At 43.3% G+C, this 68,973-nt stretch overlaps 7 protein-coding genes and 3 non-coding genes across 17 annotated transcripts in view; 6 read left to right on the top strand and 4 right to left on the bottom strand.

The window, feature by feature from the left end:
• cyth3a (cytohesin 3a) overlaps nt 1-13,209 on the bottom strand; it is a 21,987-nt gene extending 8,778 nt beyond the window's left edge. The window contains exons 1-6 of the mRNA XM_062526044.1: nt 12,897-13,209; nt 3,594-3,676; nt 3,088-3,152; nt 2,896-2,962; nt 2,594-2,712; nt 457-537 (exon numbers count right to left, since the gene is read on the bottom strand). Of these exons, the coding sequence (XP_062382028.1) occupies nt 457-537; nt 2,594-2,712; nt 2,896-2,962; nt 3,088-3,152; nt 3,594-3,676; nt 12,897-12,933 (452 nt within the window). The 5' untranslated portion in view covers nt 12,934-13,209. The remainder of the gene's footprint in view (nt 1-456; nt 538-2,593; nt 2,713-2,895; nt 2,963-3,087; nt 3,153-3,593; nt 3,677-12,896) is intronic.
• Nucleotides 13,210-18,938: 5,729 nt separating this feature from the next.
• rac1a (Rac family small GTPase 1a) lies at nt 18,939-24,661 on the top strand. The gene is made up of 6 exons (XM_062527133.1): nt 18,939-19,318; nt 20,943-21,014; nt 21,108-21,225; nt 21,902-21,964; nt 22,485-22,644; nt 22,875-24,661. The coding sequence occupies exons 1-6, from the start codon at nt 19,284-19,286 to the stop codon at nt 23,003-23,005; spliced, it is 579 nt and encodes a 192-aa protein (XP_062383117.1). The 5' UTR covers nt 18,939-19,283; the 3' UTR covers nt 23,006-24,661.
• A 300-nt stretch (nt 24,662-24,961) lies between these two features.
• On the bottom strand, nt 24,962-29,516 carry crym (crystallin, mu). Its single transcript, XM_062527132.1, has 8 exons — nt 28,946-29,516; nt 28,679-28,829; nt 28,457-28,519; nt 28,273-28,374; nt 27,649-27,832; nt 26,757-26,878; nt 26,271-26,355; nt 24,962-25,824 (listed from the first exon to the last, which is right to left on the bottom strand). Exons 1-8 carry the CDS (start codon nt 29,116-29,118, stop codon nt 25,718-25,720), a joined length of 987 nt encoding a protein of 328 aa, XP_062383116.1. The 5' UTR covers nt 29,119-29,516; the 3' UTR covers nt 24,962-25,717.
• Nucleotides 29,517-30,058: 542 nt separating this feature from the next.
• snu13b (SNU13 homolog, small nuclear ribonucleoprotein b (U4/U6.U5)) lies at nt 30,059-31,445 on the bottom strand. Its single transcript, XM_062526060.1, has 3 exons — nt 31,227-31,445; nt 30,745-30,865; nt 30,059-30,538 (listed from the first exon to the last, which is right to left on the bottom strand). The coding sequence occupies exons 1-3, from the start codon at nt 31,227-31,229 to the stop codon at nt 30,276-30,278; spliced, it is 387 nt and encodes a 128-aa protein (XP_062382044.1). The 5' UTR covers nt 31,230-31,445; the 3' UTR covers nt 30,059-30,275.
• A 267-nt stretch (nt 31,446-31,712) lies between these two features.
• Nucleotides 31,713-40,777, top strand: LOC134069932 (cytochrome b-c1 complex subunit 2, mitochondrial). Of its 2 annotated transcripts, none has more exons than XM_062526080.1 (14): nt 31,713-31,829; nt 33,769-33,864; nt 34,336-34,485; nt 34,600-34,664; nt 35,840-35,896; nt 36,021-36,145; nt 36,237-36,334; nt 36,424-36,481; nt 37,243-37,338; nt 37,468-37,667; nt 38,418-38,498; nt 38,803-38,879; nt 40,115-40,268; nt 40,421-40,777. In XM_062526080.1, exons 1-14 carry the CDS (start codon nt 31,797-31,799, stop codon nt 40,502-40,504), a joined length of 1,374 nt encoding a protein of 457 aa, XP_062382064.1. In that variant the 5' UTR covers nt 31,713-31,796; the 3' UTR covers nt 40,505-40,777. The 2 variants fall into 2 exon arrangements, with proteins under 2 accessions (XP_062382064.1, XP_062382065.1); XM_062526081.1 differs by lacking the exon at nt 33,769-33,864 and adding an exon at nt 33,648-33,734 and having other exon boundaries at nt 31,726-31,829.
• Nucleotides 40,778-41,352: 575 nt separating this feature from the next.
• mosmob (modulator of smoothened b) lies at nt 41,353-47,736 on the top strand. The gene is made up of 3 exons (XM_062526750.1): nt 41,353-42,073; nt 45,325-45,537; nt 46,559-47,736. The coding sequence occupies exons 1-3, from the start codon at nt 41,968-41,970 to the stop codon at nt 46,741-46,743; spliced, it is 504 nt and encodes a 167-aa protein (XP_062382734.1). The 5' UTR covers nt 41,353-41,967; the 3' UTR covers nt 46,744-47,736.
• Nucleotides 47,737-48,466: 730 nt separating this feature from the next.
• trnal-uag (transfer RNA leucine (anticodon UAG)) lies at nt 48,467-48,548 on the bottom strand. The gene has a single exon. It is a non-coding gene; the product is annotated as a tRNA-Leu (tRNA).
• A 675-nt stretch (nt 48,549-49,223) lies between these two features.
• eef2k (eukaryotic elongation factor 2 kinase) lies at nt 49,224-62,481 on the top strand. 7 transcript variants are annotated; one of them, XM_062525886.1, is made up of 20 exons: nt 49,224-49,374; nt 49,798-50,088; nt 50,925-50,990; nt 52,366-52,466; nt 53,373-53,433; nt 53,542-53,579; nt 54,160-54,331; nt 54,850-54,999; nt 55,294-55,426; nt 55,611-55,738; nt 56,015-56,222; nt 56,509-56,549; nt 56,679-56,756; nt 58,716-58,772; nt 59,021-59,080; nt 60,344-60,478; nt 60,691-60,879; nt 61,081-61,205; nt 61,402-61,580; nt 61,703-62,481. In XM_062525886.1, exons 2-20 carry the CDS (start codon nt 49,831-49,833, stop codon nt 61,810-61,812), a joined length of 2,289 nt encoding a protein of 762 aa, XP_062381870.1. In that variant the 5' UTR covers nt 49,224-49,374; nt 49,798-49,830; the 3' UTR covers nt 61,813-62,481. The 7 variants fall into 7 exon arrangements, with proteins under 7 accessions (XP_062381870.1, XP_062381869.1, XP_062381873.1 ...); XM_062525885.1 differs by having other exon boundaries at nt 49,224-49,439; XM_062525889.1 differs by lacking the exon at nt 50,925-50,990 and having other exon boundaries at nt 49,224-49,439.
• A 761-nt stretch (nt 62,482-63,242) lies between these two features.
• On the top strand, nt 63,243-63,324 carry trnal-aag (transfer RNA leucine (anticodon AAG)). The gene has a single exon. It is a non-coding gene; the product is annotated as a tRNA-Leu (tRNA).
• Nucleotides 63,325-64,645: 1,321 nt separating this feature from the next.
• trnal-aag (transfer RNA leucine (anticodon AAG)) lies at nt 64,646-64,727 on the top strand. Its single transcript has one exon. It is a non-coding gene; the product is annotated as a tRNA-Leu (tRNA).
• The last annotated feature ends 4,246 nt before the right edge of the window (nt 64,728-68,973 follow it).

Raw genomic sequence — 68,973 nt, 5'->3', positions numbered from 1 at the left:
ACACACACTCCCACGCCTCGGTTCTGACTCACCGCCGAGAAAGCAGGGGAACAGACAGATGTGAGATTGCGCATCTACACTTCTGTGTGCTAATTAAATGATCTCACCGGCAAAGAGCTTTTATGTGTGACACTCACACCGACAGACAGTCACTAATATGCTGAATTATACTGTATGTCCATAATCTATTGGGCTGTGCTTGTTTGATTCTGCTACATCTCTTTAATGATGTACCAGTGTTCTTTAATCCCACTGACACCAATAAACATTCAACATAAAAAAGATAGACACTATACAAAACCACATCCCCTTAAAGATCACAAACAATGGACAAAATGATAAGGCATCCACAACGATAGGGTTGTTATTTGTCTTAAAGAGACACATGTGTGAGCAGTTTCAGCTGAAGGGCCTATATTTCATGCCTCAGTGTGATTGAGAAAAGAAGCGCCTCACCTCAAAGCCTGCACCAGGTTCAGATCTGCAAACTCGTGGAGCTCCACGAAGGCCTGCAGAACCTTGATGTTGAAGTCATCCCTGAGGAGACAAGGAAAGGAATTCCAATCAGCAGGAGCAACGCAAAGCAAAGCAAAGCAAAGCAATGCTCCATTACCAAGGGAGCATTCAAAATAAGAAATGAAATAGCTGCACGGTTTGAGTCCAGAATGGGGAAAAGCGATATTTCCACTGTGATGGATTCTCTTCTATTGGCACCTCTCGGAGTTCCAGGCATTTCTCTCCGCTGATATTGACAGGAAGAGTGGAGCACTGGCCAGAGAGCAATCTGGATCCAATCTTAAAAGCCACGGCTTCAAAAACACATTTCTGCTCAATCCAGTTGAAGTTTGGAGAGATCCTGGCAACCATCAATCAAAGATTTAAATCTCGAGAGGGCCAATACCCAGACCTCTTCAGATGAGACAGCACTCTGGAGCCATTAGCCATAGCCAGGCTCTGATAACACAGATAACGTAGTAATCCACTTGGACCAAGAAACAAGCAATAGCAACATGCAGTGCACACAGATACTGGTCCCTGATAGCATGCTAACTATACCAAGCGTCAACTAACTGGAGCAACATCTTTGAAGGCAATCTCTTGGGTTTACACTGCAGGCCTGCAACATAATGAACTGAGATCATTCATCTGGAACCTCTAATCTTTCCCTCAAAAGACATAGCCTACAGTAACTATACTACCCAGCACATATAGGGCACGCAACATACATTGCATACGCGATAAACATATCTGATAGAGGAGTGAGTCAATGGACCAATTTCCTGCAACATATGGCTGATTACACGCGCTCTCCTTGAGTCACTCACTCCGCAGCAAGCCTGTGATCATAATGAGACGTAATAAGAGGTTCCCGTTCGAGTTCCTCGCATAAATACAATTAGCAGTAATTGCTAATTACACCTCTCCTCCACTTTTGTTTACAGTTGCCTGCGAGTGGGAAGGCGAGGCTCTCTTTGAAGGGGCCCTGGAGCCCAGCTACAGCCCTCTGGGGAGGCCCGACTGTAAGCTGCCTGCCGCGCTCACAAAGGAGCTCCTTCATTCGCCACAATGAGTCGAGTGGAGATTATCTTCTCACTTCAGGTATAGGACAGTGATGGATCTCATTACGGATGGTTTCCTGAGATCACGGAGGATTTATTTTGGCCTCGCTGTGCTTAACAGACGTGGTCACCTTTGATTAAAAAATTCTCATAGATGAAAAGCTTATATCACCGAGGTGGCTTGATGGCATTATATCTGATTAAAGTTTTAAAAATTCATGCCAGTTTTAAAGTTTGATAGAGCTCAAGCATAAATCCCTGCTTGGAAATGTAACTTTTCTAATATGTGGGAGTATATTTGGCAGGTTAAAGGAGCGGCCTATTCCAACAAGCATTGACCACACAGCCACAAGTAACCACATGTACTGTAATTTAACAAGCCAGTGTCAACTCTGCCAGATGAGGATAATAACATTTTATTGCCAATGAGCTATCCAGAGGGGCAATCAAAGAGATAAGACATCTATATTTCCAGACATCGGTGGCCATTCTCATCAGTAAAACGTATATTCAATTTCCTGAACAGATGGGCTAAGATTTTAAGATTTACAGGAGAATGTAATCTTAGAGCATGTATCTTTCATCAAGACTCAAACCCAAAAGAGCTGAGACATTATCTCTGCTCCCAGGCCCCCATTTATTAGCCTGGCCCCATCCACCTAGATCCTCTTTCAGGGAAATCTAGTCTGGAACACCATAGTTCATAACCGTTTCCCTCAGGCAAGAAACATGTCAGACCAATCAGTTGGAAAAATGCAGTTGGAAAAATGCATACATTTAATCACAGCAAATGTAGGCCCACATACAGTACATTGTTTCCTGACTGTTGACGCGGTTTATTGTCAGTTTGTAAAGTTTCGATGACGTAGGAAGTAACATTAGGAATCTCTGATCAATGTGATTGGTAAGGCTGGACCAAAAATTGGTGCCCATCGCGATGCGTAGTGTTGCAAACATTTCCGAATCGGGAGTCACCAGACTCTACTCACTTTGTGAATGAGTCTGGATTTTTTTTCAAATTATCTGTTCTTTACCTTTCGCCAAGGTAATCTCCGATGACCGTTTTGTTGAGGCCTTCCCCTTTGTACAAGAACTGTGCGATGTCCTCTGGCGTATGTTGCAAAAGGTCATTTTCCAGCAGAAATTGGATGCCCTGAAATCAACATAAGGTTATTGTCCTGTGCCACATGTCCAATGCATAAACATAAGATAGTTAGCAATGTGCTCATTAATAAATGTATTTATCTTATCCCCCGGGGATTTGTTATTTGTTGCCTAATTGGCCAAACGTCATTAATGAATGTATCATACAGCTGGTGCGCCCATGACGACTTACCTTTTTGGGATCCATGTTGAATTTCTTCCTCCCAACTGCAATCTGTTTGTTTCTCTGTGTTGTTTTGCTACAGGAAGAAGAGAAATAATACTCGAATTTGAGAGCAGTCATACCACTTTTATCTGTCTGTGGTCATTTTAGATAGATTATATTCAACTATTGTCACTGAAAACAGAATTCTGTGATACTCACCTTTCTCCCACACATGTTAACTGCTCAATCTCAGTCATCACTTCAGAGATCTCAAACTTTAACCGCTGCCAAAGAGAGAAATAGTTTTGTGTATTTTAAAAGAAGCTGATGTCATCTACAGTGTGGGATGTACAATTACAGATGGTCAGTTTAGTAGGCTATTCTGTTTTGTCTTTGTTGGTTTGAATATGCTTTAAAACGACACATCAAAGATCAGAGCAGAAACAGTCAGCGTGAACAACCAAATCTGTCAGCGCGCTCTGAGCACCAAACCATTAATGTTCAAAGACTTTGAGGATTAAAACACACACAACTGTGTGTTGCGACTGTTCCTCAACCTCAAACGTAAACACAGATCAAACCGCTCAACAAGGCCTGCATTCATGCAACAACCGCCAAATTTCAGCCGGTTTGTCTCCCACAGGGAATACAAAGGAGCACACAAGGGGGGATGTTCCATTACGCAGCCAATCAACACTGGCCAAATGAGATTCCAAATACAATACCTCAATGTCATCCAGGAGCTCCTTCTTCCTGCGTCGTATGTTGGACAGCTCGTCTCTCTCCTCCACAGACAGGTCCTCGGGTACTGCAGGAGGACACACCAACAGTAGGCATCAGACTCATATAGTACACTAACTCATGTGTATTACCTATTACAGTCGGTGTATGGCATACTACATAATAACATACATACTATATGTCATACATATGTATACACTACACTATATGTCCTATCACATACTTATTTATACTGTATGTCTTATATACTGCCAGTGTCTAATATACACGATCAACGGGTACACATCAAAGTAAAAAGCTCTTATGAATCTGCAGACAATAGAGTTTTAATGACTTGCGATTGTGACCAAAATGTCCTCAGAAGGAAGTAATTAGATTAAGGGGAAAAAATCCATTTAGGATTATGTTTCCCTTCTCTTAAATTGAGAAACAGGAGTGCACCCTCATCTTCCATCCGCAGGATGAAAGCAAGCGGGGCCGGGGCTGAGCGAACGTGTGCAAATCCAGCGCTGGAAGCCAAGTCGAGAGGAAGACGCTCTGATTGCCCTAATTAATCCAGCCTATGAGCCAGCTGAGGTGTTCACTTGGAGAGAGGAAATGGCATGTGCTTTTCAAAGAGCACGTCGCGGTGATTACCCAGGTTCGTACAAATTGAGCAAACAGTCTGCTCACAATCTCCGGAAACAATTACAGCTGTTCACTCAACTCGACGGTTAAAATGCAGGGTCAACAGGTTTTTAGTGCCATCCTTATCTAACATGTCAAATATGGGGGTGGCAGCAAGGTTATAGGCATTTAGCATGCTTAACGTACTGAAAAACTGATCCTATGTACCAAGATTCTTTATAATTTTTTAATGTTGTTCTTGGCATCAACTTCGAGTCGGTTATGAAACAATAACATGTTGTGATTATTGTTAAGGAAGGCAAAGTGAGGTAAGGTTTGGCCACATCAGGCACAGTACAAGTACTTCCATCACTTTTTCCATGGCTGCTTTACATTAGAACGGTCCTATTTAGAGTGTGGGTGTGTGAGTGATTGTGGAGATTGGTGACATGGAATTAACCCGGAATCCCAACCGTGATCACATCCATCAGGCTTTGTTTCAGCACATTATGTAATTGTACACCAGAACAGGGAACAGGAGCCATTTGGGAGAGGGTGAAGGGGAGTGTTTCCTACAGCGAGGCGTTGCTTCATGACAATGGGGTGAATGTGTGCCGCCATTATATCTGCAGCTCAGCAGAACAATAACGCAATTAACATAGTTCGCTTCAGTTACCCAGTGGTGCTTATGATAAATATGTACGGTCTGATTTCATTTTACTTAAAGGAAATGGCTGGTGGTTATTTAACGACGGATATTTTTTAATTTGCTCCATAAAGTGCGATCTGTAATCTCCATTTTCCTTAGTGAGAAGAACGCCTGAGGGGGTTGCCAAAAAGTATATTTGGAATTTCATTGGGAACTGCAGATTAATTATGGGAAAAGACACCCCAAGGCCTTTTTCGTCATGGTTTTTGCTGCGAAAATAGTCGGAGAATGTGGATAATTCATTTTTAATAAAAAACGTAACGTTTTATTTCAATTCTAAGAGTTTCACCACTGGGCAACACACTGACCTCAGTCAGTTGTCACATTCCATAGTGTGTTATGCACTTAATTACTTAAAGTGTGCCATCCATTCATGCTTTTGAGACGAGACATTTATGGAAATAATCCGAGTGCTGTACCACGCATGTACAGGAGGAAGATATAGTGTAGTCAGAGATATGGGCCTATGATTAGAAGAGTACAGGACTTTCAACATGTTCCCTGGAGAAAAGAGAGTGATCATTCAAACCATGCAGCAGAGCAGACACGTGTCATATAGACTTCAGATAATACACAGAGCCTCAATTAAATTCTCTCTCTGATGAGGTTGCATATGGATGGATGAACAGTTGTGGCACGCAAATATGCATTGGCAGGATTAGAATGCGTTGGCTTAATTCTACATCTGCACGAGTGCTGCAGCACATCTGCATCCAACATGGAGACAAGTAGTCAGGCCAAATGAATTCAGTCCATTCAAGTGTCCAGCCAATGGAATTAGGACTGCAAATCAAGGTATGGTCTCCACTCTTTCAGAGCTTGGCGTCTCGTTCATTACAAATCACGTCTACACATGCTCAAATGCCTGGAGAAGACGTCCAGCTCCATGAGAAAGATGCGACACTCTGAGTGAAGCAAACAGTAAACAGTCGTTGCTGAGCTCCTGTGGCTATCAACAAAAACACTCCATGTTGGCCATGGGAGCTCGCTGAGTAGCCAGGAGAGTAATGGAGATTACAGGGAGAGAGAGAGAGAGAGAGAGAGAGAGAAGCGATACACACACACACACACACACACACACACACACACACACACACACACACACACACACACACACACACACACACACACACACACACACACACACACACACACACAACCATTGGGAATTCCCCTCCCTGGCACACCACGCCACAGGGGCTTTTGGCCTCCGCTCCGAGGGCCGCGAGCCGAGAGAGAGCCCGTGCGGGAGAGAGAGACACGTGCGGCGGGTCAGGGCTCCTAACAGCCTCTATAATCTACATTTTGTCCCTAATCCCCCTAACCGTATCTCACCCAGTTTGCCGTGGCCCGGGTGGGCTGCCAGCTGGCTCTAATCCGCCCAGCGCATCCACAGCGATTAACCAGCGCCTCATCCTAGACTATGGCACCGGGAGAATACTCCACACACACAGATGTGGCCCAGCGCTCACCACTAACCTACTTTAGCTGTCATGATTATACTCCTAACCAGCAGTTTCTGCAGCGGCAGCAGCAGCAGCAGCAGCACAAACATCTCTATATTTTCAGAAATGTATTTAGGCCATATATTAATATGTTATACTCTCAGGGAAAAAAGGGGGGATGAGTAGAATTCTATCCCCGTATCATCCAGTATACTGAGTTCTGAGTGGCGAAACCTTTTGAAGTGGATAGGCTGTCACTCAGCAAGGTGCCAGTATAGCTAAGAATAGTCAAGCAGTATTTCTCTGACGTGTGTGTGTATACTTGCGTACGAGGACTTCAAAGAGGCCTGCTGAAAGGAAATCTGAGGGAACGCGTTGTGTATTGACGGAAGATATCGAACAGTTAAATGGGATGATGTCATAGAGTATATAAATTGTGGTGATATGGGTGGACTTGCTTCCTGGGAATAAGGTCCGGCTGAGATCTTCAACTGAAATGTGGGTGATGTCATTGGGAAGCTGTCTGACTAACGCCAATGGTGCTCCATTAAGTTGTTCCTGCCCGCGACTGACCGCTCTGCCCTTGTTCAGCTCACAGAAGATGCTGACCTGCTGTTAGGTCACACAAAAGCAATGACCAAGACATTCTAATATTATCACCACCATGCCTGCTGACACTGTACTGAACAGCATTTCCATGACGACACCAGCATTCCGCACCTACAGCCCATATGTTTCCATTTAGAGAGATGATGAAATGGACTCTGTTGCCCTTGGCTCATTAGCCTTCTTTGTCCTTACGTTGTAATTAACCAATGAGACAAAGGCACAGGCAAAAAAAATAATCAAACTTCAAGACCTGATTGCAAAACGAGAGAGAACCCCCCCTCCCTCCCTCTCCCCCTCCCACCCCCTAATTTTGGAAACCCTTAAGGCTATCTTGATCCTCTTACTTCCACTAAATCTGTTTATTTATAAAACAAAAGAATTAGCAAAGAGGCGGAGAGAAAACAATGGCACATCTGCACGAGCTCCGTGCAGGGAGGGACGACCAGCATCTATTAAACACACGCCATGGCACCATCGTTGAGAATGGAACATTAAAACTGTCTGAAAATATAGTAACTGGAAAATACCCTCAAAATTAACTCATTCTCGCTAAAGAAATGGTAGTACCACTGAATTATAGCTGTATCCTCAGATAGGAACGGTGCCTTTGTCCTTGTGGAAAATTGCGAGGGAAGATTTGCAAATTAAACACATATGGAGTGTGAGGAGGCTATTGTCTCCTCTGGCTAATTTCAAACTGCTGTTAAACCTTCATGCTGGATCGCAGTGGTGTGTGAACATGGGAGTGCCTACTACGAGCGCCTAAACGAACCAGATCCTGTCTCCCCACCGAGACCTGCGGTTCGGCCGTCTGTGACGTGGGTGTGGGGAGAACGACAACACCAACCAAAAACCTCGCACTTCCACACCACATTAAAAGCCCACAGCTGTACAGCAGGAAATGAACGTCTTTTTTGCAAACTCATAAGCGGACCTCTCCGAAAGGTTATTAGGGCTGGCGTCAAAGATAACAGGACCTCGCCATCCCAAAGCACCTCTTTAATACCTTTGAAGAGGCCTAATGTCCCACCACAGAGTGTTTCCCACATATGCATCAGGTTAGAACACATGGGCTCTCTTATGTAATGGCCGTTCTGCCCTTTCCTCGGGTCAGGCCTCTACCCTGGTCAGATAAACCCGATAGGAATGCTGGCATGCTGGGGGTCACCCACTCCGGCATTCCAGACATGGTTAGGGGTCCGTGGACTGGGGCTTACCAGACCCAAGCCCTCTTTTTCTCCTTCAGTGCCAGTCTCACAACGCCCTCACACGCCCCTCAGAGGCTGGCATGGACCAGAGAGGAGCTGGGGGGTTTTTTTTGCCTGCGAGATGGCCTGTGCTGCAAGAGTTTCCATCACGATGAAACTCAAGTCGACTGGCGGTTTTGCTCGCTGGTTTGCGTCTTTCGCACTTCCCTCCTCCTCTCCAAGAGCGGGAAAAACACACACACACACACACACACCCCACACACACACCCGTACGCGTCCAGCAGCCCACGTCCCAAACAGAGAGCACTTTGCCATGTACCACCTCAGGCCGTTTTCACGGCAAAAGAAAACATCTTGGAAACACCCCCCCCCCCCAAGTACTGCCTCAAATCAATGCCATATGCTTGTGCAGGGCCAGTAAGACTGCAGCCATTTACGAGTCTTCGCCTCTCCTCCACCGCGGCCATAGGCCACGTCTATGCTTCATATCTCAGCTGCAAAACAACCCCGTGTCTAAATGAACGCGAGGCGAAATGCGCAGCGTAAATCTAAGCTCGTGAGCCTACACTAACAGGGTAGGATGCTTCTCTAAATCTCCTGATAAGCCCAGAGATGACACACTATGGGCGGGCGCATACGGCGGCTCGCGGTATTCTTTTGCACGTGTGGCCTAATGTTTTTGATCCGTTTAAGCCACAAATATGCGTCCTTTAAACCAACCGCCACGTTTGGAAGCTGACAAACAGGGATTGTAAAAGAGAGAGAGAGAGAGAGAGAGCTTATGTCTTTCAACAGGGCTAGGTGCGTAACGCTTTTAGGCCTGGAAAACATCTCCTCCGGCTCATAGCGCCCGACCTCGCGTGGCATCAACACGCACGCTGGGAGAGATGATGACACCGCTGATGAGACGATGCCCGCTGCCCCGGTTGCCCACAGTGCCACGTCTGGTGCCAGACAGCACCCCGGGGAGAGCGCGAGAGCCCCGTCGCCAGCGCGCTCGCAAGAGAGCCGATAGCTCTTTTTCCCGAACGCTCCTCGGCGCATCTCCTCCCTGATTACCACCGCTGTCCTACCAAAACTGTTATTACCGGGCGCAAGGCAAGGACGCTTTAGCTCATGTTGTCAAAGCACGGAGGCAAGAGATCCTCAGTATGGGCGTGTGGCGCACATAAATGACAGGCTGCCAACCATTTTCCATGCACCAGTTAATGCATTAAAGACCAAGTGGAAAAGGAAGGGAAAAACAACACGGCACAGCATTTATGGCAAGGACAACAAGCAAATGCACTGTTTGCAGAGTGTCCATTCTGATAAGATTGTCTGGTGGACAGGGGTGGGATTTTACACACATTTTTGCCCCCACTGGCGTGTGTGGGTGCCCCCACCCCCCTCTTCCGAGGCCAACTTTTCAGAGAATGGGAGGAAGGGGCCAACTCACATGGCTATTCCCACGGTCAAAAGAAAAGGAGAAAAAGAAAAGAAAAAAGGCATTGAGCGGAGGAGTCACTGTGGTTGTCGGGAGATCATGATACACAGTTCACTGGCAATCGCCCACTGAATGTGAAAAAGCACATTTCTTTCCCCTGGACCGGTGACGTCAGGCACGCCTGGGCAAGACCCTGAAGCACACATGGACTGTAACCAACGAGACCGAGTCCCAAGGCAGGAAACATCCTCATGCAAACTCTTACCATTCCCAGACTGAATAGCTCTCACGTCTGTTTTCAATTTTCCACCCCGACTCCATACTGAATCTATAAATAGACCCTGATTGCAATAAACAGTAATGAGTTACAGCCCATCTCTCACAGAGGCGAACACAGCGGCTCTTCTTTTTTTTTTCTGCGAACCATGTGGAGCGCAAGTCAAAGTGGTGAACTGAGTGACACAGTGGTCTGAGTTGGCGTGGAGCTCAGTGTGTTCCTCAACCTATCAGCACCTCAGTGTTTTGTCTGTCACATGCATCTGATACCAAACACAATGTGTCGTGTGTTATGCATCAGAAAAAGCCATACTCTTTGTCTATACGTGACTGTGATACTCCCTGTCTATACATGACTGTGATTCTCCATGTCTCTACGTGACTGTGATACTGTCTATACGTGACTGTGATTCTCCATGTCTATACCTGACTGTGATACTCCCTGTCTATACGTGACTGTGATTCTCCATGTCTATACAGGACTGTGATACTGATACTGTCTATACGTGACTGTGATACTCCCTGTCTATACGTGACTGTGATACACCCTGTCTATACGTGACTGTGATACTCCCTGTCTATACGTGACTGTGATACTCTCTGTCTATACGTCACTGTGATACTCCCTGTCTATACGTGACTGTGATACTGTCCATATGGGACAACAGCACCATGACAAGCCTGCTAGTTGACTTCCTTCCTTGCTATGCGAGATCCACTCAGTCAGCAGGAGCAGAACAAGAGCTCCTCCATCTCCTTCACCACACTTATGAGTGACACCGCGGATTGATTCGTCTCCTCGCCGGGACTGGACGCAGAACATACAAATCAGCCGGCCATCCCAACACTTTATCTCGCACGTGTTCTAATTACACCCGGTCCCATTATGACCTTCATTGTAAGTGGATGGCGGTGTGAAGACTAATGGGCTTTTTAACTGCCTCTCTCGGTGTGATTGATCACACAGCGCCGTGGCGGGGAGGGTACTCGCAGCAAATCAGAGGCACTGTGTCAGTCAGATGAGCCAGTCTGCCTTGTGCATGCAGCCTCCAAATGCTGGTGCCATGCAAGCCACGCTGCTTGAGATGCACTGCTGGTAGTGGGACGACACAAACTAGATGGCATCCTGAAGCAACTGTCTCTGGTGAATAAATAGTCCCATGTTTGTGAGGACCTGTGACAATAGTGGCCCTCCTTATGTTCAAACAGTTCTACGGTTCTACAGAGTGCCCCATGTGTTCCACAAAGGACCAAAAGAATGGGTTCTTGTTCTGGAGATGGCAATGTGGCGGTGAAGTCAACTTTTCCAGTACTGTTCATTCCTTCATTTCCGATGAAAAAACAGGTCAGAATAAACCAGAATGTTCTGGTCAGAATAAACCGGTGTGTTCAGGTCAGAATAAACCGGAAACACAGAACAGAGGACAAACACAGCCAGTAAACATCTTGTCCCTTAATTGTTTTTGTCTGTGACATGATCAGACGCCACTGTGCCCACCACCCAGTGGTCACGATGCAGCCCTGTGCAAAATCATTTCCATTCGATTAGGATCAAATCTTTCCAGTCTGATCACAAGGCCACAAGATTGTCTGCACAGACAGGCTGCCACGTGAACCACAGGACATAGCTGACTGCCCGTGCACAAAGCCAGCTCTATGGAGACTCTCAGCCCCGGCCCAGTCAAGAGAGGGACTCCAGTCCCACTGGCCAGGGCAGTAGAGATACAATCTCAGTCGGCAACAGCCCATGCTATATACTGAAGGTCTACATCCCCTCACACACTACCCCCTCCCCATAAATGCTCTCTCTTAGTACACACACACAGCATTTAATCTGGTAGATTTCCTGACATTCCAATGCCATAAGTGCAACGTATACTTCACCTTACAGCTGCTGAATCCAATCAACTAAACCAAACCAGGGCTTGAAATGGATTTGAGATAGGCTACAGTGGTTCCTCTTTTCTAACTGCTGATATGTAGACTAAGGTAGGCTGTGTTCGGGAAAGCACCGTTCGAGGTAAGTCAAAGGCATATAAATGATAAAGATACAGTAATTTCCATGTCATTAGAATTACATTTTTATTACTTATGTATGCAACTTCGTCTCCAAGCAGTGATGATTATTTTCTGCCGGCTATAGCCTACTTAGGCTACGATAGACTGCACTAAATATCTCATTGCCCCTACCCTGTCAATGCCAAGCAATAGATTAACATCTTCCAGTGGTTACGCGCTGAGGTTTTGCGCGTCTACTGTAGCCTAGGCTACGACACTGAGTGATTGACTTATGGCTTTTATGTGCACTTTAACCTTTAGAAAATGTATTCCAAATAGCAGATGGATAAACTATAACAGGAAACTACGTTTTCCTATCGATCGTTAACTCTCATCAGATCGTTGCCTATGCTTTTCTTGCCACTGGCGACCGCCACACAAAACACCAATTACACGCTCTCGACCGTCAAGCACAGCATGTCTTCCCTCTTCACTTCAAAGCATCGCCAACTAAGATCAAACACTGAACTGACAAAATATGCATCGCATTGCTACACTTCTTCTGGGTTACAGCCTAAGTTGGACTGTCTCTCTCACAAGAAAGCCATAGCGAGGATAAGCACTCTTGAAGTTTGACAGCACACTAATTTAATAAGTTGGAGTCAATAGTTTAAAAAGTAGCTGCAATCTATAGCCTATAAGGCGGTTTAACTAAACATCTCATACTAGGCTACATCATCACACATTTTTCCGATGGATTGTGTCAAACTTCAAACGGGATCTATTTGTACTAGGCTACAGCTCGTGGACATGCCTCTCGCAGATACATTTCCATGTTATCGGTGTAACACTAACCTTGAATATTTTTGCGTATTAATAAAGGAGACATACAAAAATACATTGCATTTTCTATTCACTTTGCATGCATTAGGATCAAACGGATACTTTATGTATCTGCTCATTTCATTCGCTAGCATGGTTTTAAAATGGTCAATGAATTGGCATCCTACCTCTGCTGTCTTCATCCATGTTTACACCTCCAGACATAGTGATCAAACAATCCCAGCGGCTGGTGGCGAGGGGGGAAACAAATAAAAAACGATCCTCTATTCAACAGTCGGACTACTGTAGCCTAGTCTATGTCAATGTGTTGACAGTGTTTTACTTATTCATTTAATTTCACGCTTTTTCAAGTGACGAAGTGATTCATATAACAATGTTATCACCTACAAAATCGATATAGCAACGCCGCGATCTAAGGTATCAGACGTGTTTATGCCATGAAAAAATGTGGGTACTCCGTCCTCTGTTCCCCATCGCAGGCTCCAGTCACTGTTTCAATGGTTTGTTACAAGCAGACAGCTCCATCTCCTCAACATAGCATATACTACACGTCATCACTATGCTCCGCCCTATTGAAATGTGCAAACCTCTCATTTCATTTTCTTGGTCTGGTTTAAACACAGCGCTGCTGAAAATGTGAAAGAAAAATACTTACCTTCATCTTTTCTGTCACGTAGCCTATACAGGTTTGTCATGTTCAGCTTCTCATAGGGATTGCTGATTGTCTATACAGGGTAGAGGCTCATAAGATAAAATAAAGCATAGTGGATGATAAGATGAAATCAAATCCACTGGCACTGGGATAGAAGATTGCATCTTAAAAAAAAAACATACTTCCCAAGAAATATTAGGCAACAAAGCTGAGGATTTTTTTTTTTCTTTCTAAATCTCTTTGTGAGAGTCTGGTGAATTATTAACACTCTTCAAACAAGCCTAGATGATAGAAAGTCCATAACAAACCGACATTTTGTTTCTATGTAACATATTTCACACAGTTTACTCAGGTTCATCATACATTCCAATGGTCTAGACTCTAGACAATCATGTCCCATTTGGGATCTGAGATTCCGTGTATTCCGAACTGATCCATTCCATTCCATAACTTCACTATCCCGACTCAGAGGAGAGCTTGTCCGAACAGAGCTTTGTTACACAACATCATCATTTCTCCCTAATTCTGTCTTCTTGGGATGTGTAGCAACAAGTGGGGAATTGGGGGGGGTCGTGGGGGATGAGTAAAAGTCTCTAAAGATGTTGTGTCCTGGCACATCAGTGACAGTCATGACTTGATGAGGTCCCTGTGAGGAGATCCTGGAACGGTGAGCACAGCACATGACCTCTGCCGGGCCGTGCTGGACAGAACAGCAAGCACTTCCCGCACGGTCTCATCGAGGACACACCCTAGCTGCCAGTGATCTCACTCACTGCAGTTCATGTGACTCAGACAGGAGGCTTCATGAGGTAGCTTAATTATTCCACATATCTAATCCAACATCAAAGCAGGTCAGCCCTCTCAACCCAGGAGTGTCCCGTTTTTCCCTTTGTTCTTATGTGATGATCATTTTCCCTTTTTTGTTTTGCTTCACACCATTATTCATGGTCCAAAAAGCTGATGATCTGAACTGGACTTGTAGGATCGCAAAGGGTGGCCAAAGAATTGCGCAACAATGCTGGGAAGCTAACACTCCTTCACCACACCCTCCCACCACTTCCACCCATAGAACTCCCAAGGCACTGAGGGCTATCCCTGTGTGCAATTCTGCTATTCCAGACAGTCTTGGTCACTCTGACAAAGACTGAAAGTCAAATTCATTGTTTTTAAGCCACATCACTGCCACAAACTCTTTTAACAAGTACTGAATCTGTGAGCCAGCTTACATGGTCATATGGCGAATCAAGGTCAGATGGGAGGGTTTGTTTGACTGCGTTTGCATGAATTTACAAATGCTGTGTTGCAAAGGTGCTGAGTGGAAAAAGCGTTACGTGAGGAACTCTCCTGGTCAGGATGGTGATTAAGTCTACGCAATGTAAAATCCCTGTAAGACTCACCATGACAAACAGCAGATTCCAACACAATCTGTCAATATTATGATAGCCTCCATAACAACAATCATGAACAGCAATAAACACATTGTCTGAAGAGACCAAAAAGGGTTGATTACATTTCTAAGTGAAACAGATTCCTTTCTAAATGTTTAATTCAGTAGATCCAATAACATGAAGAAAATCAAGCTATTGATGTACAGTATGAAGACTCAACAGTGGCTCATGTGTGAATCATAGAGGACCATCACAGTTGTTGTTGGCTGGAGTCTACATGCACATACAGGAAAGGGAGAAAGGGTAACTGATGTTCAGAGGAAGAGTGTGCATGCAATAAGTGAGCATGGAGTGGGGAGTGTGCGGCGGACTGGGGGGGAAATGGGGAGAAAAGGGGAAATGGGGGGGCTACAGGGTGGGATTGATTTCCTGTGAGGGGGAGCAGAGAGCACATATCCGGTTGAGCTCAGGAAAGGTCTGCCACTTTTAGCTTTTTTTCCAAAGAGCCAGCTAAATTGAACAAAAAATGTTGATTCAAATAAATACCTATGGCTTTATTCCTTAAGCGCAACAACAAGATAATAACATTATAATAAAAGACTATGAAAGATTATTCACCTGTATAGCAGTCTTTAGACTAGACTACTACGACTAAAATAAAGGGTTGAACGCTTAACTCATATGGCAGAAGACACATGCCTTTAGTTACAGTGAATCCAAGGGGAATACAGTGATGAGTGATGGGGGGGGGGGGGGGTGGCAGGCAGGCAAAAGTCCATTTGCTTGGCTGCACTTACACATCCACTGGAGGCATAACAGCAGAGCCCCCCAACACCCCCCTTCCCTGGGGCAACATATGTCTGTCACAGCGCGGCATCAGGCGTGGGGGTTTGACTGGGTTAGCACACAGTGCGGGGCTGCGCAGACGTTGCGTATGCAAATAGTCATCTGCCTGTCTTCCTGGGCACTGGAGGCCAGACCTCCCAGCCCCACCCCCCACCAGAGAGCCCTTTCATCCAGCCTCACGCTCGCTCGCTCCCGTGTCTGGGCAGAGATGGAGCCCTTTGTGCCAGACTGTATGGCCATGTGTCAAGATGCCCTGTCTGTCTGCCTCTATTGCCCCCGTTTTAAACAAAACATCTTCAGCTATTGTGTGTCAATATGTCAAGACCATAGGAGCATCCGCCTATAGGTCAGTCATGGAGATGCTCCAGTGATATAGAGGAGGCCTAATGTTCTCTCAGCATAAACAGAAGTAAGAGTCTCACTCAGTGGGTAGATATTGTGGCAGGGGGTAATCTGATGATTACGCAGCGCTCCTGAGATGACATGTGAGATGTGTGGTGAGCTACAGTACTGTGGACATGTAGCGGGAATTGAACAGTCATTGGTTAATCAGTACATTATGAATCACTCTATCCTTTCTTGGAATGTGACACTTAATTAGAGACAGGCCGCAATAAATAATGGAATTGTGAAAAGAGAACTATTGGAAACTATAGAAATTTGTCGGGCACCCACATGTCCGTTGTATCGTGTGGTGATGACAAACACCGAGACGAACCACACCCGTGTCTCTTCTCTGTAGCCTTCCTCTGTCAACTCACGCACGCATAAGTACATAATATGTACATGTCCACTGAGTCCCAACTTCCTGCGAGTAGCTGTGTGAAATAGTTTCAGAGGACAGAGGAACAGGAGGAAATGAGAATGTGTGGATTGGAACCTCCTCCTTCCTTTCTGTGGGATATGACCCTGAAACAAATGAGCTGAGCAAATGAGTGAACCTTTTCCGTCATATTCTGACCCGTGGAGGCTGCCCATTCTGGTTCCTACTGGATATTACGGCAAAATAATTCACTCATAATACGTGACTTTCGAGCTGTGCTAACTGTAGCAGGCCTAATTGGGTTCTCAAATCACAATAGGATTTACATCAAAAACAGTATTACAGTAAAAGCTGCCACACATATTGGACATCAACACTTCAAAAGGATCCAATCTCACAGTTACATTTGGATTCATTTTTCTTGATGGCTAGTTGAGCAATCTGACCTGATTGACCAGGTCAGGGTATGAAAAATAACTCTGTTAAGCAAAATAAATAAATAAATAAGTAAATATAAATAATTTTGATGGACAAAACATTTGATAGACACAGTTCCATCCTAAAATGGCTAAACATACATTTCACTGATATTCTTTGGCTAGCTCCTTAGTTAAAAAGCAGTATGCAGTTTGCTAAAATGGCAAACTCTTGATGTGGATGATCCTGATGTGGATGTGGATGAACTCTTGATGTGGATGACAGATCCTGTTACATTATCTAAGAAACCCATTACAAGCATCCCAGATGACCCATGTTATCTCTGGTGTCATTTCAGAGATGGATGTCTCCTATTTCCCCTTGGGACATATGTATTGATCGTGCATGGTGTAAGAGGGAGGGTGGCAACACCTTACTGCACAGGAGATGACCAGAGAGACACTGGAAATGGCTTCCTGCCCTTCCGCCTGTACACCATGCTCCACACTGCTTTGTTTCAGTAGCATGTACTGTAGGAGGGATGATGAGGGGGAACATGGGAAGAGTTTTGACCCCTAGTGCTTACGCTGCTCTGACTGACTACATCCTGCTACAGGGACGCACTATAAGCGGCCATTTCCTTTTGGTGGACATTTGCACACGTACAGGACAATCCTCCCACTGACTATGCGCACGCACGCACACACACACACACACACACACACACGCACACACACACACACACACACACACACACACACACACACACACACACACGCAGACATGTACGCACACATCTGCACTCCTCCAACTGTTTCATGACACCTATCTGTTAAACAAATGGACATGGTGAAAATCACGGAGTGATAAGAACCAGTAGTTGCTGTACAGAGATTTGTTCAGTTCCAGGAGGCCAACCGGTTTTCTCTACTGATATTTCTGATTTGCATTCTGCACTTCCTGTTGCCTTATGCCATTCAGACAAAAAGAAGTAACTTCATTTCAACGTATTCAGCTGAATTTACCAAAATGTTCAATTGAATAGCCTATGTCAATCTACAGAAACATTTATAAAATGCAGTATTTGCGGAGTATTTTTTGAAAGTGACACAAATGTCCCATGGTGTGTGATGCACTATAACAATTAATTTATGTTAGTAACTTACAGTATATGAGTCTAGATGTAGGCTACAATGTCATACTGTATGATGGTGGTCTCACACATCTTTCAACTAAACCCACACTTCTGGTTATCTGGACTTGACCCCTTCGTGTCTATGCAGATAAGTAAGTGTGCTTATCCATTCTTTATTCTCTCTGTTTGTGTCCCCTAACTTAATACTGTTTATCCTATTAAAATGTTTTCCTACCAAAATCCCCCTTCATTTAATCCCCTATTTACAGTTCAGGGCATGGCCAGGGGTGGGGTGGTGGTGGCGGATGGCAGTTACCATAGCAACAATGATTAATTATCTTTAGTCACAGAAAGGCGGAGATTGAGGAGAGGATGTTAAATGGACGAAGGGGGTTGGTGTGTGTGTGTGTGTGTGTGTGTGTGTGTGTGTGTGTGTGTGTGTGTGTGTGTATGTGTTGTAGCCTACAACTTCAGTTTAACTGGATGGGAAATACTAGATTTATGGTGTCAGCAGTTGAGAGATCTCTTCATAATTCTTTTACTGTGGAGAGATGACATCACCAAACTGTCTGACTAAATGTGCTACATCAGCTTGTTTTCTGTAAAAGTCATTTAAAGGTCATATGAAGAGATAAAATACTTTGAATGTGTTTAATGTGTGGCTGACTGTATGGAGCCAAGACACACTTATTATTTCTATGATAATGTTGTCCTCTAGTGGTCAAGAAAAACAAAACAGTGATTTTAGTTTACGTGTTGACAGTTTATGAAGATTAATTTTCCAATACAAATGAGCTTTATAAAAAGTGCTGCGATGCCATCTTTGATTAAGTGGTAATTTCTTATGATGAGCATTGAGCACATCACTGAACACCACTGGTAATAGGCTATGCATAAACTAACACTACGGTTGTTTATCGTAGTTAACCAACAGAGGGCAGTGATTCACAACATTTGGAGATTTCTTTAAATATCCTGCAAAGACACTTGTAGAGAACGAGCGGGAGAGACCGGAAATGACTCGCCTGGAATTGGGAACTACAGTTTCCGTTGTCTGAGTTCGAGGGCGTTTTTCCTAGCTCAGGACCAGAGATTTTTTGGGTGGTGGCTGTTTGTTTAACAACTTCAGAATTCTCTGATCAAGTTGGTCTAAGGGCACTACGTTTGGGAAATTTCCAGCTGGTAATTGTCTTGTGGCTGGGTCACTATATAATAACGGCGATCCTTGTTTTTCTCGTTGGGAAAACAAGTTAAATCAACAAAGGGTGGTTTTACTACTTAGCTCTAAGAGGCTACATTAGCTGGCTTGCTAGCTAGTAAGCTAACTCAGCGTCAAAAGAACGCAGCGCACAGATGCAGGCCATAAAGTGTGTGGTCGTGGGAGACGGGTAAGTTTTTTTTTCTTGTTTTAAATCCTCGCACGTGTCCTATATAATTTGTACATGTATTGTGGCGTTGTTTTGTTCAAATATTAGCTGATGCTGTGTTGCCGCAGTCTTCCAAGCTCATTTAGCATAGCTTGCTCACTAGCCAACATTAGCCAACTGTGTTGCAGTACCGACTGACTTTGTTGAGTCTTTGCTAACGTTTGCTAACTTAACTCATTGAAGCCGACGGTAACTTATGTCGGTATGTTCCGCATTCCTTAAGCGACTTCTGTTCGTTGTCGTCAGATAACGTTATATCGTAAGAATCAGATTGTCACAGTATGATAGTTGTCCAAATAAACGATAATTTTTATGCCAGTTGTTGATCTGAAATGCGTGTTCACTGTTGTATGAAACGACACGTTAGCCATCAAATTACTCTTTAGACTGTTGGGCTTCACATGAATATAACGTGAACTAACGTTATCGTTAAGTTAATGATATACGTTTTCCTCGAGTAACGTTAGCCTTCGTTGTCAGTCCTGGTTACGTATGGTTTCTTATTGTTCCAGATAGATCTACCTAACAAATCAGTCATTTCATTTTAACGACAACTGTCAGTTTATTTGCTATTTGTTATATCCACAAAATGTTGTTAGATATGGTATCAAATCAAATAATTGTCATGTTTTGGGCGCAGCTTGTTCTAAATTGGCCTTGAGTTCTACCTTGGCCTGAATCAGGGTGGGACCCTGGAAAAGAAATTGTTAAATAGTCATGTCGCTTTTGTTGCCAGTTTCGATTAACATGAAGTCATGCTTCTCATGGATCCGCCTAACGTTACAAACATTTTATGGATGACGTACGGAATGACTATGGATGAAATTTAACTGAAGTGTTCTATTTGGTGCTCCTTTTTTTAAATGTTTTTTTTTCAATGTTTTTTTTGTGTAGACTTTGATGTCTATTTAAGCGTGTATATATTTTAAGCCCTTGCTAAAATATGCACCACTCTAGGCAATCACATTACAGATATATTTCGAACGTATTTCTTTATTTTATCAGCAAAAGAATTCCATTATCCTGCAAGGCTGGCACCATGTTTCCTTATTGACTAATGACTAGGCTGTCTCACAGTGTTACCCAAAGCTGCCCACAGACACAAGTCTTAAAGGAAGGCATGGGTAAGGCCGCCTTGAGTCAGCCACTGATTATAGGCTGGAATTGGCTTAAGTAGGTCAAAGTGGTTAAAGGTGTTACTTCCCACTCATATCTATGAAGACTGCCATTTTTGTTGTCCAGCTGTTTGTTCCATTGTTCATTATGTGTGCACTGTTGAGAAATTTTAAGCATTCTTGTTTTACTGGTCTTGTAAGGGTCTTCATGATGCTGCACTGATACATGTGACCATGTTGCTATTTCTGAAACAAAAGTTCCCTGATTATTTTAGGAATGATGCTTTCCTCTTTGTGTATGAGGAAGTTGCCTGGGGTTATTGTGAAACATCTGTTTTTGTGCCTGAAGAGGGCCAAGTTGAAATGGTTATTGCCTTTGCATGTCACTTTTCGCTGCACTTTTTTTTTTTTTGTCACTGTTAAACTGTAAATGGTTTATGCTAATCTGCATCTCTTCCTTTCCATGCCAGTGCGGTGGGTAAAACATGTCTTCTGATCAGCTACACCACCAACGCCTTCCCTGGGGAATACATCCCCACAGTGTGAGTATATCCCTAGTAGAAGATAGCCGGTGTGCTAAAACATGTCGCCAGATAATTTATGGATAAATAATCCAATGCCCTATGTCCCCTTAGCTTCGACAACTACTCGGCCAATGTAATGGTTGATGGAAAGCCGGTGAACTTGGGCCTTTGGGATACAGCTGGACAGGAGGACTATGATAGGCTCCGTCCCCTCTCCTATCCTCAAACGGTGAGGCAATGACTGATCCTCATGTGTCTACTTTCTGGAAAGACGGTTTATTTAATTGCAAGGATTAGAAACAGGGAGATTATCTGAAATAATAATTTAAAAAAATGGACTGAATGAAGGGGTAACATGGGAATGGATTTAATCAACAGGACATCTACACTCCGTCTGGTGTTTATGTTCAGGTTGATTTATACAAATTGTTTGCTTCCCTCAAATTAGAGGCCATGGATAGTCCATAGATTGGCATGTATTCATGCATGTTTTATGGTCTGGATGGAGTGTTCAGCGCGGTGTCCATTGACCCTGATAATGTCGAGCATGCTTATTTAGAGTTGAGGAAGTGAAAGACTGCCTTGTTTGTCCTTTGAGTCACTACCACAGACTGCCCTCTGTGTGTCTGTCCTCCAGTGTAGAAGTGAGTGGCTCAGTGTCCACACCAACATTGTTCCCAAATAGTTGCCTGCACCATTCATGACTCAGTAATCATTGACTGCAAATACAATGGGTTATGTAATACAATTAGGGACTATACTTCTACAGTTTGCATGGCAGTATCGGGGCTAGAGTTAACTAGCACTCATTAGTGGAGGTCCTGTGGGGCTTATCCAACACATCCTCCATTGGGCGTATTTAAACATGTGCTGAATTTGTATTTATTTTTTCTTGTCCCGTACAGGACGTGTTCTTGATTTGCTTCTCGCTTGTGAGTCCTGCCTCCTTTGAAAACGTCCGTGCGAAGGTAAGCACTATGGCGATACGGCGTTTCACCACTACAGGTCTATAAAGGTAGAAACTGGTTATGAGAGTTCTGCTATATCATGGTATCACATTTATAATTCATCAGTTTGATCTCGGTCGATCACCATTACTGCCCGTGTAAAGATGTCCGTAGCGCAGTGGTGGTGATGATGACTAAGATCTTTTTAGCCTTTATAGAGGTAAAGATGTCATGGCGTGGAGTCATATCTATACGAGAGGGGGTGGGGTTGTCTAGATCCCTGGGTTATCTGTGCCAAGTGATTACAAAGCTGCGGAGACACAGTTCATTTGGCCGCGGTCCAGGAGGAAGTCTCCAGTTTCCCTCACAGATAAACATCTTGTGCAGGTGGTTTATGCTCAAAATTGCTGCGTGGGGATTTCTGCCTTAGGATGTTGCGGGACGAGAATGGAAAAGGGATTTCAAGACCGAGTGTTTGTTACTAGATGAGTTTTGAAACGAAACAAAAGTGCGAACGTGTTTTTTGTTCCCTTCTACACAGTGGTACCCAGAGGTCAGACATCACTGCCCGAACACTCCAATCATCCTGGTGGGCACCAAGCTTGATCTGAGGGACGACAAGGACACTATCGAGAAGCTGAAGGAGAAGAAGCTCACTCCCATCACCTACCCACAAGGCCTTGCTATGGCCAAAGAAATTGGTTAGTACCCCAGATAATCCATATATGGCCACTGAACGTTGGTTTTTACAGGAAATTCCATTAAATTAAGTAGAAAACGCGGTTGATAATTCATTCAAATACATAGTTATTTACATTCACATATACATACATATTATCTAAATGTGTTTGTATATGCTGCTAGACACAGAGGTGAAGGGTCATAGCATTCTGCAATGTTGGGTCTCATGACTTGTGATGCACCTCCACAGGCGCAGTGAAGTACCTCGAGTGTTCAGCCTTGACACAGCGTGGCCTTAAGACGGTGTTTGACGAAGCCATCCGGGCAGTACTGTGCCCGCCGCCCGTCAAGAAGAGGAAGAGGAAGTGCTCGCTACTCTAAATCCCGACGTGCACAGAAACGAACCGGCTGCAATCTGAGCTCACCTGGGATGGCGCGAGGGGAGGGGGGAGGGAGGGGGCGAGGAGGAGAAGGAAGAGGCGGTGAGGGGAGGAGAGGAGTTGTGTAAAGTTGTCTCGGGAAGACGAGAGGAGACGCACCATATGCATACTGATATGTCATTCTCTCTCGTATTGTAATTAGTACTACTTATATCCAATCGACTTCTATTCCTAAGACCCTAGAATTAATGGTGGGCTCTTGGAGAAGGCCGGGGAGGGAGGCTTCCAGCCACATATTTCCCGTACACTAAGAAATTCCTGCTGCCTTCTAATAATGTTCTTTCTTTTGTTTTTAATTTCAAAAGGTAACATAAATACTCCTTTTTTTATTCTCTCCCCCGAGAGCCCATATATTTTGTTTACAGTCTGCAACTGAGTAGCAATGGAGGTTTGCCAAAATTCAATCTGCAGATGATTGATTTCACTTGAAATCTGCATACACTAAGTCCTTTTATTGTTTTTTAAGGGTTTACACCTGTAGAATATGAATGATTTACTATCTCAAAAAGAACGGTTTCAAACGAGAAGAGAGAATTAAGTGTAGTAATTCATTACTTTTAAAAGTTGTAGCTGAAAAAAAATGTACTAGACTGACGATCATTTTAGACAGTTCACCTTGAAACGCTATATATTGTGAATCGAATGATCTTAGATTATATATACTGTGTAGTTGTCACTGCTATATCAGCCATGTCAGCAGAATTGTTGCGAATATTGCTCCGCCATCCCTGTGCTTTAGCTACCCCGCCTCTAGACCTCTAGTGTAGCTTACCTATAATGCGCATATGGAGGGCATACAGTATTTCACACAGAACCTGTTACAGCTGTTATCTCCATTACAGATAGACGGATGTCATGGGTTTTACAATGAGCAGGCAAGTATCCATTTTTAGTTCTATGAGCCCTGTTGGCAGATCGGGCAAGTTGGAGGGTTCTGCTCATCATGGTGTATGTTTTAGTACTGATCAGTAGAGATTCCTTGTATTCTCTGTGGAAAGGTATCTAAATTTTGTTCCAGGACCTGTACCTGTGTCCTCAATAGTTCCAGCCCAAACCCCCACCACCAGTAAATGGAAAATTTGTAATTATGCAGCTCCAAGTGTGTTTTATAATGCTATGTACTGCAGGTATCATGATGTAAATTTGGTCCATATTCCTTTAACAAAGCTATTACTGTATTTCTGTTGAAGCTACGAACAATGTATTAACCAATACCTCTGACATAGAAATTGTAACTGACCATGTTGTCTTTGTTCCCTTTAAAATATATAGCTTTAAATGGTCCCATATACATTAGAAGCAGTCAATAAATACCCTAACCACTACTGTATCTTGTTTCTGGAAAAAAAAAAGAACAAACCCGGTGGGCCTTTGGGGTTGGTTTGTGATGGCTTTTTTCAGCCAGGCAGCCAGTGGCATGAAATAAGACGTTGCTGAATGCGATGAATTTCAGTTTCAGATGGACCTGCCACTCTTGAACTTGAAATGGTATAGGCCACCACATGTTTTCAGTCATATATTCGGGTTTAATTTTGAGTACATCATTACACATTTGTCTTGTTTTATTTTTCAAATACAAATAAATGCATCTAAAGTCCGTTTGGCCTTTAAATGTTTCATTTCCACTTCATATTCGGCATACAAAGTCCATGACCGCTTTTCTATGTTTTAAATGATTAACCAGCTCTGTAGTTTCTTTTTAAACATTTTTTTTGTACAATTATCATTCTGCAGCTGTGAAACATACTTCAAACGACTTCCTATTGATTTTACATACATACAATTTGGTTTTAATAATGTTGGAAATATTTGATCAGATATACGGCTCCGGGCTAAAGGAAAGCCTGTGGGTATGGAGCCATTACCCTAGGAATAAGAACCAGATTAAAGAACGATCGAGAATCACAGGCATTAACAGGCGTTTTAATTGGATTGCTGAGAGCAACTACAAACAGAGATGGCTACCAACAGTGCAGTTCACTTGTCTGAGCTGTATATGTGTGTCTTGGTCTGGTGACCATAATAAGGAGATGCACACAGACCCACACATTACAAAAGGCCAGTAGAAAATCAGTGCTTTCTGATGTAGGTCCCATAGACAAACAAAGTTAACCAACAAAAAGGGACCAAAGCTGCCATCTTTGACCATAAGGGGAGATCAGGGTTTTAACTGAAGCTACCTATGGCAAGTTTTATTGCTAGTCAGCTCTGGGATAGCAAAAATCAAAGTTTGCCATCTTAACATACCAAAGGTCACAGTATCCACAAGACAGTTGTGTATATTTCCCGACTATTAGCCATGGCTTATACATTGATTTTGCTAAATTTCTTAAGCTATGAGGTTAATACAGGGGGGCAGTTAATATGGTTTTGTATATTTTAACTTGCATGAAGCACTGTCCTTTGGTTTATACACAATGTCGCTTATATGCAGGAAATTACTGTACTTGCACAATCTTTTGTTTGCTTTTGTCTTCGTCCCAGCGAAAGTTTAACAGGTGCTATAATTCAAACCCCTAATGTTATTTTCCCATCGGAAAAATGGCAAGATACCGGATCTCCTTATATGGGCAAAGATTTTAGCTTTTTTTGTAGGCAAACTTCAAAGGTCTATGGCAAAATTACTTAAAGGAATGGACTCTAAACAAAATACCTATAGAGGTGATTTTTTCACTGGGTGAGTGACGCCAGCATCACCCCCCTGACTCTTCCACTGGTCATACACCAGCTTGGCAGACACCGCGTCCTGAATCCCCATCCCTGGAACACACAGTTAATTAGATTAGACCTGGGCAGTTTAATTCACGCTGGTTCTTTTGATTACCAACGTTTCAGGTCAGTTGGCCAGGAGTGGCAGTTTAATGATACATTGTAATATTTAAATAGAGCAACATAATTGCATATTAAGTCGTGGACAATTATGGATGACACCAGTTTGTGAACAATCTGATTGGTCTATTTTAGTGTGGGTCAGAGAGATGGGATCGGGTCTCACCAGCTGGGATGAGAATGCTTAAAAATAGACAAAATCCCAGTTGGGGCTTATATTTTTACTCCAAATGGGAAATATGAAAACCCTACACAAATTCTGGTTCTGGTTATTACTACCAAACTGTTTGAGTCAGCTGTGGTGTCCCTCACCTGTTACCTGTGCAAATTGCAAAATGCTTTGGCTGTGTTTGTAGCCTGTGAGAAATGGAGTTTACCCAGAGACTTGTACACTGTGGTCTTCTCACGGTGGCCTGGCGCTGTTCCATTAATGACCTCCCCGATCTCAGCAAATACTTGGGCCTGCGGACGGAGAAACACAATGTTTATAGAGGGACACTGGGAGGAAAATATGATGATATTGTTCTTATACACAACGCAAAAGAAAACAAATTCATCCCAAATATTGCCTAGTTTCCTGTTTCCGAAGGACTTCTATTAACATGAATTGAACCCTGATGTGACAACACAGTTTATTCATGGGTAGCCATAAGGACATCTTTTGTTGAGGATGGGGATTACATTGTCCATGTATATTCAATACTTCTTTCAAGTCAAAAATCCAACATGACAATCTTGAATCTTGATAATACTTGGACAATTCTTGACCATATTGATGTACCCTCAATATACCCAACAGTGGATTGGTAATATGTGGCCATAATGACTGTCGTTTAACAACAACAAAAAAAGAAAAAACATACCCCAGAGAGGATGACGTCTCCAGATTCCTTCAGCGCTCCCTCTCTGCTGTCTGCATACACCACGGCTTTCTTCATCAGCACATCGTCCAGCTCCCTCCAACCTGGGCTGCAGGCACCCACCGCTGCATCAATTGCAAAGAGACAGAAAAAGACCAAACACGCTTAACACGCTTGCCATACGTAGTTACTGTAGCTTCAATTAACACCCAGATCTCCTTATATGTTCTCAGACTCTGCTCTCTCCTTGGACAGTTGGACACATCACTTTCTCAGCACAGGGGTCCCCCAGGGCTTGGTACTGGGGCCCTTTCTCTTTGCTATTTACACCAACGGCGTTTGTCTGTCTGTCTGTCTGTTTGTTAGCAAGATAACTCAAAAAGTGATGGATGGATTTCGATGGGATTTTCAGGGAAGGTCAGACATGACCCACGAATAAATTTTGGGACTGATCCGTAATTCTGTCGGGATTCCAGAGACATTTCCTCAGCCTCTTCTTGTAGGGCTACCTACAACTAGACTTGCTAATTCTAGCACTTACCACCTGACTAGAATTGACACTTGACTTGTATGGAAGTAGTACAACTGCTGCACTAACTTCTCCTTATCATACTCTACCTTGACGGTTTCCCTGGTTGGCAGTCACATTAGTAATGTACTGTAATGTACTTGCATAAAACAGTTTGAGCTGAGGGAGAAGAGGGATAGTCAGGATAGGGAAGCAGGTAGTAGTAAGTGCTAGATTAAGCAAGTCAAGTTGCTAGCAGTGCTGAGAGAGGAGGTCCAGGCTCTGCAGCAGGCCTGGAGGACCTACCCATGCTTAAAATAAAGATGCTTTGCGGGAACTTTCCCTCTGGGATTAGTAAGATTACTGACCATTCCCACGGGGCCTTACCAGCGACATGGGCACCAGGCTTGACCCACTCCCCGAACAGGACAGGCTGGCTGGCACCAGTGACTGTGATTATGACATCGGCCCCCTCCACCGCCTCTTTAGCAGAGGAGCAAACGGTCACAGGACCCTGGACTGCACTGGCAAAGTGCTCTGCACTCTCCTTCCTCCGGCTCCACACACGCACCTGTGTAGGACAGTATGAGTGCCACAGCCTTTTGATTGGAAAGGACAGACTTCCATGATTTCTTTTATCTTCATGTGTGATGGATAATGTACTGCATGTTGTGAAAACATTTGGTAACCTACCGGTACTCCTGTTTTTGTTTAAGGCTTTTGCCACAATTGAGGGACATGACAGTTTAGGAGGAAAATGCAAAATACAATTCAGCAATTGGTTGACCACAATATATATATATATATATATATTTACTGATATTAGATCAGTCATATCCTTAATCAAAACATTTGATTTAGAAGCTTCAAAGTTAGTCCCCATAATTGACTGGTGGACCCTAAATTATTACTTGAGTGAGAATGGATTCTATTTTCTTGTTTACTATTTCTCCTTCATACTCTTAGAACTGTTGCTGTATTCATGGTTTGGCAAAACTGAAATAATTGCACCTGTTTAAAAGTAAAGGCTTCTGTGAAGACCTCATAGTGGCTGATGGCTTGGTGGCCGGAGCCCAGGATACACAGCACCTCTGATTGGACTGGCATGGAAAACTGAATCAGAAATGATAGTTTAGAGTTGGTTGTGCTTCATGTTAACATCAGTGTGAGTAACTTCAGGGAAAGAAAAACTTACTTTAGCAGAAATGGCTGATGCTGCAGCTGTCCTCATACCAGTTATTACCTCCCCATCCATGACCTGCACGGAAGATCATACTTACACTCTACTTTTTTGGGTTAAGCTTAAAGAAATTATTCAACGGCATTATGAATAATCAACTCAGTTCAGTCATTCTTTAAAGTTATTCAACAGTTATTTTCATTTAGTTTATGCCAATTACTATTTAAAGCCACTCACTGCCAAAACACAACCACTTTCGGGATCAAACAACATCACCGTGGCCTGGGTAGAGGGTAAAGTCGAGCCCTGCTCTCGCTTATAGAATGCCACCATTTTTGTGCATAAAATATCCTCGTGAACCATATATGCCGGCATTAATCCCAGGAATCTATTAAAACATGGCCCAAAATACAGCATTAGCATGAACATACAAAGTCGAAAAAATGTGTAGGCATATTGTGTATGTAGCTTAACACTTTCTTAAGACTGTAGTCGGAGTCATACCCATTGTGTTTGGTTAAAGGGACCACAGTCCGGACTGGTTGGATCACCTCAGAGATGTCATGTTTGGAAAACTGTCCAAGAGCAACTTCCAGTTTTGGAAGCAAGTCTTTATAACGGAGGAGTCGTGCAACATCTTCTTTACCGATCAACAAAGGCAGACCCGCCATGCTCATGTGCGTATACGTTCGTCTTTTGGTTAGCTGATTGACCCTGCTGAATCTGCGCGCTACAGTCTTGGAGTTGAATCTCACTGCCCCGTACTGGAGGCACGTAAGGTAGATGACAGAATCAGTTGAATATTAAAGAAACATACCCTCAGGTAATGTGCAGGTCTAATGTCCGATCGATGGTAGGTCAGTGTCCGAAGCAAATTAGGCGTGGCGATTGAGAAAGTTTTATTGGACTTTGGTGTGGAATGACAATCCACAAACGCACAAATAACTGACTCTCCATAAACTTCTATTTTTATGTGTTAAGTGTGTAAACTCGTATCACCATTTACAGGGAGCAATCTGAGACATGCATATCAAGAAGTACGTTGATAAGGAGCACAGACATGTGCAAAAATATGTCTGTGTGCACTAAACATTTCCGGTTCGCAAGTGTGAACGAGAGTCCCCTATGGAGTCCCCGGGTGCGGATAGGTCTATGCGGATACAAAACTTAGAAAGTGTATAGTGTGTATCCGAAGCACAGGGAATTTGGAAGAAAATGCACGTGTCATTTCCTTGCTAAAACATATTTCTAAAAAACAAATTGGAGTGCAAGTTCCAAGCAATACCGGCAGGTGGCGACATTATCAAGTTGATGGAACTAGTCAACTTCTCTACAACATTAGACTGGTAAATGGTCACTGCCTCGATCACTTTTACTCAATTGGCAAGGAGTTCAGATTCATAGATCAAGCTCATTGCATCTTTAAAGTGTACCTTTACCCCAACCACTGAGCTCTAGTCAGTGAGCAAGGGGTTCAGAGGGAAGAGGTACTGTACCATACCAAAAGTAATGCACACACATCATGGTGTCAAGTCAAAACCAGCTGAATGTGTTTCTCCTTGGTTTAATGTTTTACAGTTACTACAATGACCAGCATAAAAACATCAAACAAGCAACTCATACACCAAACTTTATTTTGGCTTAATGTCTGCACATTACACAGAATGTACTGAATATGCAATTACAAAAAAAAACTATGTACAAAGACATAATTCAATGGAAGTAATGTAAAAAATTTGATTGACATATCTCCACAATGGCAACATTTGCCAAGCTTTTTAAAACAACAAAAAGTGTGAGTGTGTGTCAGAGTGTGTGTGTGTGTGTGTAAGGATCACACCAGAAGTCTTTCAATAGCCATTTGGACAGACTGGATCTGAGGCTTCAGTTGAGAGCCCTCCTTGATGGTCACCGATGTGGCTATCACTGGTCTGGAGACTCCACATGCTCGTCCTAGAGCTTGCTTGGACCTCACAAAAACGTAGGGGACATTCTTGTCCTCACACAGCAGTGGCAAGTGAAGGATGATCTCCAGGGGCTCTGCATCAGCTGCCATCACAATGAACTCGGAGATTCCACGGTTCAACGTTTTAGTAGCTATGGAGGGCAGACCAAAAAGAGAAACATTTAATACAATATAACACCACACCACAAGTATCTCAACATTATTAAAAACGTTTAACCTGTTGGTTTTACTTGCTGGATGATTATAGTCATATCAGCTAACAATTCACCAACACATGGTGACTTTCAATTGCCAGCAGGGACATTAGCACCACTACAACAACTCTTAGCACACCCACCTTCGTTAGCTCCTTTTCGCAGTTGTTTGTAGTTGGATGCTTGTTGTATAAGGTCCAAAATGGTTTTGGACATGGTGGCATCTGCTAGCGGGTAGGCCTTAGGATTCACTTCTGGCTCAGTCTGTAAAACACACACACAAAAAAAGTTTGCAACGGTCACCTCCAAAGACCAAAATCATATTCTACAAGTTCATACAATGTCTTATTTAACAGTACATATTTAGCGATGGATGAGAACGAGGTCGACATGTGCGTAAACGTTAACCAAATTCCTTAGCTAGCATTAGCTACATACATTAGCTGAGCCTTAGCTTGCATTTCTAAATCTTGCTAAGTTTTTAGTCAAAACTGAGAATAAACATTAACTGTACCCTTAAATAAGGTTAAGGCCCAGTTAGCTATCGATATCCTATCTGTAAAAAGCAGCTGAGTGAGAAACGTTTGGTTTATGCTAACATTAGTGTGTGGCTTCATTCACTTACCATGATTGCAGATGTTTTGTTAGATAGTTAAATGCTGGTATCCTCGAATATGTGTGGTCCTCTCGGCGAATGCTTCACGGAGGACTTCTGGCGGAGTATACAAAGAAAGTTGTTGCACTTTGTAACTATTTCTTACAAGATTCAAACTCAAAGTTCATCAGACACTACGAACGTGATGCTGCTTCGATACACTCCAAACACGTGTGTTCCTCACTGCGGTGCGCAGGCTCAGCTATGGACCTGCCGGACCGGAAGTAGGCTACCCATGAATCTCCGGTCTCTTTACATAGACGTTTGATAAACCATGAGTTTTCATAGGGAATTGGTTTATTTATTTTCTTAATGATCAAAGTTAAATATATAAATATGCTGAAGTGTATGTGTGCATTTACAATGCTTAATGCAATGTCTAGACGTACCACTCCAGTACACACGAGGCGGTATAGAGCTTGCTAGAATAGCTTTGTCAGTAATGTTACAGAGGAAGAAAATGCGCGCTAGGAAGTCTGGGTAGGACATCAGTAGGTCAGCCATATTGTGTGTGCCCGTCCGGTCTGAAGGAGAGAGAGCATGAAGGGGTTGCGGGGAATTAATCACTTATCGGTGAGGCATTTGGCTGTTTCTACTTTTGACCAATCGGTATACTATTTTGTCACTGTTGGACTGTATATAGTCAGGGTTTTGGCTTCCATCCACTGGCCTTCTGCATATGATGTCGTGACAGCTTGGCCTTGGCTGGTTAAGCTAGCTTCTAGCGTTAAGCCACCCTCAACCTACAGAGAGCATCACTGCATCGTTATTTCATGTCGGTATACGTGTAAGGGCTAAATTGGTGGATAATTTGAGTAACGGCTATTACGCGTCGTGTTTGCTGTCGTTTTCTGTATACTTTACCATACTAAGGCCGAACAGCAAAATGCCGTATTCAGTTATGAGTTATCAGGGAGTTGGACTCAAGCGGCATAGATTAGGTAACATGAGAGCTAATACAAACGTCATTATCATCAGCTGACGTTTAACGTTAACATCAGGTTGACTTATAACGTTATGAACTCAGCTGTTGGCCATTTGTCTGGTCTGTTAATCTTAAATACAACACCAACCGAACTAGGTGGTGGTATCAAATTATGTTGTGGATGACTGAACTGTTTATATAAATGTCTGGGTCATCTCAGGACATCTTCTGGTCTACCTCTGGTCTATCTTCTGGTCCGCTCTCTGTTCGGTTTTCATGACTAACGCTAACATAAACTCTTGCCCATGATGTCTATGTTTTGGCAGGGTTTGAATATGGTACCGCTAGGTGATGTCAACGCTAACGTTAGCTCATGTCCTTTTAAACTGAATTGAAGACTAGCCTAAAAACCTGTGCATTTGACAGTTGGATTTGATGCCAAGTACATTAATTGATGTTGTGATGGAAACGTGCACTGGAGGTCATTTCAGGTCAATGGCTATGAATCGGAAACCTGATCATTGCTGCTTTGTTAACGTTACATATTTGCAGGAGAAAGTGACTTGCTGTTCTTTTCCCAATCATATTCATGTATAGAGTGAAAGTCTGCAAGTGTGACTTATTGTAATCATGCCAATAGTTCATACAGGCCAGAAGTCAGGAGTATGACTGATGAAGAGTTAAGATAGTGGCAGTATGCCAATCTGAAAACTTTTCGCACTACATTACTAAGACACATCCAATTAATGACCGTTATTGATGGGTCTGTTAGGCCTGTGTCATTAATGCAGTTTGCTCCAGTATGTTATAGAGACACACAAGCATGACATGTACATTAACAAAACACACAGCTGGTGACGCAGTTTGTGTATAGGTAACTTTTACCAAACTTAGTATGAATCGTCAGGTAACACCAGGCAAATTGGTTTTATGTCGAAAATGACATAATGACTTACCGTAACAATGGTATGGCATGTCATGTGTGGAGAAATTGCCCTGTTATTAGTCTTGTTGATTAAGTTTTTTTCACTGTTACACTAGAAGGACGAAATAATCATCAGAAATTCATCCCTGCCATTTCAAGCTCATTATCAACTCTTCGCCAAATACAGCCAGCCTCTTCAGTTCTCCATTGACTTTTAAAACGGCATCTTTTCATCTTCATGGTTTTATTTTCAGCGCCACTACTGTCACTGAGTCAGTGGAGGCACTCCATTAGCCACCATTACTCCACTCAATTGCTGCAGCATGAGTAGCTGCTTTGGACAAAACCATCTGCTCATAACCATAGCCATAACCATACCTGAACATACACATAGGAAACATTCATTATGACGGAGCATTGGGATCGGACTAGAGTGCCTCTCCTTTCCCCTCCCATCCTCCACTCCCGATCACACACTCTCTCTCCTCTAGAGGTGCGATCTTGACACACTGTCACCGCCTCTCCCTTTTCTGATTTGCAGAGGAGGCTTTATGCAGCCCAGGCTGCCCGTAAGGTGGACTATGGGGCGGCCGCGGAGCAAGTAAAGTTTCGGCCGCAGGAGGTCCAGGTCAGTGAGTGTTGACTTCTCTTTCTCTTCACAGAGGCGCTTCTATGCGGCAGGCAAGCAGTCTCTGAGTGAGCCTCTGGCTGGCCTCAAGTATTCCCCACGCGCCAGCAGCTCTTTCCAGGATGTCCATGTATGTGTGGGGTGGGGCACGGGCAGTTTGGATGGGCTGGGTTTGCTTTGTGCAAGCACTACTTATTATTAGTCAATTGTTGCTACTGCTAACTACAAAATGCACAGTGTGAATGTATGTGTTATGTTAGATATTTTTATTGTCACAATTGTTCAAATATGTAGACATGCCCTAACTCAGTGCGCATTTGTGCTTTTCTAGAGATGTTCACTTTGGTGTGTAGATGTTTGTGATGTGAGCTTAGCCACAGTATAGTAATGAACGAAGATGCAGAAGCTTCTTGCAAGTTTCTTCAGTGACTGTAGTCATAATTATGTCACTTAGCAATAAGTAAATCAAAATTGATACCTGTTTGTAATGCTCCTGCTTTTCAGGAAAGATTGAAACTTAACTAAACCTTCCTGAGATGCTGTGTTATAGCATCATAACCTCCTTGAGTGTTTTTAAATTGCTTCTGTTGTTTCTTCACAGGTCACAAAATTGCCCAGTGGTTTGGTGATTGCATCCTTGGAGAACTATTCTCCTGCTTCCAAGATTGGTGTGCTCATCAAGGCTGGCAGTCGATATGAAACCCCTGACAACCTTGGTGTCACTCACCTGCTCCGCCTGTCAGCTAACCTGGTAACTTTCAAACAAATGTGAAATAAAACATTGAACGTGATTGACGTGTTCCTGTTTTAATCAGTCTTGCAACACTCTCACATGGTTTGTTTTGCATTTTTCTTTGCATTTCAGACCACCAAAGGTGCTTCTGCGTTCAGGATCACGCGTGGAGTGGAGGCCGTGGGTGGCAGCCTGGGGTGAGTCTGACTTGTGTCCTTGTCATGACTTTTCTCTTCATGTTGCAGAGCCACTTTACTTGATTCTGTCACAGAAGTCACAACGCCCTTTGCACTACATGGCTGAACGTGTCCCCCCTAAGGTCCTAGCCCTGAACCCTCACATACTTAACTGACATCTGTCGTAAGTGATCAAGTCGGCGAGGGTGTAAGGGTTCAAAACACTAATGACAGGAATGGGACTGCACCTGTGACCCATCACTAACTTGACAACACAAAAAACGTGTTGCAAACACGCTTCCGTTTCTGTTTTTAGGGCAGTTGTGTTTTTCAAACTTCTAGGCTCCTTTTGGGTAACCCTGTTTTTTACACCAAAACACAATGAATTGTAGATAATTCCCTTTAGTGAAGTGTTCAAAGATGCCCACTTATGGGAAGGGCACAGAAAGAGTGAAGTGTTCATAGATGCCCACCTACGGAAAGGGCACAGAAAGGGTGTGCGAACGAGCCCTCAAGCACCTCACAATTCCGCAGTGGCACAGCCCATAGACCTCATGAAGTTGATGAGAACATGCATCAATGTGTGTGAGTGTGTTAGAGGAGACATTGAGATTCAGCCCATGTGTCCCCAGGGTAACATTGATTATGTGGCTTTTAAAGATATACCACGTTTTTCAGTTAAGCAATTCGTTCCATACTGTTATATATGATTAAATGAGTCATTACCGGCCGAACAGTGTTTTTTTTTGGCCGCTCTAGTGGTCTGTAGCGGTAGAACCACGCTTGCAACTTCAGGAGACCTCGGGCACGCACCCATGCTCTACTCCAGGAAGTGTCATGTAAAGTCTCATGAAAAGGCACGGCAGACTGACCGATTGAAGAGTTTTGTAAAATATACACGCTAAAGCTGTAGGGGAAGCTCTGTAGAGAAATATGCAAGCATAAAACGAGCGAAAATTAAAAGTGAAAGCGAAACCGGCGATGAAATCGCCAATCCTGCATAGTATACCTTTAAAGCTTCTTGAAGACCATGAAACGGAAATACCATACCAATATAAAAAAATACCATTGTCAGATGTGAGAGAAGTGACGCAAGATCTTAAAATTGACCATGTTGTTGGAGTCTGTGTTTGTCTCTGCCATGTTGCCATCATTTTACACCTCCTGTCCTGACTTCCTCTGACCTTTTCCTCTAGTGTGACGTCATCCAGAGAGAACATGATCTACTCCGTGGACTGCTTGAGAGACCACATGTGAGCTCATTTTCTTGCGACCCTTCAGCCATTTCTCTATAACTTGTCTTTTATCAGTCAGTATTGTTAATATTGTCTGTGATCTCTTTTTCATTTTTGTGATGTTTTTTTTGTCCACCTGCAGGGACACGGTCATGGAGTATCTGATCAACGTGACCACTGCTCCAGAGTTCCGCCCATGGGAGGTGTCTGACCTCACACCACGGGTCAAACTAGACAAGGCCCTTGCTGCCCAGACCCAACAGATAGGTTGGTTTTCTCAGAGTCTCTCTGTTGATTGTAAATGTTTTTTTTTTTGTTAAAGTCTTAATGTCTTTTTTTTTCTTCTCTTCTTCAATAGGTGTAATTGAAGGTCTTCATGCTGCTGCATATAAAAATAACCTGTCTAACTCCCTGTACTGTCCTGACCACCGGGTGGGCCATGTTACTTCAGATGAGGTGAGATCGAAGCTCCCTACTGCAGTATGTTCGCTGTATCATCTTCATGTGTCACTGTAGATTGAGCATTTTCCTGTTCTGTTATCTAGATGCACGCGTTTGTTGAGGGCAACTTCACAAGTGCCAGGATGGCGCTGGTTGGACTGGGTAAGTGATCGTGTTGCCCTTCTGCACTTATGGGGTACAACGTGGAGACCAGTGCATTGAATTTGCTCAGGCAGATCCATCTGGCCTCCCTCTCATTTAGACCGTTTTACAAAATCACAACAAATTCAGATACCAATTAGCCCATTTCACAATTTCAGGGTTTCTAGGTAAGGGTAATGATACCTTGGCAAGGTAAAGCGTCTTCCTGTCCTTGTACTTCCTGTAGAAGAGCGAATTTCTATGACTGTCTTCAACCCTAAACGTCGGCAAATGTGACCAAGAAGTTTTGAAAAAAGCACGGCAATTTACTTTAGGTTGTTCAATATGGACTACTGGAAAGTAGTGATAGCATGACATTTCAGCAGAAGTTAGTGTACATGGTGGTACCATCTCATGAATTGGGTTGAGATCATGACCACTTATCTGGCATGGGGTGTGCTGTATGTGATGATAAACAGAGGAGAATTGAGAATGTGTTTGGTGTCACCCACTGTAATGGTTTACAACTTGGTGCAAGAATATCTATCATGTGCTGGGTCTTTGACAACAAACTCATGTAATCAGTGATTCTCTCAGGTAAATTAAAACTCCCTGGATAAACAAGTTCTGAATTTATTGTGCTTCATATTTAATTCTCTGAATATAATTTGATACACTTTGAACACTTTGAATCGAGTTCCAGTGATGGTATAGGTTTAGCTTAGTGAATTGGCGATAGCTTCTCCTTTGACATACATGTGTATTCTTCTTACCTATTGCAGGAGTGGACCATGCCATTCTGAAGCAAGTTGGGGAGCAGTTCTTGAACATCCGCAGTGGAATGGGAACTGCTGGCTCTAAGGCCCAGTATCGTGGAGGTCAGACCCGTGAAACTTGCATTCAGAACAGCCTATAATCTATTTCAACCTTACAGCCGTACGCTCACTTAGACCCAGTGTAAAGCGAGATGTATTCATGGCGACTCTGGCGTTCTCCGTGTGTCGCAGGCGAGGTGAGGGACCAGAGCACCAGCGGCCTGGTGCACGCGGGCGTGATGAGCGAGGGCGCCACAGCGGGCTCCCCCGACGCTCTGGCCTTCAGCGTCCTGCAGCACGTGCTGGGCGCCGGGCCCCACATCAAGAGGGGATCCAACGCCTCCAGCAAGCTCATCCAGGCTGTCTCCAAGGTCACGGCTAAACCCTTTGATGTAAGTGAACCTCCCTGACGTGGTTGGGAGGTTATCCTCTGTTTTTGTCCTCGGGAGGTGGTAGCATAGTGGCTAAGGAGCTGGGCTAGCATACAGTAGCCTGAAAATGTTGTGGGTTCGATTCCTGGTTTCCACCGCTGTGCCCTTGAGCAAGGCACTTGTCACCCCATTGCTCATTCAGTTACACTGGCTACCGTTGGACGCCCGAATCAAATTCAGGACTCTAACGCTTGCTTACAAAGTACTCTCTGGCTCTGCTCCCACCTATTTGAATGCCCTCATACAGGCAAATGCTACCACACGACCGTTGCGTTCCTCAGCCGAGCGACGTCTAGCTCTACCACCAGCACGCTCAGGCCAATCCAAACTTTTCTCATCGTTCATTCCTCGTTGGTGGAACACACTACCAGTTCCTACTAGAGTAGGGACATCCCTCTCCAGCTTCAAATAAAGTCTGAAAACCCAGCTCTTTAGAGAACATCTCCTCTCATAGCACTACTTACAACTAGTGTTGCTTATCCTACGGACAATACGGACACTCACAGATGCACTTACTACACTCGTTGATGCACTTTTTGTGGTTGTTGTTTAATGTTGTAAAATTTGTTGTTAGAATTGCTCTTAAAAGCCTAATGTTTTTACCATGTTGTAAGTCGCTTTGGTTTAAAAGCGTCAGCCAAAGGAAATGTATTGTAATGTAAAGGCACTTAACCCTGAGTTTTTCTTGTGTGTTCTGCTGCTTCCATACAGGTTTCTGCTTTCAATGCAAACTACTCTGACTCTGGTCTCTTTGGAGTCTTCACTATTTCCCACGCAGCTGAGGCTGGTGATGTGAGTATTTAACAAAACCCCTTCATTTCTTGCTGAAATCCACCCCTCATTTTAAAGAGAAGAAGTTATCGGTTATTGGTTTTGTAGTAATGCAGGGCAACTATGTGGACATTGAAAAGTCATATATTCATATAGATTATGCTGTATGTTGATATGTTATTGTGTTTATACAGTTAAATAGCAATTACCTAAAGAAAAGTTCAGTTGACACCATGTAGCATGTAGCTTGTAGTCTGTAATGTTATCTGTGTGTTTGGTGATGGTTGACACATGTAGATGAGTGGTCTGGTTCTTTTCTTTGCAGGTGATCAAAGCAGCATTGGCTCAGGTTAAGGCTGTGGCCCAAGGAGGGGCGACTGCAGCAGATGTCAGCCGTGCCAAGTGAGTCACTTACACAATACTGAGATATGCGCTTTCAAACAAGCTTGTAAGTCATATCAGTAGTTCACAAAAGGCTTGATTCTGGTTTCATTAGGTGCTGAAAACCCGGCTTACCCCCACAGTGCACATGCAGAGCCATACCATAATACTATAATGCCCACACTGCTCTGTATGTTTGCTACACCAACAGATAGTACAAAATTAGGTCTTCTATGGTGGTCATGATTTTAATGTTTTAATTTTTTTAGTTTTGAAAGGTGAAGTAGATTTAGAGTAGTAGTCAAAAAATGGAAATGCTTCAAGGCTTAAAGTCATAACAATATGAAAGCATATTTGACAGACAAAACATTTTGAAGGCAGCGTACATGGCATAGCCTTTGACTAAGGATTGCTAAGAACGTCACTACTTCAAACTTCCACTGATTAAGTCAGCTGTTGGTATCGGGGAATGGCGTTCTGTGTTGCCACCTTGCTAGGCTATCCGAAACAAAGTTCATAGCTGGTACCTTGATGTTGGCCAGCTGCCTTTCGTTATTGGACAGACCCATAGATACTGTCCCCTGTTATCACTGTGCAATTTACTTACTTTATTTCTGGTTTGTAAACAATTGCATTACAGTCACACAAAAGTGCACAGAAGACTGTGACAGTCAAGTGAGGACAGTTACTTAGTAGCTATTATGTCACTAGATGTAGAACTTCTGTCTTTTGCACCTTCACACCAAGTCAGCATCTTTCTCCATGGGTAGTATACATGGTTAAAACCACACTCCACTGTCAAAGGAATAGCATTGAAATGGACTTGCCATAAATGGACAGCGTCACAAGTCAAATCATGAACAGCTTTTCTGTCTGTATCGTTTTATTTAATGCAGTGGATTGCTGTGATACTGGTGTACTGCTTTTAAATACAGGCCTCGTGGGCTAGAGGCTGAAACCTCTCCTGTTCTGTAGGTATGGGCCAGAAATCCTCCTAGGCTTAAACAAAAACTTAAATACATGCAGTCAGACAAAGCACCTTTTGCCTTTGAATAGCAGTTGAAAGGCCATTGGAAAATTGCATTTAACACACACACACACACACACTCACTGAATACCTTGAATCTTGTCCAATACTCATTTGATCTATTTACAACAGCTGTAGTCGTGATGAATGACCAGTTTAATGTCGTGACGGGTGTTCGTGTTGAAGTGGTGTGATGCCATTGAGTTTGTGTTTCCATGTGTACGTGCAGGAATCAGCTGAAGGCCCAGTATCTGATGTCCCTGGAGACCTCCGAGGGCTTGTTGGAGGCCATCGGCACTCAGGCCTTGGGCGAGGGCACTTACCACACCCCGGAAGCAATGGCCCAGAAAATTGATGCTGTGTCATCAAATGATGTTGTCAATGTGAGTGTGAGCTTTAAACATGTGTGTGTAGACATGAGCAGCGTTACCGAAATGCTTTGGTGTGGAATCCTGGTGGCATATGGCATTATCACAAGTGATTCACTTGGTTGGATTATTCATGTTGGTTTACTTCCGTTTCTGTCTCTGCCTAGGCTGCGAAAAAATTTGTTGCTGGCAAGAAATCGATGGCATCCAGTGGACACTTGGCGAACACACCCTTTGTGGATGAAATTTAATCTTCAACCTTTATTCCCTAATATTTATAAACTGAATGGCGAACAACTGTCTTTCAGACCATGTAAAAAGCAACAGGAATGGTTTTCATTCTTACGGCCACATTGTTCAAACAGAATAACTGTATTGTCTAAAAAAAATAACTGTATTCGTGTCAACAATCAGTCCTCATGGTTGTATTATTTTTTTAATGTGGACAAAGAAGTGGAGAGCAGAGGGATCTTTGGGTCTTTAAGATTGTATAGCTGATGTAAATGAATAAAATCTCTACCGAAGTTTTGAAGAGGTTTTTTTTTTGTTGCAAAATGTAGAGTGATTGGATACATATAAACATTATACATACAGAGGCATACATTTATACATTTTAGAAATTGAGGGCCCTAATTTGAATGCTGAGCAAAGTCAAACTAAAGCTTGATAAATAACTATGCAAAAACTATTTGATTTGCAAATGTAATACCATGAGAAAGATCTGACGCACAAATATCAGTGGGTCAGCTAAAAGCTGTATCACACAACATGATCCTGAGTTCATACAGAAGAACCCATAGTCTGTTGCCCATAGTCTGACTTTACACCTTGCCTAACATTTGCATTAGTCCCCTTGGAAACCATCAACCTTAAACCATTGTGTTGGATGAAATTAAAACCTTACAATACACAGTGATACATTGATTTACTCCCAGGCCAGTGTCATTTATTAAAAATGTGATCATAGTTTATGCTGCTATCAATCATGGTGCGTCATCAAAACATCGCCCCTCATGCAAGACTGGCCAACCATCAGTCAACAGGACAGGACCGTTCTCTCGCGAGAACAGGGGTCACACTTATGTGTACTTGTGGGGAGGTCTGATATACGCGTTGCGCTCCAGCTGATGTCTTGCAATGAGCAGTGTGTGTTGCACATCGATAAAACAAGATGGAGCAACGCTACTGAAGTATACAAAGAAATACATCTACTTCCTGTCTCTTTTTGCCTTCAAATAACGCAGCACATCTTCAGTGAAGACCAAATGGCGAATAGGCTCACATGCGTCCTTTAAACGACGAGGACCTTGTATGCGTGAGTTGTGATGGGGGAACAAGGGGCACAGGAAATGGATAACCAGCTGCACAAGAGCCCCTGTGAGAGATTCTACATTCGGCGGACTTTCAGCTTTCAGTGGGGCGCAAGGCTCGGTGAACGTCTCAGACGGAATTGCCCAAGAGGAACAGGCATTATGTGTCCCGTTTAGGACCAAGTTCTGCGTATAACTTCGAAAGAAACGGCTCCGATGTGCTCTGTACCTCGTCAAAAGATTATGCCATTGTTTTCCTTCGCACCATGGGGCCAGTGATGGAGAACTACAGACATATAATCCCTGACTGTGCTGAAATCTGATAAAAAACGGACTATTTGAAACGCTCACTTGGTTGTTGTTACCTCTCCCTTTAATTCACACTGGCGTGTGCGCAATGAGAAATGGATAAATTAACCATTATCTCAGGATGTCTCTTTCTCGCAGCCGATATTTTCGCCATCGCTAGTATTGCAAATCCCGACTGGATCAACACCGGGGAAGCAGAGGGTAAGAATATTGCTTTGGCCAGTTATCCTGAGTGCTTATCCCGTTACCTCTGTACTGTTAGAACTAAACTTTGATTTGCATAGGCTACAGAAGTTGGTCAGACCTCAACAAATTCGACATAATTTAAAGTTGGCACGATGGTGAAGGTAAAGCGGCACGCGTTGTCTGACAGTGTTCTTCTGGAAGGTGCTTTTCAAGTAGTTTCATTAAATAGAATGATTAATTCGGCATAGCTTTAACTACATGGAGCTACTTGTGTGATTGTTTGATTTTAATAGCGGATAGCCCAGCGTGAAAACGCATTCTTGTTTCTCCTAATGATGATGACATCGTTCAATAGTTTGTATTTATGTCATTTAAAGCGCTCCTTGTTACCCTAGTTGGTGTTTATTTAGCCCGCTTCAGGCTGCCTGTGTAGAGGCAAGCATATTTAGTGCTTCTAACCTAATATGGACCCCAAATCTTGAAAATCCTAAGAGTTTGTGAAGAAGACCCTAGGCCCACACCCGAAACCAGCCGGTCACCGCGTTATAATTTTCTGAAATGGTAATTCGCCATTGTTGGTCAGCGGAGACTTTTGTGGTACTTCTAATGAAGACCCCTGGGATGAATTTTCCACGGGCAAAGATAATCTAAACATGCTGTGCTGAATTTGTTTGGGAAATTTACACGGTCATGATGCACTTTCCTGTCCCGTGAGACAGGCAGCCTTTGGGTAATTGTTTAGGAAAGAGAAACGGCCTGCTTTGCACTTTGATGGTGAAGTATTTGATCTGAGTTCTGTAAGCAAAACACTATAAAAGAAGTAATTGTAGGCCAGCAAGCATGGAATCAAGGCAAGCAGACCTGCGTTTGTTGTACCTTCTCGAACATCTTAAAGCTGCTGTTTTTCCACACAACTATTAACTAAGCACCCTGGTGGTGCACACCCAGGTATGTCGTTGTTCAGCAGTTTGCCAGGTGGAAGGATTTTGTTTAGTGGTCTGTGGTGGGCGATGGCGTGCCTGGCAGTTATTATGCAGGTATTCTGATGTGAGGTTTAAAATCAGCAGGAGGCGGACCTGAGCTGGATAGGTGATAATAGATTGCAGACACTTAATTGAGCTGAGTGTTGTCCTCCTCACCACTCACAGAAACCATCTCCTGAAAACAAACACATGTCTGAAAGTACAGCTGCTCTGCAGGCTCAGAGACCGATGTTTTTTATCTTATTTTTTTTATGATCTACCAAAAAGTGCCAGAGAACAAGGCGTACAGCTCCTCTGTTGCCAGGATAAGCATGTAGATTTGGCCTGCAGTTCTAAAGAGGCTCTTGACAAAGCCTCTTTAGAATAATTGTACTATATACTGTACATGAAACATTAATGAGCATAAATGTTTCATTGAATTTTTATTTTTTCAAATGTTCACTCACAGAAAGACATGGTCCTGTAAGGTCAGCATGGGAGACAAAGATGCAACATCTAGGAATGTTGCGGTGTTATTGTAAAGAATGTGTCGGGGTGGACCAGGATTTCCTGTGTATAGATGGAGATCATTATTTAAAGGGTCAACATCCTCCCCCTAAACAAATTCCTTCTTATTTAATTCATGTATTTAACATTATCATTCATGCACGGGTAGACATCTTCATTGTGTACGCTTGTGGAAAGTTTGGTGAGGTTGGAGTTAATCATCGTAAAGACGGTTTAGGTTGAACTGTAGAATCTTTTGCACTGCGCGGTCAAAGGACTCCAGTCTGCCGACCTCAGCAGTGTTATTTGTCTTTGCACACGAAGTAGCCCAGCTTAGTTTGAGTTGACCAACTGATAACTTCTGTATAATTGGGTACAGGACATCACTGACTGAGTTGCGAGGCTATAGTTTGTTTTGACCGTAAACCTACTGGACTGTCTCACTACACTGTGTATTTGGTTGTGTTATCAAAGTGCAACTTCCTTCATGGCGAATTTGTCATAAACGCGTGGATAAGGTTGTGATTTCTGCTTTGAATTAATTGTCACAATTGGGTTGATCTAATTTGATTGAGTGAAAAAAGATTTCAGTGGCCTTTCATCAGATCAGTCTTCTTGCCATGTAATGTGTTGCCTCAGATGTCCAAGTTCACCTCTAAATTCTTTCCTGTTATAGGCAGTGCAAAACAGCACTAAATCCATTAATGAAGATAAGTTTGGTAAGATGCAGGTCTCAAATTGTCTCGTGGGCCACACAGAGGAAGCCTCTCTTGTGTCCTGAGTCCCCAGGAAGATGTCTCTTTCCCCGTTCCTCCCTTTCAGGGATGGTGAGCTGGAACCGCCCGTCTCGCACATCCCTCATTTGTGAAATCCCCGGGGAGTCTCTCCCTAGCTGGGCCCGCGGGCCCTTCCTCCCATACGCACTCACCACGAGTGCCACTGTGGCGCTCACATGGGAACAGGAAGAGTGAGCTCATTGGGGAGGTTATTAGGTCTTGGTCGCGCTGCTTGTCGGAAAACATAACACTGCCATACATACACTAGGGATAAGTGTAAAGCATAAAGCAATGGTGTCTCTTAATGTAAACAATTTTGCTTAATTAGTTGAAGATATGATGAGTTGGTAGTTGCTCTTCGCATTATCGAATGTTATTTGAATTGCATAACCTCGTCATGGTGTGGTATGCTTTTGTAGCTTGTTAATGTGGGTTGCTTTTGTATACACAGGGAAGTCGTTGGCTGACTGTGACATTGCAGCAATCAACACAGGTGCTGCATGGCAATTACAGAGTACTGTAGTGCTCTTTGTGTTTTTGTGATCCTCTTGGTTCGAAGGTGCTCATTTTGTAATAATATATGTTATGGTGAAATGTGTGATGGGGCACTGTTGTGATCAATTGCGCAGACAAATTAATGGTGTCATGGTACAGTATAGCATTCGTTGGTTTTCACCAATCATGTTTTTGCCGCATAATATCTAATACATCAGTTAATAACTTCCTATGTCCAGTGCATGTTGAGTTCTGCCAAATTTAAAGTGTGTGAGACAATGGAAATGTAAGGCTTGCTTTGACATCAGTTTGGCTATGTATACATGAACTTGTAAAGCCCTGTCAACTGCCTGGTTAGACATTGGAAACTTTTTTTGTTTTTTTTGGAGAAATCCCAATGGATGGGTTTGTAGTTTTAATGAAGTATTGATCGATAGTTTCTGTTGATGGATGGTTCTAGTTTACAGTGTCTTACACAACTCTCTCCATTACTTGGTGGTAACTGGGCCTCTTGTTAACTTTACAGGTGCTCTGACAGTGGGCCTTGTCCAGCAATGCCAGACCATTCACGGGCGAGACCGGACCTGCATCCCTCCCAGCCTCCCGCCGGAGTGGGTCACTACGCTCTTCTTCATCATCATGGGCATCGTCTCCCTCACCGTCACCTGTGGTCTGCTGGTGCTCTCACACTGGCGACGCGAGGCCACCAAATACGCCCGCTGGATCGCCTTCACAGGAAGTGAGTTGCAAACATGATGATAATAATAATAATAATAATAATAATAATAATAATACATAGGTTTTATATAGCGCTTTTCAGGGTATCCAAAGACGATGTGGTCAGTTTGCTAAGTTCGTGGCCATGCCATCACTGTGGTTTCTCTCTGACATGGTGACAGAGCAGCAGCATGCTATTCCTCACTTTGCTCACAGGTGTAAGATTAAGATCAAATCTACAGTAGAGTAAATCTACTATTCTGGTCCAATGCTTTAAATGAAATGTTGGCACAATCTTGGCACAAATCAGTTATCTACATTTATTGACCAGCCTTTGGGAAAAGAATTCTGTTTGCCAGTAAAGTAGTTCCATGATAGGTGTGTTTTGTTGACGTGTGTTTCATGATATGTGTGTTTTGTTGACTTTATTGTATCAAACATGTATTGTTTGTCCTCCTTATTGGAAACTGCTTTTGCTCAATTTTAGTCTTGTGTGAAATTATAGCTTGTAGCATTTAGGCCAATGCAAGCTAATACACAAAGGTTTAGTTCAAGGAAGACATGCTAATTGTCTGTGTGCCACAAACTTCCTGGAAGGCTTTTCAGTCAACATTTCCGACCATTTTTGACCTGATATTCTGATAAGCGATAGATTCACTTAGAGCTCATTGGACTTATCTGCAACCCTTGCAGTAGAGGCCAGGAAATCACTTCAGCCTGTTGGAAGATGGCAGCCTCTTTGGCCTCTCATCTCATCAAGAGCCTCTCTGCATCAGCGCTATTTGTGGATGTGGCGAATCTGTGTATTCATGAGTCCTTTGCACATCTGAGATGCCATTAAAAGCATTCTCAAAAGGGCTGTTGTTGAGCCTGTAATCAGGCTAAAGGTTGCCTCTGTTGAGAACCACATTCTCAGACCTGGCCATTATTGCTAATGCATAAGTGTAGCTATTTGTTTGCATTTGCCGCTCAAGGCTCAGGAAACAAGCGATATCAAAAGCGTAGAAGAATAACTTGTGTTCTGTTCTCTCTTTCTCTTGCAGTGGTTCTGTTCTGCATGGCTGCTCTCATATTTCCCATTGGATTTTATATCAATGAAGTCGGAGGACAGCCTTACAAGTTGCCAAACAACACTGTTGTTGGTTCCTCTTACGTACTTTTTGTCCTGTCTATTTTCTTCACAATAGTGGGACTACTCTTTGCAGGAAAGGTGTGCTTACCTGGCTGATAAACTCTTTTCCACTGTTGTAGTTAAGTTGGAAATAAATCAAACCTGTAAGGGTTTCAAAGCATTTCCACAAAATGCTTTAACAAGGACAGGGATATGAGACACTTGTGTTTCCAGAATTTTCCCTCCTGTAATGCACTACGGAAGATGATGGTCCACTCCGCAAGGAACACGAAGAGGCGACCCAAACAGAAGAATGCCGTCATGCCATAAACATCAGGCTTGCTGTTCACAACAGCACAAACCATTAATAAGCTCCAGCTTAAATCATCTATTATCCTTATTTGCATTACATTTCTATGGTCACTATTATTTAATAGTTCAGTTCTCTGAGCTTGTGTTTCAGCGCTGTTTTACTCTGCAAAGGCTACAGTTGAACGTTAGCTCTTAGCTTCCCAGAGATGTCTATAAGGGGTGGGAGCTTCTTGGAAATGTAACCTGGGTGGATGGAGAGGTTCACAAACATCCAAGTGAGATCCCTCCCAAGAGATGGCTTGTGAAGAATGAGGGAGAAGTAGTCAAAAGTGTTTTTTTTTTTCCTGTCTCTTTTCGAAAGGGAACGTATATAAATATTTAAAAACAAGCCAGTCAGGACTGCTGGTCGTGTGTATGTGGGGCTGGCCACAGACTCAAGAAAGTGGCGAAGTGTCTCTCCTCAGTGGGCAGCCCTCACAATCTGATCAATTGGTGGAACAGAACTGTAAAGAAAGAAAGCATTTCCAAGGTCATTTTTATGTTAATGATTCAGTTGAGCTTACACATTTGCTTTTCCTGTAAATGCACTGCATCAGGGTATTTCACAAATCTGTTGTTTTCTTACTCTATTTGCTTCATTAAATGTGTAAGTCTATTTGATTATTTTGTTGCCCAAGAATCTGTAATGGACTATATCAATTTGAGGAAGCACTGTGATGGAATTGAACGACTTGGGCAAATACTAAGAGCCATTATAAATTGTTACAGACCAAAACTGACTTTGTGTTTTTGTTGCTTTGAAACATTAAATGTAAGTTATGCACTAGTAGGCTATATGGCTTTTTTGGAAAACGGGGTCAAACACCGACTACCTTGTAACACTGACTTGTCTTAATCTTAGGCGAGCATTTACAAGGTACCCTGTCTCTGACCTTCCACAGCACGCTTCACCTCGAAAGCTATTTAAAGCCACCTCGAGCTCAATATTCCTTCTCTTTGTAAGGTGCCCTTTTTAGCTGAATGTGTCCTGCTGTTTCCATGGCAACCTCCAGTACTGGAGGAAGGGAATGAATGGCTTTACTTTATTTTTCTCCCAATCAGTTCAATCTGTGCCAGGCACCAACAATGTCAAAAGAAATATTGTCAAAACATACAGTCATTTTGGAGGATGTGGTGATCGACACGTGTGTAGCCTGTAAAGTTTCCATTTAACAATCTAACCAATGAATGTGAAAAACATAAAATCAATGGTAATGACAGACATGGCCTAGATTAGGTAGACATTTACCTTACAATTACCATTTCTTAAAGGAGTTGATCAGTGCATTCATTGTTCACTAGAACTATTGCAGCAGAAATTGCTAGATTTTTGCAAGCCACTAGATGGCGTATCTGAATATCAGAGAGATTCATGTCAGACTATTTCGAAGAACGAGTAGCCTAGCTTTTTTCGGGCCAATTATAATTTATTGTGGAAGAAAGTTGGGTAATGTAAACATCATAGTGTTAAAGAAAAGGAAAATGTTCCTGGCAGCGGTGGGATTCGAACCCACGCCATCGAAATGACTGGAGCCTAAATCCAGCGCCTTAGACCACTCGGCCACGCTACCATACCACCACATGTATTTGCAACGATGAATTTATTATACAGTCACTAATGTATATCACGCCAAACATAGAAAACACTGTTTTAATCATACCGCTACAACAAGACAAGTGAAGGCTCCGCTAGTCAGTTTGCTAACTTCAGCGTTAGCATTCGTGCTATGTGTGTACAACCCGACCGGGTTGGTGTATGGTTGCGTGCAGAAAGCTATGCCAAACTTGCACCAGGTTGTTAACCATTTTGTCTAAAGACAGGTTGTGTGTAACGATGTTGTATGACTTAAGTTAACTAAATTGTTCTTTATCATATCCAAATCCTGCCTGCACACGGTCACATTGTTGCACTTGTTTGATTTTATTTTTCTCTCACCACGTGAGTCAGGCTATCACGTCTCGTTTCAGCCAGTTCAGCCTGATTGTGTCAATGAATATACTTACTATAACCACAGTCATAGAGAATGTGTACAGCACAGCCCGTGGTTGGGCTCATCTCCCGTCTTCAGCTTGTTCATAATTCATGGGTAGGTTATGCATTCAAATAAAAAGGTTATGGCTAAACCAATTAAAGAGGATTTGCTGCCATCTACTGTCTGGTACACCGTGTACTGAATGGTAGTAGGGTGTGTTTTTTTGCGATGGGAGGTACAGCGTCGTACGTGCAGTATGCACATGCTGTGGTGGAGGAAGAGAACAGATCACTCGAGGAGGGACGTTAAAGCCGCTCGCGCGGAATCGTTCCTTCCACTTGGTCTCCACCACCAAGACAGCCGCAGGAAGGTGACAGCTGCAAGCAAGAGCTAATTGGGTCTACAACCCAATTCAAGGAAACAGGTTGTCAAGCGCGGCATGAATGCTTTCTTACAACATTAACGTTACTCAACTGTGTGACAGCAAAGGTTTGTGGTGTTTTGCCGTTGAGTTAATGGTTAATATTTTTTTGCATTAGGTGAGGACAATGTCCCATGCATGCTTTTGAATCAACTCTAATGAGGAGCTATGACTGCACACGGCGTCTATAGACATAAGCTGGTTTTAGTTATGCTGTGTCTGTGTTGCAAGTCGTTGTGTACATTCATTGTCAACTGAAGCTTCCCAACTAGTTATTGTCATCTGTGAAGTTCCCATGGCTATACTGTACACGGGCATCAGATTACTACATTCTGTTCTTTTGTTTATGGGCGTTTTAACATCAGCCTGTATGATGTGTATGTTGTGGTCAACTTGTGCCCATACCTGCGTTCATTTCTATTCCAGTTCCTCTGCCCCGTGTAACACACCTCAGTCAGAATGGCTGAAGAGGAGTTGATGTTTACTATGGAGGAGGTGGGCAGTGGCCAAGGAGTAGACAGGCCACGGAGGACTATCACATTTGGTGATGCCCATGTCAATGCCAGTGATGATGACGAGGAAGATGAGGATTTCTACATCTGTTCCATCACAGACGACCTCTCCAACCCCACCAGAGAAGTCTGTGAATACCTGAAGAACCTTGTACACAACAAGCAGCTGTCCAACTCCCTGCCCAAAGATGCTTTTGCTCACAGAGTAAGAAAACATACTTTCTTAACTTCACCAGTGAAAGCATTGTTTCGACCTCTTATTGGCTGTAGTTCTCAGACCCGCAGTCTTGTATCATACAATTACAATGTAATGTTTTTGTGTATCATGCACTTTTCCTTTTAATACAGTATACTTTTGTGTACATCGTTACAATACTACAATAGAATGGAAAGTTCAGAGCAGTGTGGTTGCCTGCTACTTCCTGGAGAAGCATTGCATTTTGAAATGCTCAGCTTTATCAGTCATGAAACAGTGGTCTAACCAAAGGCCACAGCTTCAGGAATACATTTAGGATCTGCTGTGTTATTGTTGTCAGTTCCCCATGGGCTCTTTGCCTATCTAAATTGTACATATGCCTTGAACTGCTGACTGTCTGCTGAAGTTTTGTAGCCTCTTTTGCTCAAGCATTGACGTGATCACCCCTGAGTGACTCAGTGAAATAATGTACCTGATTGTCATTGTTTTGCATAGCCAATATGTATGTTTGTATTGCTGGCTATGCAAAGTGTTGCATTCTAATGGCAAAGAGGCAGAGGAGGGACTCCCTTCCCATATTTGGAGTTTGAACCATCTGTTACTGAGTCGTAGCATGTGGGGGACTGGCAGCTTTCTCTCCACAGACGCTTCTAAGAAGCAGGAAGTGATGTCAGTGCTCCTAAATGTCACCTCAACGTAAACATATTGAATAACTCTTAACTATCCCTCTAACTCAATTGTTTTCTTTTCTAAGGTCTGCAAAGTACACACATTCTACATGTGTTGTCACATATGTGTTGTCTTTAGAAAACAAGAGAAAACGTTTCTTGTACCTCTCCTTATAGAGCAAAGGGCAGTCAGACCCAGAGAAGCGGGAGGTCAGGTTTGGGTCGTTGACTGAGACAGGTCGGGTAGGTTCAACACACGTACTTGTTTCCTTATTCACCTTCCAGCTCTGCATCTGTATTACCATCTTCCTCTTAAGTCTCTTCCTTCCCATTCATTTCATGATTAATTCTTCTCACCCTGCTGCATTTCTCATTCACTTGATTTTAGCATGTGCTCACTTTTTTCTCTTCTCTAGCAGTTTTTACAAAACAGTGTGGTTAACTCAATCAGACTCTTCAAATGTATCCTGGCATTTAATATCATTCAAAACACCAAGCACCAAATGGGAGCAATACTACACTCTTTGAAAACCGTTCACGACACTCCATTGTTTTAAACTTCTGTTTTGTCTGGTAGGGTAGAACTCAGACATAATGAAGTTCAGCATAGTCAATTATCAACTAGACCACTCGAAAGTGGGTCAAAGTGTATTTTTATTGGAGGAGATCCATGCTTGTTCCGCTGCACCTCAGAGACATATCAGTGGGCTCCAGCAATCTTGTGATGGGTGGGTTGAATTTCATTTAGCAAGGCGATTCCACGAGGGAAGGGGGCTCCCCCCTCTTCAGGGGGACAGTGGTGCGACATCTATGTCAGCATGCTGCTGTCCAGCACTGACCTTCTCACCAGTGAAAAAGTAAATACTTCAGTGCTAAATATACACCGACATCGTACCTCTGGCATATCTGCCATGCCTTCATGTACGTCTACACTGGAAACATATCTGGCCAACAAGCTGCGTCTGACACATCGTCATATCGATGCTCATTCTCAGAACGGTTCATACGAGGGTAACTTAATGCCAGATGCTCATGAGCCCAGGTTATTATCTCATGTCCTGTATAACACAGTTAATGATTCATAGCCTTGTACAGAAAGGCAGGTTAGCTGTTGCCAAATCAGACCAACCAGCAACCTTGCTATTTTAGCCATTAGACGTAATACAAACACTATGTGGTAGGACACATCTGGTTTTCCTCTCAAATCCCTTTGGCCTCTGTGTTCATCTACTTAAGTCCTTTCAGCGCTGCTTTGTATTCCCCCTGACTCATTGTGGTGGTGTTTTGGAGAGACCATTCTCATGCTTGCTTCCCCTTGGTGTGCGTGTGCATGCAGCTCTTTTCAGCCCCTGGTCCTGTTCCCGCGTGTCTCCCCCTCCTCTCCGTCGCCTGTCGAGGGTTTCTCCCATACTTTCAGCCTAACTCTTTATCTGCATGCTGCCCACAGGAAAGGGAAGTGGATCATCAATCAGCAGGCGAAGGCACAATGGAGTGTTTGTTAACTGTGTGTGTGTCTGTGTGTGTGTGTGTCTGTGTGTGTGTGTTTGTGTGTGTATGAGAGAGAGAGAGATGTATTATGGCCTGACGTCTCATTATACTCCCCACCCCTCTGTTGCAGTCCAAGTGGAAGCGTGCCATTGAGAAGGCTCGGACCATGCCTGACCCCTGGGCAGAGTTCCATCTGGAGGAGGTGCAGAAGGAGCCCTGCATCCGATACAGGTCTGTGTCTGTCCAGGACCCCCGCTCCTGTCCCCAGTCACCCCCCCCCCCCCCCTCCCCTCCTGAGCCCTCCCCCACTGCCCACTTCCACGCTGCTTGGCCCAGCTGACCGCTTTAACTTCTATTATTTTTTATATGCCTCCCAATGGTATTGCATAATCTGGAGGTGGTGGTGGACAATCTCAAGCTTCTCTCCCTTTTAAAACAGGGGGGCTAATTTTAAATGGCTCGTAACCTCACTCCCCCACATTCCTTTGACAACGAGCCAATGGCAGTGTGCCACTGACCTCTCCCGTTCAGAGGCGCTGGCGCTCCAAGTGGAATGATACTTATGGAACAGAGCGTCCCAGACCACGCTGGGAGAGCGCGTGCCGCCCAGTGCGTAAATATTGGACTTTTAGGGAATGGCAGCGGCGGCGTGCTGTTGAGCATGTCAAGAGGGAGTGGAGGAGGAACCGACGGGGATGGTGACTTGGCTAGAGGCCAGAGGAGACATGTTGTTTACCTCATGTAGAAACTGTAAGAGGGGGATAATGGCCATATATTTGAGTGTCCAAAGCTGTTCATAGAAAGCAATGACCTAAGAATAGCAATAGCAAAATGTAGCCTCTCCCTTCATTCTGAGTTACAAAAAGTTTGTAAAGCAACATGAATGCCTCTCTAGATTTGTCCTCAACCTTTTGCATTTTTATAAATGTAGTACTCATTTCACTCTATGGTTGGTACATGAAGTGTCACTCTCCACTTCTCTCTGCACTTCTGCCTAGACTTCCTCTCAGCTGCTTTTATAGATCACTGTATCAACAACAGACTCTTTCCGTGGACGTTTACAATGCTATTATGGCAGCCAGTGTTGTCAAATGTTGACTCATGGAGACATGCCACATGTTTATCTCCTCTCTCCAGATACAATGCTGTCACCAGTGAATGGGCGCAGGACACCGTGCACATCAAGATGTCTGGCCAGGTAATCTAGCGACATATGACATTCAAGTGAACCTGCCATATTGTTAAGCTCACAGCTTAAGTGGTGTGTACAGTACATGGTAAAGTTGTGTTTTGTTTGTTGGTGCAGCCCTTCGGAAGAGGAGCCATGAGAGAATGTTACAGAACGTAAGTGACACGTGATCTGCTCAGTGACTGACTACACGCGTGTAGATTGCAGTGTGTAAGTCTGAACCTATCATTTTGCACACTAAGCAGTGTGTGAAAAAACGATGTGGACTTGTACGGGCGTAGACCTCTGTTGACATATTCCACATGCCTCCACCATCAAAACAGCCCTCTCTCAGGGTCTTCTGGCTGATTTCCAAGCTAAGAATAGGATGTATACATCCCCAAGACTTCGGTGTACCCTTTTACTTAGTCCACTGCGTGACAGACATGGAGCTTTCTGAAGATTTTTTCCATGGTTTATTGAAGTAAAAGCATCAAGTACCAGTCGAAAATCCTCACAGTCTTCTGAAAACAAACTCCTTTTCCTAAATATTTTTGAGACTGAGATTATTTTCAATACCAGACCTTCATGATGGTTTTTGCTAAAGGTTATCTGTCATGCAGTGGTATTCAGCTCTGTCATGAAAATGAAATACTCCCAAAAATGTTCCGTTCAAAGTTGCACTTTCTCCAGCTTAACTCTTCTGACTCATCACCTCTGAGAAGACTGTGGTTTCTTTCTCTCTGTTTTTGGCAGGAAGAAACTCTCAAACTTCTCCCACAGCAACAACTGGAAATCGGCATGCAACTACGTGGCAAAACGTTACATGGAGCCAGTGGATCGTGACGTTTATTTTGAGGACGTTCGGTTACAGATGGAGGCCAAGCTGTGGGGGGAGGAGTACAACCGTCACAAGCCGCCCAAACAGGTACAGCTCCTCTAGAGGACTGAAGAAGTACAGTATGTCAAGACACTGTACAAGAGTTGCACATTTCGAGGAACTAGCTTCACTTTGCGCGATATGCATGACTTGAGTGTTTCAGTTCCACTATCAGTAACTGAAATCTGTATTGTCATACTTTTCAGAACAATTTTCTGTCAAGTTATTCCAGCCACTGCATGTCGGATAAAAAGGGTTGTGTGTTTGAGATGATCTTTTTCTGGGTTTATTGTCTGAATCTTTATTGACTGAGACTTGTAATGCTAGTCTTAGTCAGTCAACTGTTTTGCCTGGTAAGCGGTTGCCTCGATTCCCTGATCAATTATCAATCCTTGACTCTTTGGATAAAAGTGTTGGCTATATCCTCATTGCCTTTACCTTCCAATGTGAATGCATCTTACTAATTTAATTTTCAGTGACATAGACAACTGGGCTCAATTGCATGGTTGATGTGTGTGTGTGTGTGTGTGTGTGTGTGTGTGTCTCTCTGTATGTGCTTCCCACAGGTGGACATCATGCAGATGTGTGTGATTGAGATGGCACAGCGACCTGGCAAACCGCTGTACCATCTGGAACATTACATCGAGGGCAAGTACATCAAGTACAACTCCAACTCAGGCTTTGTGCGAGACGATAATATTCGCCTCACTCCACAGGTGTGTGCTCCAAGCAGACTCTGACTGACTAGTCAAACAAGTGGACCTCGGTTCAATTCAATAAAATGTTTTAGAAGCATACAGTTTAATTTGATTGAATCAAATGATAACATTTTATTAGTTCAGGAGCACTTTGCTTATTAAAAAAACTCAGTGATATATCACAGAGAACTAGAGTCCAGAGAGGGAGTTTGTGTTGCTAGAGTGAGAGAAAGAGAGAACTTTTATTTCCTGTACTAGGTCACTCGGGTCTTTTTTAACCTATTGGTTCCTCTTTGGGATTTCTGCTTAAAGGCATTCAGTCATTTTTCGTTTGAGCGCTCCAGTCACCAGCTGATTGTGGTTGACATCCAAGGCGTGGGTGACATCTACACAGACCCCCAGATTCACACGTCACTAGGCACCGACTTTGGGGATGGGAACTTGGGTAATGAGCAACTTCCTGCCTTTTACATATCTGTGTAATGTAAACATTTGGCACCAGTCATCATTTTTGTTTTTGGAACTGTAATAACTTGCTGTTAGCTATGATTATAGACACAACATTTGTTTCTAAATCGTGTGTGTGGGTGTGTGTGTGTTTGTGTGTGTTATGTGATGTTATGTTATAGGTGTCCGTGGTATGGCCTTATTCTTCCACTCTCACTTGTGCAATTCAATTTGTAAAAGTATGGGTCTCTCAGCCTTTGACCTGTCCCCCCAAGAGAAGAGCCAGCTGGACTGCACCAACAAGCTGCTGGTGAGTCCTTAATCACTGGCCTCAAAATAGGCTCAACCACTAGTCCCTGATAAAGAACACTATAAATCACAGATATGACAGAATAGAATTACATACAGTTTAGTCTCTATGGATACCGAGTTTGTGAGATCTAGTTCAGTTCAACCTTCATAAATGCATTTGTAGCCTAGGCAATGATGTTTGTTGTTGCTCTCCATGTCAACTGCAGCATAACTCATGATATAATGATAACCCATTTATAAATGCCCCCCTCCCCCTACACATCCACATGAGCAGCAATCAGCACATACGGTGTTGCGCGGCTGTGAGGAGATCTGTGGCTCCCCCCGTGTCCGGACCAGCTCCTTTAACAGGGCGCCCCTTCTGCTCTCCCGGCTCTCCGAGACCTCCTCAGCAGATGACAACATGAGCGACGCCGAGTCCAGCCCCTGCTCCCCTTACGGAATGGGCTCCATGGGCTCCATGGACACCAGGTCACCTCTGGGTAAGAGCGCAAGGGGTCCATGTCCCTTAGTCTTCTCACTGCTGTCATGTGAATGATGTTAACGGTGCACTGTGCATTTCCTGAGTACTGTTATCATCAAAACAACAAGACTAGGCGACTTTTGTGGTCGTTATCTTTTCCCCTCTACTAGAAGAGATATACATTTTTTTAGTGATGATTCTGCAGTGCTTTAACAAATCTAAATGTCTGCGGTTTATAAATATTTCTAAAATGCTTATGTTTATTATTTATTGACATTGAAAACATCTCTTATCTCCCACTCTAGGCTGGTCAATTTCAAACGAGTCCAACGACACTGATCACCAAGTAAGCAGGACCATCACGCATTAAACCATCACTGTTTACAGTGTGACAGAAGAAGTGACAGTATACTGCAGTGCATAAACACCAGTCTACGATGCTACGATCTACAACGCTTGTATGCTGATTTTATAGGACTCGGAAAACGGAGGAGACAGTGGCTATCCTAGCGAGAGACGGAGTGAAGGGGATCCGGCGGACCATGCTGATAAGGTAAAGACGTCTCTCCTGCTCCATACCACAGATACTCCATTAAGCACCTCTTGAGCTCCAGCTCTCATATTTGTAAATGTCCTACTGTAATTAAGTCACTTAATGAAATGACCAAACTAGATTAGCGGACAACGCTACAGTACCCTCCAGAATTATTGGCACCCTTGGTAAAAGTTGACTAAAAATAGGTATAAAAAATAATCTTTAGGTGATTTATTGTACTCCCACAATGTAAACAATGAGGAAAAATATACCCTGCAAGGCAAGCAAATTTATTCTGAGAAAAAGGAAAATCTCATAAAGAAATAAATATTTTTAACAAAAACAGCTTGCTCACAATTATTGGCACCCCTGAAACATATTATGTACAACATTTAATAGGAGCATGTTCCTATGTAAATGCAACGTTTTAAAGTAAATCAGAGTGTCTGTGAACTTTCAGAAGTAGTTCATGACGTTCTTTTTCACTATGGTAGGAAAATGAAGTCACTCAGTGGCTAAATCCTCTAGTTATTTTTTAACATTGGAGAGACAAGTGAATACACTAAATTGAAATAAAAAGAAATTGTGTTGACATTTGTAAGTAAGAGAATGTCTATGGAAACTAGGTATTTTGTTGAAAATGGCTATATTTCCAGTTAAAATGATGACTAAAAGGTTCTAATCATCTGGAAATGTGGCAAACATGCTTGGACAAAGACCCATGGCTATTTTGCTCCCACGCACAGTATGGAGGATGGTATGATAGGCAAAAAAATCCATAAGAACCACTGTTGAGAGTTACAGACAAAGCTATCATCTTGGGGTCACCAAGTCCCCCCAAAAAATCTTCAAAAGTGACCTCACTGCTAATAGATTATTTAGACAGCATGTCAGGTTAAAGCCGGTAGAGTCATTTAATGAACAATGTAAATGGCAGGAGTTACTGAATGGTACCATGACATGTCTGGGAGTGTGGTCAAATTGTCAGATGAAAATAAAATTATGCTCTTTTGCTAAAAACACTTAAGGTGTCTTTGGCGTACATAGAAGAATGACTATACTAAAAAGAACCCCATGCCTAATCAGAATTATGGTGGAGGGGCTGTGCTAGTGTGGGGCTGTTTTAATTCCCAAAGGCCTTGGGAACCTAATTAAGGTGCATGGCATCATGAACACCAAGAAAAACCTGAACATTTTCGAAGGAAATCAAACAATCTCTGCCAAGGCCCTAAAAGTTGGTCATGATTGGATCATTCATCAGGTCAATGAACCAAAACAAATGCACAGATCAAAACAAATATGGTTTACTGAACACAAAATCAAGCTTCAGACATTGCCATAGCAGTCCCCTGATCTAAACTCCATAGAAAAACAGTGGGATGAGTCAACGAGAAGAATGCACAAGTGTGGACCTAGCAATCTGGACGATCTGGGGAGGTTTTGTAAAGATGAATGGTCTTAAATCCCTTACTTTGTATTCTCAATCTTTATGGGGTGTCAGAGAAGAATATTACATGCTGTTTTATTGACAAAGGGAGGTTTAAGAGGGTATTACAAGTAGGGGTGCCAATAATTGTGAGTGACGTGTTTTTATTAAAAACATTTATTTCTTTATGAGATTTTCTTTTTTCTCAGAATAAATTTGCTTCCCTTGCAGGGTGTATTTTTCCTCATTGTTTTCATTGTGGGAGTACAATAAATCACCTAAAGATTATTTTTTAGACCTATTTTTAGTCAACTTTTACCAAGGGTGCCAATAATTCTGGAGGGTACTGTATATCTCGCAGTTGTACTGTTATAGATGATAATGTAAATACATTTGATAGCAAAATATGCAGTGCGATCAGATGCACCAGTAATAAGCAAGTGGCCTTTGCTTTATGCTTTTTTTCTGCATTTGCCATAAGTGCAACACTCGTGCTTTCACAGACTCTGTATGTGTGTTAAATGGATGCTTTGATGTACATCACAATGTAGGTTCGCCCCAACTACTTCAGACATTACTCTGAGTCGGATGAGGACAGTGCTCGTCGGGTAAATACCTCTTAGTCCTGAATCCTCATTACTCACCTATCAGTAACCCAGTTATGCAGTTGCCCTTCTCATCCCAAATCACACCCCTCCCTCCCTCCTGGACTCATCCTACTACACGTCCCTACTTTCGGGTGGTGGAGGTCAAGTCTGTTGTTCTCCCTCCCTCTCTCTCTCACACTGTGTGTGTCTCCATCCCTAATCCAACCTACTACACTCTACCTGATCACCCTCATCCCTTCTCTTACCAGAAAATGGTGGTTAATGCCAGCAAGCTCTCTCAAGCTGCAGACAGTCCTCAGGTTCAATCGGTGATTATAGATGGCCTGTTTCTCTTCAGATTCACTCTGCATTTGCATCGGCGACCTCTGATGTGTCACTTGGACCAATTTTTTTTAATCTTTCCTTGGCTGATAAGGAATGTCTTTAAGCACTCTGTTGGCCCTAACATTTATATAGAGTGAAATATTATAGAAATCATAGCCTGTTTGTTCTTTTTAATGGTTTAGGACTTCATTGTTTTTGGCATTTTTGATAAGGCCTCAAAATTGTGAGCATGTAGTTAGGATTTTTGATAAACGTTAAAATTTTGCATCAATTCACTGTTTTGATGTTTCGTTTCGTTTCCTACTGCCTGATCAAGTTGCTGGACGGCACTGTGGTCGCCTTACAGTATGGAGTGGCTTGCTTGTTCACCTATCCACAAAACTTTTCTCATGCATCCCACCTGTTTGCTGTGTCATGTCTATCCTCTATCCTTGCATGCCTAACAAGTGTATCAGCATAATGATAATTGTATGGAGACCTTCTAACATTTGGTTCTCTAACAAGAAACAGATTTTAGCGGTTTGCTCTGACTTGGATTCAAAACGTGCAGACATGTTTTTAAAACACTTGGGCTGTGTTTCCCCATGTCTTTGTACAGTACAAGTTCGAATGGGGCACCTTGGCAAAGGAATTTCTGTTTCTATGAGGGTTTCCCAATCACATACGCTACATCAGATGCTAGAGAGGCTTGATCCCTGTGCGTAGAATCAGTTGGTACTAAAATCTGTGTGAAAGTTGTGCACAGGTGTTTACGTAATATGAGCACAAGAAATTGTGTGCAAGTTGGTATTTCTTGAATAAACCATTTTGGAAGTCAGTCTGGACAGGATTAAAGACTGAGGAAGATAATTAATGAGGAGGCTAAGCACACATTGGTCTTGTCACAGCTTATTTTTAGACACCAGTACAGCGTTTCCTTGGTATTAAAAAGATGAAAACTGACTAACAAACTAATCATTGATTTAGTAGATATGATTTGTATTTGACATTTAAGGCCTGTCCAAGTAATTAGGCGTATAGATGAAGCAGAATACTTAAACGCATACATCAAGCCCTCTCAGATGTGTCAGTAAACGGAAGATATATCTCTCTGATGTGCTATAATTTAGCTCAGTTGGCTCTGGGAACACCTCAAAAAATGAAGGTATGCCTTATGAAGAACACTGTGCTAAGGAGGCTTGGGGTAACACAGCCCTGTTCTGTTTGGTTTTTCGCTTTGTGAGTTAGTACGTCTGTGTTTTCCGCAGCTCACAGATGAGAAGTGGAGTTTCTACCACTCGTCTCGGTCACACATCCACCGACCCTCCTGTGTCGCTGTGGAGGTGGAGAGACTCAACTCTCTCGTGCAGGAGAGGAAGATTGGCAAGTCCATTTTGGGCAAGGTATAACCCACTAGTTGAGAATGTGGTGCACGTAGAACTCAACACCCTGTGGTGTGTGCGAAACTAGTTTGATTATGATAGCCATGATTTTGTTTGCAGTTCAGTGAAAGGGCAGGAGTTACAGCTGAACCAGCATTGGTTGTTTTCTGTACTCTTTCATTTGAACTCTACTCTAACTCTTTTTTTCCCCCTGTCGACCCCCATCGGGATAGGTCCATCTTGCGATGGTGCGCTACCACGAGGCAGGTCGGTTCTGTGAGAAGGACCAGCCGTGGGACGAGCCCTCTGCCGTCTACCACCTGGAGCGGGCAGCCATGTGTGAGGAGCTGGAGGCCATCGTGGCCTTGGGCCAGTGCTACCTCCAGCTGCCCCACCATGTCCTCCCTGAGATCGAACTGGAGGCATGTTCTTATTCCTCTCTTTTCAAATGCCTTTTGCACCACAAGGCTTTTTGTTGTTGTTGTTGTTGTTGTTGTTGTTGTTGTTGAGTTTGTTTCGGGGAATATTTTACTTCGAAGGTGTCACAGGTTTGTGATTTCGGCCGATTTTGACCTATGTGTGTGTGGCTTCTCTGATGTGTATTTGTGCCCTGGTCCTCACAGGACAGTGAGGAGAATAGGAAGAAAGGGTTCAGCTACCTCCTGCTGGCTGCTGAGGCTGGCGACAGGCCCAGTATGATTCTAGTCGCCAGGGCTTTCGACAACGGTCTCAACCTTCCATCCGGCAGGTGGGAAAATGCATTGAAATGCCTTTTTTCAGTGTCAAATTACTTGTCTACTCTTTTGCTGATTACCTTAACTAACTCATTCATCAGTTTGTTTTAAACAAAGTACTACCCAATATGTTTAGTTGCATGTATAGTAATTCGGTTTCAGTCTTTGCTTGTACTCTATGACTGACATAACTTGGTTGGGCCATTGCAGGGAACAGGACTGGGCAGAGGCTGTTCATTGGTATGACGGCGCCCTCAACATGACCGATTTTGATGAGGGTGGTGAGTTTGACGGCATGCAGGATGAACCACGCTACCTCCTGCTGGCCAGAGAGGCAGAGATGTACCAGGAAGGGGGCTTCGGCTTGGACGCAGATCCCTCAAGAGCAGGTGAGAACTGAACAAAGTCCAATTGGGTCTAGTTGAAGAAAGTGTGCTTAATTTACCCCCTTGACTGCATGCTGTTGCTTTAATGATATGATATGTTGAATGACTCCTGCCATGTTTTCTAGGTGACCTCTTCACAGAAGCAGCAGACGCAGCCATGGAGGCAATGAAGGGACGCCTGGCCAATCAGTACTACATGAAGGCAGAAGAGGCATGGGCAATGATGGAGGAATGAGAAAGCCCCATCACTCCATTGGCCAGTGTTCCCATTACCAAAAGAGAAATGTTTACAAGCAGTTTGTTCAAATGTGTTAACAGTGTTGACCTGTGACGATTGTCTGGTGTTTAACAGAAAATAAGCAGATGTCTGGGTGAAAATAAGCAGATGTCTGGGTGGTGCTCTTGTCTTGGGCTAGTGTCTCACTCTCCCTCCCCCTCCATGCTGACCCAACTTTGTTCAGGAGCCTGTATTCCTTATGCATCTTTTTTTTGTTGGGCAATAGTGGTTTACCTGAGGAGCTTTTCAGGATCAAATGTTTACTTCAACTTTTCCTAATTTTGTATAGTTTGTATGTATGGAAGCTAGAAAGGAGCCTGCACACCTTGATGGGTTATACTCCAGGTGCAGCTATTTCACAAAATATTCACTTAAGAAAAGGAGAAAAGAACACTGAAGGTCTGACTCACCAAATCGTTAGTTCATCAATACATCGGATGCACCTTGGAGCACGCAGTGCTTTCTTTTCTTTTTCTCCTAAATAGTTTGTAAGACATTGTGCATGTAAGAATATGTATGATTTTGCCATGGCTGCATGAATGCTTCTGATGAAGACTTGGTCTGTATGAATACTTGGTATTTGTTGTCTCAACGAATATGGAAATAAAATAAATATTTTTAACCCTAGATTATTGTGATTATTATTGTGTTATTGTGTTATTATTGTGTGTTATTATTATTAGATTACATAGATAGCCTATTACATTAGAGGAGAAAAGAAAAAATTGCTGGGAGACATTGGGTGCCTCTCATTTGGTCTTTTAAAGATCCTCCCTTCCTTCCTCGATCCTTGTCCTCACTGATCTAGATAAAGAATGATGGGGTGGCAACAATGGGATAGTCTATCCAGTATTTTTTATATTATAGATAAGTGGGAACGAGCCTGGAGGACAGCATGGTGGGGAGAGGTTGAGAAGGGGCCTGTGAGTCCATGAGTAGAGTTGGAGTTCCATTTCCATCATTCAATTTGAAATCCCGACTCAATCTTAATGGGGTGAATGGTGGTATCACAGATGTTCTGTAATACCCAAAGTGCTAGTCGACCTCGGACAAGGATCGAGGGTCTGGAAATCCACTTGAATACAAGCTACCATGTTCCCTATGTCACGATGGCATTTTTAACACACGTATTGCAATATCACTGTAGTGATTCTTCGTTTCAACTAAAAAATAGCCCAAAAAATTACTACAGGAAGTTGCGGTTACACTGATGCTGAAGTTATAGGCTACTTTGTTGCAATGTTGCAGCAAGTAGGCTATGTGCCCAAAAACATCTGCACGTTCGAAATGCCATGTGTGTTATTAACGAGAAGATCACTAGTAACAATACAAGGTGCGATTGCTCTTTTTTTTCTCTGAAACATATCCCATAAAGAAAGGCCATTTAGGATAGCGTGGCCGAGCGGTCTAAGGCGCTGGATTAAGGCTCCAGTCTCTTCGGGGGCGTGGGTTCGAATCCCACCGCTGTCAATGAAGTTTTATGAGCTGTGTGGTCCTCTCCGGAGTAAAATAACCACATTTCCAGCGGTGCTATCACCGGAGCTCAAAGACCACAACTTAGTTCGAATGCATAAATTGTAAACAGTTATAGGCAATTCAATTAGTGAAAGCGAGTAGGCCTATACAGTCGATTATCTGTCGGGGGACATTTGCTTTTATGCTGTTGATGTTCGCTAAAAGGCTGGTTTGTTACAGTAAATATCCAAAAACACATTTGCATGTTCGAAGTGCCACGTTTTACAGTAATAGCGAGAAGATCACATCACTAGGCACAAGCGCGATTGCTCTGTTTTTCTCTGTAAAATGTCCTAATACGTGGTTATTCAGGATAGCGTGGCCGAGCGGTCTAATGGCCTGTGCAGACTACACGATTTCAGCCCGATTTTGCCACGATTGTGTCGTGGCCGACACATTTCCATTGTCGGGTCCGAATATTCAAAGTCGGGAACGACGTTCGAAGGAGGAAGCGTCTTCTAATCTGACATGTTCAACGACCCGCGATTTAATGTCTGCGACATTCTAAGACGTTACGACCAAAAGTCTAGCATGTTTGATTTTTTGGGGAATCTCCTACGACTCCCGTGTTGACACTGATACTGTGACGACACACGACGAGAAGGCTACGATAAATGATCTTGTAATGTGGCCACTCTTGCGGCCACGACACTGCATGATTTTGTGGTTCTCTGATCGCCTAGTCTGACATGGTCAATCGTAAAAGATAATCGTGAAAGACAAAAAAGTCGTGTAGTCCGTACAGGCCATAAGGAGCAAATGTTGAAAATAATGAAGAGCATGGATGGCGATTGGCTGAAAATGTTGAGAAATGTTGAAAATGGCGAAACGCGATTGGTCCTCTGCTCAACATTGTTCAATCTTTTACCCGGCCGATCCGACGGCGTTCAGGTTCCAGTCTCTTCGGGGGCGTGGGTTCGAATCCCACCGCTGTCAATTAAGTTTTATGAGTTGTGTTCTCCGGAATAAAATAACCACACTTCCAACGGTGCTATCATCGGATCTCAAAGAACACACTTAGTTCGAATGCATAAATTGTAAACAGTTATAGGCAATTCAATAGTGAAAGTGTAGTATACAGTCGATTATCTGTCGGAGGACATTTGCTTTTATGCTGTTGATGTTCGCTAAAAGGCTGGTTTGTTGCAGTAAATTCCCAAAACATATTTGCATGTTCGAAGTGCCACGTTTTATTAGCGAGAAGATCACATCATAGCCATACGCGCGATTGCTCTGTAATTTTCTCTGTAAGATGTCCTACCACGTGGTTGTACAGGATAGCGTGGCCGAGCGGTCTAAGGCGCTGGATTAAGGCTCCAGTCTCTTCGGGGGCGTGGGTTCGAATCCCACCGCTGTCAGCAAGCTTTTGTGAGCTATATCGTCCCAATCTGAGATCATCGGGCATACTTGTAGAAGCATACTCCCTCTTGAAAACTAAGTTGCATGAACATTGATAGAAATGATAATGGTAGAAAATGATGGGACTCCATTTCCTATCAAAAGACATTGTTAACATTGGTAATTATTGCTAAAACATCAGTTTATTGAATAAAAAATATATGTATTTTAAGTGCCATGAGAAACTACAGTAGGCCTAGGCCTAGTCACAATTGTTTATCTTATCCCAGCGTGCACTTGCACTGTCGCCCATGAGTCTAATGCTACTCGCACATGATTGATTGGCCGACTAGTCTAATACCCATGAGAAGATCTGTGAAAGATTCTTGAAAGATTGGAATCTTTAATGGTCCGTGTCCGTGTAGCGGTTATCAGTTCAATTTTCTATCCAAAACTTAAAAATCGGAAATTGGAAAATGTATTTCGATTTCCTTATATTGTGGAGTTTTTTTCGTCAGGTAAATACGTCAGTAGATTTTTGAGTCATTTTGTTTATCTTGCATTGCCTACCCTATGTGTTGAGCTTGATAGAACATTGGATAATTGAAAAAATAAAAAATCGGAATGGTTTTGTATCTGCATGCGCCTAATAGGCTGCTGGGGAAACCTCGCGACATTCCCTGATCAGTGGCTGAGCGTAGAAAACGCAGGCGACTCGTTGCGTTTCCGTGGGCTTTAAATGGGCGCATGTTTGTCTCAGCTCATGTAGGCCTACTGTACATTTTCGCTGGTAGTTATAAACGTGTGTGTGTGTGTGTGTGTGTGTGTGTGTGTGTGTGTGTGTGTGTGTGTGTGGGGCGGGGGGGGCAGGCAGAGCAGAATTAATGTTACTATTGTTGTCCTAATGTCCACACTTTGTATTGTTAGGCTACACTAAGTGTCCCTCCCCATCTTCTATGGCATTGTACCTGGTTTAACTTCATCATTAAACTGCAGTTTTGTGTACATGACAATCAAGTTCAAGTTCAAGTTTTTTGTCTTGTGCTCATAAAAATAATTTATAAGTAATGAAATTCCTTGTGCTCAAGTGTCCCTTCAACTACAGAAATAGGCCTACATTTAAATAAATAAATAGATAGATAGATAAATAGATAGATACAAAAGGAGTTGGGAAGCACCAAGCAACAGCCAGGGGTACAGAAAACACTTAAACAGAGTACACGGTGAAATTTCAAATAATGTGCTGTTAGTCAGCAATATTCTGATGATGATCAGCCAACTGATTTGGCTACATGCCCTAGTTCCTGTGACTTTATTACAAAACAGTCAGCTTTTGAATTTATGTGGGTCTGCAGTGGCTAAGTTACAGATGGCACGTGTGGGTCAATGTGTTGTAAATTAATTTGTCAATACAGTGGAAGTAGCTGTCCATGAAATTCAAGCGCAAGTATTGGAGGTTGCTTTTAAATGTCTTTAAATGACTTTCTACTTCACTAGATCAGGCCACAGCAACCACCATCAGCTAATTCTCACATTGTCACTCACACTCTGAGTTTCAATAGAGCAAGGAAACAAAGCTGCGGAAAATGAAAGGCAGGCACCTGACCCAACCCACAGACATTGGGCTTCACCCTCTGCATGGGAGTGCAGACTTACAGGAGCTGTGGGACATTCACTTTTCAGTTGATCAGTCAAGTGGGACAACATTTGTTTCACACCGGCCCTGCTTTCCTACATTAACATTACAAACAGACCCTGAAAAAGACCCAAATTCATGGTTCCGGTCTGATTGACCACAAGGAAGACGTACATTTCTGTCAGAGCACAAACCATGGGCCAATTTAAGGTGCCTAACCAGGATATTTGAGTTGTCAAAAGTAAAGCCACAAATATAGCACAAGATATTTTTTGTGTTGTTCCTCAGTTGAGTAACCTTGCCCTTACTAGTTCTGCTACCCTAGGTGTTTCCTTTACTTGGCCGACGGCTATTTCGTAGATTGTTGTTTGGATAAAGGTGTATATATTGTGAAGTATTTTGTTGTAGGACGTACCGTACACAAAATGACTCTTGAGCAGTTCATCAAAGGCGCCAACTGCACTGGCTGACATGCATGGGATGGCGTACTTGTCAAGATGGTGTTCTTCCTGGGTCCAGCTGCAAGTATGGGTGCTTGCTCTCCTGTATGGCATCCAGATGTTCTTGTACACTGTTACCAGTCTGTGAATGAATTTTTTCAAATTAATGCAGGGCTTAAAAGTGCCATATCAGATGATGAAAAAGACATTCAGAACATCCAATGTTTGTATGACAATATCAATAGTGTGATTCAAGAGTGTTGATGCGTGTAGCCGACAGCCCAGCCTATATAATTAAATAAATAGGGAAATTCTCTCTGCCCATGGTGAACCTAGGGACTTAGTCTATGGAGCGAATTCCCCCCCCCCCCCCCCCCCCCCCCCCCCCTAGGTATACCATGGGTAGAGAAAATGTTTCACTCCAGAGACTAAGTCCCTAGGTTCACCATGGGCAGAGAGACACATCTTCTCTTTTTAGGCTAAGTCCCTTATTTATTTAATTATATAGCCTGGGCAAGTGGCAGGCTCCATAAACGAAGCCAGGGGAGCGCCGAGAAAAGCGCCGATGGCTTCGGACACTTCTCAGGCAGGTCCCCTTGGCCTGGAGGGTACCTAACCCCCCCCCCCCCCCGGTGGGATGCCGGCACGTTAATGAGGGTGCACCAAAAAAGTGGACCATTTCTGAGCTCCAGGGAAGCGCTCCAGCCTGCTTCGCCCAGCCTCGGTTGCCCTCTCTCTGGCCGATATGAATACTAGACGCGCCTGGGGAGGCACCCCGACCGTCCAGCGGATCGGGACCGCCCTCCTCGCCCCCAGCGCGTCAGCCTCCAGGCTGGGGGCACATGGGGCTCATCGGAGCCTCCACTCCCAGCGCCGAAATGACCCATCTGACTCAGCGCCCCGATAGAGGAGGCCGTCGGCGGGCGGGTGGCCGGACTCAATGGTGTCTTGTGGGAAGGCCCTTGGAGAAGACCGTAGGGGGGCTGGCGCCGATGGGTGCTCTCGGCCATGACACCTGTGGAGAGGACACGTGGGCTGTTTAAGTAAGATGCTGGCTTAGATTCCACCTCTCTCCAGGTGGGAAGGGCGCCGCGGTTAGCCTGGTGTTGGCGAATGCTGGGTTATTAGATGTTATTAAATGAAATTATCACGTTATTTCGTGATAGTGATATTTTCCCGTTGTAAAAACGTGAAAATATCATATCTTGAAAGAACATGATATTTTCTTGTTATAAGATATTTATCACGTTATTACATGATATTATCACAAGGCAGCACAAAGCAGCATGGGCATTCCCAGGCCATATTGAGCCCCTTTTAATACATGAATTAGCATCACATTTTTTATGAGGATAATATAATGATAATCACCACAAGGTCAGACTTCAAGCCACATTTTACTGTAAAATCAATCTGAGTTGACATACAGATAGCTTTTTTTCCCTTTAACACGTTTACAGGCATGTAGGCTTATGCTGATGCATGGTGCTGTAGATGTGATAGAAGGTCCCGTATCAAACTATGGCTGTGAAGGGAAACAGTTCTTTTTACACACAATATTCTTTGCAAAGTTTTGCTGACAATATTGAGATGTAATTCAAATTGTAATTTTTTAAAAAAAATTCAAAAGTACCTGTAATTGAATTACACATTTTTCTCCAGTAACTGTAAAATAGGCCTATATTACTGTTACATTTATTTTGTAATTAATAACGCAATTACATGTAATGCGACTTTTTGACTTTGGAGTATAGACCTACCTTACCTTGCACTCTACCCAACAGGCCATGACTTTCCTTCAAGTTTCCCAACCTTCACAACACCTTTACCTACCTTACCTTGCACTCTACCCCCAACAGGCAATGACTTTCCTTAAAGTTTCCCAACCTTCACAACACCTTTACTAGACTTCAGATTGGCAGTAAATCTGGGAACATTGCTTTGGTTGTTCCAGCACCAGATATGCACACCATTTTTATCGATGAAAATTCAACATACAAAAACTTGTGAGGGCATAAAAACAATTCAAAGACAGAAAAAAGGAGTAGGAGGAAAGAGCTGTTGGGTATGGAGGAGAAGTGATCATTAAACAAAATGTTTTAAGACGTGCTCTGATGAAAGGAAGATAAGGACAGTCACAAAGACGTTGGGGGAGGGAGTTCCAGACAAGGCACTGAAGGACTTGCCATC

This window comes from Sardina pilchardus, chromosome 22 (genome assembly GCF_963854185.1).
Source record: "Sardina pilchardus chromosome 22, fSarPil1.1, whole genome shotgun sequence".
Classification (NCBI taxonomy): Eukaryota; Metazoa; Chordata; class Actinopteri; order Clupeiformes; family Clupeidae; genus Sardina; species Sardina pilchardus.
This window is presented reverse-complemented; position numbering and strand designations above follow the sequence as displayed.

Coding starts and splice junctions, on each gene's coding strand:
- rac1a (XM_062527133.1), top strand. CDS start 19,284: ATGCAGGCCATAAAGTGTGTGGTCGTGGGAGACGG. Junction 21,226..21,901: donor CCCTCTCCTATCCTCAAACG/GTGAGGCAATGA, acceptor TGTCCCGTACAG/GACGTGTTCTTGATTTGCTT. Junction 22,645..22,874: donor TGCTATGGCCAAAGAAATTG/GTTAGTACCCCA, acceptor GCACCTCCACAG/GCGCAGTGAAGTACCTCGAG.
- crym (XM_062527132.1), bottom strand. CDS start 29,118: ATGAGCATGGCGGGTCTGCCTTTGTTGATCGGTAAAGAAGATGTTGCA. Junction 28,830..28,945: donor CCTTTAACCAAACACAATGG/GTATGACTCCGA, acceptor ATGTTTTAATAG/ATTCCTGGGATTAATGCCGG. Junction 25,825..26,270: donor CACAGTGTACAAGTCTCTGG/GTAAACTCCATT, acceptor TGTGTGTTCCAG/GGATGGGGATTCAGGACGCG.
- snu13b (XM_062526060.1), bottom strand. Junction 30,539..30,744: donor GCGAAAAGGAGCTAACGAAG/GTGGGTGTGCTA, acceptor TGCCCTCCATAG/CTACTAAAACGTTGAACCGT.
- LOC134069932 (XM_062526080.1), top strand. CDS start 31,797: ATGAAGGGGTTGCGGGGAATTAATCACTTATCG. Junction 34,665..35,839: donor GCCGTGGGTGGCAGCCTGGG/GTGAGTCTGACT, acceptor CTTTTCCTCTAG/TGTGACGTCATCCAGAGAGA. Junction 36,482..37,242: donor GATGGCGCTGGTTGGACTGG/GTAAGTGATCGT, acceptor TACCTATTGCAG/GAGTGGACCATGCCATTCTG.
- mosmob (XM_062526750.1), top strand. CDS start 41,968: ATGGATAAATTAACCATTATCTCAGGATGTCTCTTTCTCGCAGCCGAT. Junction 42,074..45,324: donor CAACACCGGGGAAGCAGAGG/GTAAGAATATTG, acceptor TTAACTTTACAG/GTGCTCTGACAGTGGGCCTT. Junction 45,538..46,558: donor CTGGATCGCCTTCACAGGAA/GTGAGTTGCAAA, acceptor TTTCTCTTGCAG/TGGTTCTGTTCTGCATGGCT.
- eef2k (XM_062525886.1), top strand. CDS start 49,831: ATGGCTGAAGAGGAGTTGATGTTTACTATGGAGGAGGTGGGCAGTGGC. Junction 58,773..59,020: donor ATGAGGACAGTGCTCGTCGG/GTAAATACCTCT, acceptor TTCTCTTACCAG/AAAATGGTGGTTAATGCCAG. Junction 60,880..61,080: donor TCCCTGAGATCGAACTGGAG/GCATGTTCTTAT, acceptor TGGTCCTCACAG/GACAGTGAGGAGAATAGGAA.